The sequence below is a fragment of the Canis lupus genome, chromosome 24 (assembly GCF_003254725.2).
Source record: "Canis lupus dingo isolate Sandy chromosome 24, ASM325472v2, whole genome shotgun sequence".
NCBI classification, from domain to species: domain Eukaryota; kingdom Metazoa; phylum Chordata; class Mammalia; order Carnivora; family Canidae; genus Canis; species Canis lupus.
In genome coordinates this window covers 18940777-19012865 of record NC_064266.1, presented here as the reverse complement: position 1 = coordinate 19012865, position 72089 = coordinate 18940777, and the positions used below count along the sequence as shown (strand labels likewise).

The following is a 72089-nucleotide window of genomic DNA, read 5'->3' as shown; positions in this document are numbered from 1 at the left end:
ATAAAATCTTAAAAGAAAAAAAGAATGAAAGAAAGAAGAAAGCAAGCAAGCAGCTGCATGTTTGTTGCCTAAGTTCTGAGACAGTACAAGAGTCAGAGATGTCACAGATTCACCTATAAACAACACTATGTCTGAAACATCATCAGTCAATGGAGTCCACTCCAAGTGGAGTCTTAGGATGTTTGCATTCAAAGTGCTGCTGGAAGGTCTTAGCGTCTGGCATTCGTGTCCTACAAATAGTGCAAGCATATATGAAGGTGGCTTTGGCAGCAGCCTTTTGGTCATGTCTTTCTTCCTTCTTTTGTCCAGCTTGCTTTTTGCGCAATTTTCTGCTGAGGCTGAACCTTCTGCTATCCAGGAGCCACATCCCCCACTCCTCACAGCCCTGGGCCAGCTGCTGTTGCCTGGAGGTAAGGCACCAGCTTTTAGCTCTTTCTCCTGCGGGAGGCCCAAGGCAACCCTGCCCAAAGTAGTGAATTTAACTACAGCCTGCACTAAAGAGGCCACTGTGACCATGACAGCCCATGTCTGCTCCTAAAGTTCAATATTGGTCCTTGTAAATGCAACGAAATTCCTCCAGCTGAAGAGAGGATATTAAGTGAAACTCGTGAAGTCACAATCTTGAACTTCCACGGGCCAATCTCAGGCTGAGACTCTTTTTTTTTTTTTTTTTTGAGACTCTTTTCCATAGCACGGATACAGCATAATTTATTTCCCAACTACCCTATTTTTTTGACATTTGGGTTTATATCAGATGGCTGAGGCCTCCATAACAAAACACCTTTAACTGAGTGACTTAAACAACAGAAACATATTCTCACAGCAGGGGAGGTCCGAGATAGGGATATGGACAGGTCTGGTTTCTCCCTAAGCCTATCTCTTTGGGCTTGCAGATGGCTGCCTTCTTGTGATGCCCTCACACAGCCTTTCCTCTGATCCCCGGTATCTCCTCCTCTTTTCATGAGGACACCAGTCATATTGGATTAGGACCTACCCAGAGGACCCACTTTATTTAACCTTAATTACCTGTCTCCAAATCCATTTGCATTCTTTTTTTTTTTTTAAGATTTTATTTATTTTTTTGACAGACAGAGAGAGAGAACACGAGCAGGAGAGGGAGAAGCAGACTCCCCACTGAGCAGGGAGCCCGGGTGTAGGGCTCAATCCCAGGACCCTGATCATGACCTGAGCCAGAGGTAGATGCTTAGCTGACTGAGCCACCCAGGCGCCCCTCCAGTTGTGTTCTAAGGGACTGGGAATTAGGACTTCAACACACGAATTTGAGGGGAACACAATTCGGTTCACAAACAGGGTTGTTTCCATATTTTTCACTAGACATGTCCTTACCTCACACAGTCCTCAACCCATACCAATCTCATGCCATCCTCAACATCCCACTGAAGACTTCCCCCCTCTGAGCACTGCCTGGTCCAATTATGATCATTGCTCCCTTGAACAAGTGGAGTAATCTCCTTCTAATTGATTTCGTGCATTTATTACCTTCCCACCAACCATCAACCACTCTCCACATCGACACTGTAAAAATGTATTTCTGATCTAATCACACCACTCTTCTTGATACTCTTCCTTAGCTATTACTTTGCAGTTAAAATGCAAACTCCTTAACATGCTGGATGAAAACTTGCAGTGAATTTGAGACAGATAGGGCTAGGCAGGGAAAGATAAGGGGGAGGCCCCAGACTCAGGCTCCCATAAATCCCAAGGACACTGAGATGCAACAGAGATAAGGCAACAAAAACAGAGATAAGGCAGTAAATCTGGCCCCCTGGTTCCAAAATACTAGGGAGTATCTTCCTTTGATGGCTATCAAGAAATCACCAAGACTCAAAACAGTCATATGTCATTCACTCAAGCAATCTCAAGGCCATCCACTCCCTAGTCAGGTTTTGCATAAAAGGCCAGACAAAAAACCTTCGGTGGCAACCCTGTCAGGACCCCTCTCACTTCTGAGGTTTTCTCTGTATCTTTGCTTAATAAACTTTTATTGCTGTCCTCACTCTCCTTGGTCCTTGAGATTCATTCTTCGACTCTGTGAGACAAGAACCAAGCTCTCTCTCATCAGCAGGACAGACACCTGGCTACCAACTTCCTCCCCCAGCATCCTACCCAGGCCCGCTTTATTCCAGCCACATTTGCTCTTTTCATGCTTTCAAAAGAGCCTAGCAGGGATCCCTGGGTGGCGCAGCAGTTTGGCGCCTGCCTTTGGCCCAGGGCGTGATCCTGGAGACCCGGGATTGAATCCCACGTCGGGCTCCCGGTGCATGGAGCCTGCTTCTCCCTCTGCCTGTGTCTCTGCCTCTCTCTCTCTCTCTCTCTCTCTGTGACTATCATAAATAAAAAAAAAAAAAAAAAAGAGCCTAGTGGCTCTCATTTATGGCCATGGATTGTTCCCGCTGTCAGGAACGCTCTTCCAAATCATCCTTCACATCTCACATTAAAAGTCACTATCTCAAAGAAGCCTGCCTTGAACCCTCACTTCCTTGACCTGAATGATAAGGTGGCCATTATCCCAGCTCCCACAGAATCCTGGGGTTCTTTTTGCAATGGTTATCACACATAGTGATCATTGGTGAGATTATCTAACGTGCATCTTCCACACTGGACTGAGAGTTCTGTGAGGACAGGGGCCTCATGGAACTTGCTCATCCCTGCATCCCAATGCCAAGCCCAATTCCTGGCAGAGAGTCCCACTCAGTGAATATATACTGAATGAATAAAAGCCTTGTATTTGGCTGTCCCCTCCATCTGGAAGGCCTGTTTCATACTCACCCAATAGCAAACTGAGGCCAGGCAGTTCCTACATCTTTCTGATTAGACTGTGAATTCCTTCAAGCAAGGTCTGTGTTTCCTGTGCCTAATAAGGATATGTGGCACATAGTAAGCCTGCCAGTTGCACAACATCTTTGCTTTGTAGCCAGGTCCTACATCATTGCATTACTGATGGTTCTTGACTCAAGAAATAGACAAAAATTAGCCACCTCTGTCCAATTCATAATGACTATCAGTGGTAAAAATAAATAACACAAAATAAAACTGACAAAATAAACTGGGTTAAGATGCACCTGCTAAAGATGTTATTAAAAACAAACAGACTCAGAAGACTCATACCTTTGAGGGAACACTGAAAATTGGAAAAATGAAAAACTCAGATGTGGTTTGTTTAAAAAAAAAAAAAAAAAAGCCACTAGTCCCAAGGAGGAGTCCCTTGCCCCCAGGCCCTCAAACCAAACCAAGATTTAATTGAACTTTCGATCTCTCCAGGAGTAGAATTTTAAACCAATCAATCTGGAAGTTTCTGGTTAACAACAATGAGGTAATTTGTCATTTGGGCTCTTCATCCCCCAAAGGAGAATGAAGTAATCCACCTAATAAGCCCCCCTACCTGTCCCCCTAAGGGCCTGTAACCTTGCCTGAAACAATCCTTTCTTTTATTTTGCTAATATCTTTTTGTCCCACCCTCCTTCCTTATAAAAGCCTTCCATTTTGTACAACTCCTCAGGGCTCCCCTCTACTTGTTAGGATGCTTCGGGATTCTTAAATTGCTTAATAAAGCCAGTTAGATCTTAAAGTTCACTAGGTTGAGTTTTGTTTTTTAGCAGGTTGAAATAATCAAACTGAAATAGACTGCCCAGGTAAAATTTGTTCTTTATTAAACACTGATGAAGAACTGCCACTGAGAAATTTTAAGCTTGCAAAATTTTACTGAAGAATATTTGAACTTGCTAGCGGCAATGCCCTCTAGCCAAAGATACCAGGAACACACCTGTCTTTGAACAAATTGCAGGAGGGAGAACACACGCCCTGGGGGAACTATGTGCCATCTCACGAAAAAGGGTTAGAAAGAACCTTACATGGTTTGAGCTTTGGTTGGGGGATTCGGGGAATGTCTATGAAAGCAGGGTTTGCTCTAGATTGGATGCTTTCAGAAAGTAAGGGAAATTCTATGATTGGGTATCTCAACAAATCTAACCTCTAAGGAAGGCAAACTATAACAGGGTAAAACTAATAGGTAAAGAAGTAGCACTCACTCATTCTAGTCAAGAGAGAATGTTCCGTATTTTCTAAGTGTGATAGTGACCATGTTTTTGTCTGTGCTTAGACAAAGTTATCAAGTAGCCTTGCTCATTTTATCATGCCCTCAGAGTAACCTTGTTTGAGGTCAATATTCTGTGATTTGTTTATGTCCAATAGGAGAGTAATATGGCCAAGCCCGAGTGTCAGGCCAGCTTCAGAATGTCAAGAGTTGTCTTTTTTTTCTTCTTCAGTAAAATGATGTTGACATAAGTTACTGCACAATAGTATAAATGAAAGTAAAACTTGTATATATATTATTAAATAAGTAGAATATTTATTAAGAAGTTTACATGTGAAAGTCATTCTATGAAGTAAAAATGGGATGGATACTGTTTGATTATATTGGATCTAAAAAAAAAAAAACACTGATCAAATAATTAAATTGGTGGGGCACCTGACTGGCTTGGCAGGTAGAGCAAGCAACTCTTGACTTTGGGGATCTCAGAGTCACCAGTTTCTGTAGCAGGTTGGGTAGAGATTACTTAAAACAACAACAACAACTTAAAAAAGAATTAAATTGGCTTAATGGCATTGGCTCTGGAAAAATTCATTCACAACAGTTCATCACAGTTGATATAATTCTATTTTTTTTTTAATTTTTATTTATTTATGATAGTCACACAGAGAGAGAGAGAGAGAGGCAGAGACAGAGAGAGGCAGAGACATAGGCAGAGGGAGAAGCGGGCTCCATGCACCTGGAACCCGATGTGGGATTCGATCCCAGGTCTCCAGGATCGCGCCCTGGGCCAAAGGCAGGCGCCAAACCGCTGCGCCACCCAGGGATCCCAGTTGATATAATTCTAATTAAAATTATTGGATTCCAGTTTCGGTAGGGTTGTAAATTTGCTAGTGTCTTTGGAGAGCAGTGTGGCCCTATCCATGAAAATCAAAATTGCATTTGTCTTTTGACAGCAATTTGACTTTTGTAACTTCTACAGAGAAAACCGCACATGCACACAGAGGTATACACAAGGATGTTACTATAGAATTGTTTATGGTAACGAGAGATTGGATAAAAAATTAGTAGTAGGAGAATGGTTAAAATTAGGCGTCTTTGAAAAGGTCAAGGGGTCTCGCAAGACAGGGACCTGCCTACCCTCGTGTACTCTTGGCAGCCAACAGGGTGGAATCACCAGGGGCCTCAGGAAGCAAGTCCCAGGCCCCAGTGACCCTGGCCCCAACCATCCTAAGGGTCTAGGTAGGGCCTTGGTGTGACTCTTTCTTTTCTTTTTTTAAAAATTGCATTTATTTATTCCCAAGAGACACACAGAGAGAGAGACAGAGAGAGAGAGAGAGAGAGAGAGAGAGAGGCAGAGGGAGAAGCAGGCTCCAGGCGAGGAGCCTGATGCGGGACTCGATCCCAGGACCCAGGATCCCGCCCTGGGCCAAAGGCAGGCGCTCAACCACTGAGCCACCCAGGCGCCGCTCTCCGTCACCCACAGCCAGAGGTGAGGGGGGGAAGCTGGAGGCCAGCCGCCTGCCACTCGTCACCCACCACCTCCCGCATCACCATGGCAACTGATAACCGAGGCCCCATCGCCCCTGGAATTCAGGGAGCCCGCCTAGTCTCTGCGACCCGGTGGCGAGGGCTGCAGAGAACTCTCCCGACTCCCCTGACCCCGAAGCGCTTTGGCTGCGGTCGAGGAAGAACGCGCCCCGACGCCCTTCCCGCGAGCTGCCTGGAGCGGGGGAGCGCGCCCCCAGCCCGCCGACCCGCCCCGCCCCGCCCCGCCCCGCCGCGGTCTCCGGGCCCCGCATCACCATGGTAACCGGGGGCGGGGGGGGGGGGGCTGCCGCCGCTGTCGGCCCCGGGCGCGCGCTCGCGACCCCGCCCCTCCCGGCGCGTCTCCCGGGTCGCGCATCACCATGGCAACCCCGGGTTGGGGCGCGGGGAAGGGACCGAGCGGAGCGGTTGGCTGCGGGAGTGAAGGGGGCGCGCAGGGGCAGCGCCGGGAGCGCAGGGCCGCGGCCTTGGGTTCTCCCGGGAGGGCCGAGGCGGGCGGGGTCCCGGGCAGCAGGGGGCAGCAGCGGCTCGCCGCGCGCCGAGGATCGGGCGCCTGCGTCTCGGGGCTGGGGCTGGGGGCTGGGGGCTGGGGGCTGGGGGCTGGGGGCTGGGCGCCGCGCGGATGGGGAGTGCGCGGGACCCCCGTCCCCTCGCCGCCGGGCCGTAGCAGCTCGCCGCGCGCGGCCTCGGAGCTAGGGGCTAAGAGCACGGGCCCTGAGCTCAGCCGGACAGAAGTCACCCTCCCGAGCCCCCTAGTTTCATCGGCCAGGGCCGACCGTGATAGTATTTATCTCAGGGTTGCTTTGAGTGTTCAACGAAATAATGGGGCTTGTTCGGTTGCTGGACTCAGGTTCTGGCGCATGGCAAGTGTGCGATAAATGTTCATTTCTATTAGAAATAAATGCTTGTTAACTTGGCAAGTGATTTAACCTTTTGCACTTAACCTCGCTGAAAATGGAGATAGTAATGGAACCCATCTGACGCAACTGTAAGGATTTTAAGGGTTAATATTTGTAAAGCCCCTAGAATGGTACCAGGCCCATGGTAAACGCCATATAAATGCTCTCCATGATTACCATGATTGTATTTGTTATCACTGTTAGCACGTTTGCCCAGGTTGAAGAGGAGCGGATTTTGTCCTACTGCCACCAAGTTCTTTAGCCTCTGGCTACATTCTAGACGGTCTTACTTGCGTTTCTCCTTTTTCCTCTCAAAGTTTTTCAGCCTTTGACATGGTTGGAAGGGGCAATATGGTGTCCTGAAAAGACCATTGGGTGGTGATTCAGCTGGATTTTGGTGTTTGGTATGCTACTGGTTCTTTGCATGACCTCGGGCAGATTACGTAGAGTTTCCTCAAGCGCCTTGAGGGCTCTTTCCACAAAGGGTGCCTGGTATTATTTATTTACAAGTTTAGCCTTTCCTGGTAATACATTCAGTAAAAATTAGCCCCTTCTGTATCAGGGAGTCTCTACAATAGTAGGGCAGAAAGTGGCATGTGCCCTGAGGGGTTATAGATGAGACGCTGTGGGGATTCTTAGGGGCAGTAAATGTCTCCGTTTATACTTTGTATTTCTCATAGGTACCAATGCCAGGAAGTTTGGAGGTCAAATGAGGATGGTTCCATTCCTCTGGCAAAAGATCTGGGAAGAACCCTCCCCTCCGCATTAGCGATGCAGCTTAATGCACTCCTGCCCGCCAGTCTGATTAGGCTGCTGCTACAGATTCTGGGATTTGGAGCTCCGGGCTAACCTCCTCCACCAGCTGAAGCAGTAGCATCTCGTATTAGCAGTTTTCTTGTTTTGTTTATAGAAATCTTCCTTTAACTCACCAGAAGGTGAGGCCTCTACTTATCCTCCTTGAGAATCAGGCTCTGACCTTAACTGGGAGTCGGCTTGAGGGTCTCTCTCTCCCTCTGTCCCTCTCTCTCCCTCTGTCCTCTCCCTCCCTCTCTCTCACAAAATAAATTAGAAAAGTCTTTTTAAAAATAATAATAATTTGGGGATCCCTGGGTGGCTCAGCGGTTTAGTGCCTGCCTTTGGCCCAGGGCATGATCCTGGAGTCCCAGGATCGAGTTCCGCATCGGGCTCCCTGCATGGAGCCTGCTTCTCCCTCTGCCTGTGTCTCTGCCTTTCTCTGTCTCTCTGTCTCTCATGAATAAATAAATAAATAAATCTTAATAATAATAATAATAATAATAATTTTAGAAAAGGATCCAGCAGTCCCCAGTGCAGAGCAAGTGCTCAGAAAATGTTAGTGGCTCTTTGTTACCGTAAGCACTGTGATTTCTATTGTTAACTTACAAAAGGCAGGGTCATTGTTCATAACCTTTTCCCTCTCTTGTTTGCCTAGCACATAGTAGGGGCCCTGAAGATGCGTGCTGAATGAATGAGTGAATCCACCCAGGAAACTAGTAACAGTCAATTTCACATTGCCCTGACTACCAGCAGCTAGCATTTATTGAACACTTGTTCCAGAAACTGTATTACAGCCCATTACCTTGTTTAATACTCAAGTTCAGTGACCTTGTCTAGCCTTCTAATTTGACTCCTGAAGCATTGGTGTCATTGATTCACAGTCTAGAAGCTGGCAGTGACATCTGCTGTAGATTTCTGTATCATTTTCATAATGAGGCAGACAGCAGCAGCATTTCTGAAACAACGTAGCCTCTGCTAATATAAGATGCTGGTGTCGCGCTGACGTCAGAGCCTGTGTTCTCATTTCCCCAAGGATGAGCTGGCTTCCTTGATGCAATTTCCTCATCTGTTAGCAGATTGTTTGACATTACACTCCTGAGACAGCAGGGCTCAGTGAGAATTTATCACTGCAGCCCTAACGCTTGCAAGGGCCTTCATTATCAGGGCAATAATGTCACACGGCATCAGGTTTTTCCTTGTGCCTCTCTGGCCACTTTCAGAGCAGTAGCGACTCCAAGGGAAGCACAAACCAGGGAAGGTATCTTTGCTTCCTCTGATCCCCTCCCTGTATTTGACTTTTGGGTTAGAGAAGCCTTTAGGAATCGTCTACACCAGGGCTTTTGATACTCTTCTGTGGAGGATTTAGGGTTGAAAAGACCCCCCTTCCTGACCAAAACCAGGAATTGCTTTTTGGGGAGAACTCTCTGAGCAGGCTGAGCTTTGGGCATCCTTTCTGGTTGAATCAGAGTCAGCTTTGTGACATCTTTGGATGTTTCTCTTTTGAGGAACAAGTTCTTTTTCATTCTTCAATAGAAACGTTGACAGCAAATCAGCACAATCATCAGATAGGCTTCGAGCCAGGTATTTATGCACTGATTTGGTCATTCAGCACACTCCAGGACACTCTATGTGGTGCTGGGGACACAGCAATGGACAAAGGAAGCTCCTGCCATCAAGTAGCTTATATTTTGGTGGGAGGAGACAGGCCATTTATGTCATGTAGTACCCGTCCAAGGAGGTGACATGGGAGCAGACATGAAGGAAGTGCAGATGGATAAAGGTCCAGGCAGAGGGGATGGATGGCTGTGCGGTCTCTGAGCCAGAGAGAAGGAGTGATGGAACTGGTGGGGGGACACAAGAGGTGGGGTCTAGACTCGGGGCTTGGGAACCTTGGGCCTCAGATTTGCTTCTGAGGGAGATGGAAAGACATCCAGGCAGTGAGAGCAGAGGAGCGACATGGCCTCATGGATGGGGCTGTTCTGGCTACAAGTTGGCGAGCAGATTCTAGGGAGCAAGGGTAGCAGCCAGGAGCAGAGGCCAGTAAGGAGGCTCTCAAAGGCGTCCAGGTTGAGGTGACGATAGTGTTAACTGGGGCAGTAGAGTATAAAAAGGTGAGAGGCACTTGGATTTGGGATACATTTTGAAGGCGGAGGCTAAAAGTTCTGCCACTGAGTTCCATGTTGGGTGTGAGAGCGGCGTCCAGACTGGTTCGGGCCTGGGCCCCTGGGTGAAAGATGCCATCTCCTGTGAGTGAAGGGGGGTGAGGGGCAACAAGACATGCGCCACAGTTTGCCAGTTCAGCTGCCCTTCATGATGGACATGGAATGGCCCGATGGAGATGCTGGAAGCTCTGAGACCGAGTGTTTGAGCTGAAGTTTTCCCGTAACAGTGATTGGCCCAAGGTTGCACAAACTGGATCTAGAGGCTAGATCAACAGATCCCAAGCCTTAAGGCCACCTGGTGCCTAGAAGTATCAACAAAATTTCATTTCTGCTGGCTCCACTTCGGGTTCAGGCAGCTAAGACCGGAGGCATGAAGTGGGCTTTGATGCCCAGGTGGTCCAGTGCGGTGAGAAGGGCCTCTGTCAGGCGCACTGGCAAGAGGGCCAGCCTCTTCTCTTCCCCCAGGAGCACACTGATGGAGAATGAGAGCCACCGGAACCCATCGGGAAGAGCATGTTCAGACTGGCCAGGATGAACATGGATGCTGAAGAGGGGACAGCCAGTGGAGCTGGGGATTTTGTCTGGAGGAGATTCCGTGGGTTTGGAGCATTTTCTCTGGCTACCAGGACCTGTGTGCTAGGGCCTGCTTCCCACCACCATGTGTTTGCTGGTTCAGATTAGATATCATTGTGGTTTTCATATAATGAAAGTTTTATCCTTAGGCTTTTGATGGGTTTGACTACTTCCCCTTGGAGAGGAAAACATGTGATGACCTGAAGATGAGGCCAGCATTCCTTGTCACCATGGTTTTGCCAACCTGTAACTGTTGTGTGTTTCCCAGACTGAAAATTTTGAAGCAAGTTGGAATAAAGATTTGTGTAACATCTTTTAACCTGTTTTTTTCACTTTAAAATATATTATGAACCTTTTACTGTGCCATTAAATATTCTCTTAAAATAGGATTTTTTTTTAAAGGATTTTAATTGTTGTGATTGATTTAGGCTGGGGGTGGGGGTCTGAAGTTTTAAACCAGATCTTTTGGGTTTTGACCTACAGGGAGAGGCAATCGTTTTGTAATGGGCATGAAGTAAGGTGGTGGTGGGCAGGGGTGGGTGGGCAGTGCTCATGAGCTGGAGAGGAACCAAGGAGAAGAGAGCCCGGATATAGCCCAGAAAGGTTATACCAGCCCTGGAGGCCACATGCTGTGGGCTGAGGCCCAGAGATCTGCCCTCTGCAAAGTTAATTGTTCCATCAGTTAGGAACCTGTACAAGTAACAGCATACCCCCTAAAGTGCCTTAGGAGAAAAAGGATTTGTTGTTGTTGTTTTGTTGTTGTTGTTGTTACAAGGGATACGAATTGGGTAGTTGCTGGCCTTGGCTCTGCTGCTAAGTGTTACTCTCAGAGACTCAGGCTTAGGGACACCTGAGTGGCTCAGTGGTTGAGCATCTGCCTTCCACTCAGGTGGTGATCCCGAGGTCCTAGGATGGTGTTCCACATCAGGCTCCCTGCATGGAGCCTGCTTCTCCTTCTGCCTGTGTCTCTGCCTCTGTGTGTGTGTGTCTCCCATGAATAAATAAATAAAATCTGAAAAAAAAAAAAAAAAAAAGAAAAGAAAAGAAACTCAGGCTTGTATATCCTTTCTCTCCCCTCCTCCTTGGCAGGTTGGCTTTTGTTGTCATGGCCACAGATCATCTGCCCTAGCTCCTGGCATTAATCTTCTCTCAAGGCAGGAAGAAATGGAGAAGGGGCAGTGGCAGCTGGCTTGGGTTCTTTTTCTCAGGAAAGGAAGAGCATTCTCAGATCCCCATCCTCACGTCCCACTGCAGCAGGCTTCCCCAGGGCCAGACCTTGTCACGTAGCTGCCCCGTGCCTCAAAGAATGGCTGGACTGTGCGTGTGCAGTTTTGCAACCTTTCTTGTAAAGGCAGACAAGAGAGCAACGGGTCGGGCTGCATTGTCTAACGGAACTATCACAGGAGCCATGTATGGAATTGAAAATGTTCTAGCAGCCACATTTAAAACCAGGTGGTAACAAAAAAACCTCGGCTGAAATCAATGTCCAAAATGTGTTGCACTTAATGCAGTAAGCCTCCATGTCATGTCAGCATGTAATTAATATAAAAATTAGCTAATGAGATTTTTGGGGGGAGTGTTTTGGTTTATGTGTGTGAAGTCTTTGAAACCTGATGTGTATTTGACACATAGCAGTGCATCCCAGTTCGGGCCAGCCACTATTCCAGTGCTCAGTAGCCACATGTGCCTGGTGGCTACACAGGCAGCATGCTGAGGGGGCAGTCCAGCAACATCTTTGCCATAACTATCTTTTTCCTACTAGTATTTTCTTTTTGTTTTTTGGGGTTTGTTTTTTTTTTTTAGATTTTATTTATTTATTTGACAGAGGGAGAGAGCGTGACAGAGGGAGGGGCAGAGGGAGAAGCAGGCCCCCTGCTGAGCAGGGACCCTGATGCCGGGCTCACCCCAGGACCTTGGGACATGACCTGAGCTGAAGGCAGACCCTTTACCGACTGAGCCACCCACGCACCCTATTTATAATGTTTGAGTATATCTCTTTTTTTTTTTTTTTTAATTTTTATTTATTTATGATAGTCACACACACAGAGAGAGAGAGAGGCAGAGACACAGGCAGAGGGAGAAGCAGGCTCCATGCACCGGGAGCCCGAGGTGGGATTCGATCCCGGGTCTCCAGGATCGCGCCCTGGGCCAAAGGCAGGCGCCAAACCGCTGCGCCACCCAGGGATCCCGAGTATATCTCTTTGTATGGTTTTCTTAGTGGTTGCTGTCAGCATTACATTATACACATGTGACTTCACCACTTCGAATAAAGTGTGGAAACCTTATTTTCATTTAAGTCCCTTTACCTTCCCTACTTCTAAATATATTTTACATGAGTATCGAATGGTGTTTTATTTTTGTTTCAGTCATCAAATGTGCTTTGTAAAATTCATGAGGAGATGAGTCTATTGTGTGTGCCCATATTTCTGTTTTTTTCCACTATTCCTTCTTCCTTCCTGATGCTCCAGGACACTTTCTTTTATTGTTTCCTTTCTACTTCAAGAACTTCCTTTAGCCAGTTTCTAAGGTAGATCTGCTGGCGTCCAAGCCTTTTAGCTTTCCTTTGCCTAAGAGTGGCTTTATTTCCCCTTTATTCATGAAGGATAATTTGCCTAGACATAGAATTCTGTGCTTTTCTGTGAGCACTTGAAAAACGTGGTACACCTTCTGGCTGGCCTCCGTGGCTTTGGTGCGCATCTGTCATTCAAATTGATGTTCTCCCATGGGCTATGCATCATTCTTCCCTGACTGCTTTCAGAATTGTTGTATTTGCCTTTAGTTTTTAGAAGTTTAATGATCATGTATCTTAATGTGGATTTCTTGAGATTCACTCTATTTGTGATTCGCTCAGTTTCTTGAATCTGCAGGTTTGTGTCTGTGAAATTTGGAAAGTTTTCAGCCATTATTCTTTTGAAGACTCTTTTAGCACCTCTACTTCTGGGACTCCAATGATGAACGTTGGCTTTTTTTGGTATTGTCCCACCAATTCCTGAGCTCTGTTCATTTTTCTTTTCCAGTTTATTTTCTCTGTTGATCACACTGGTTAAATTCTATTGGTCTGCCCTCGAGTTCAATGATTAGATTCTTTCGTCTCCTCTCTAACATGGAAACCATCCAGTGAGATTTTGATTTTCATTATCACATTTTTCAGTTCTACCATTTGCATTGATGCTTTTTTAGAGTTTGTATTTCTTGCTGAGATTCTCTATCTTTTCATTTGTTTGAAGAGGATTTGTAATTGATTGTTGAAGCATTTTTGTGATAACTGCTTTAAAATCCTGGTCTGATAACTCTGACATCTTGGCATCAGTTGATTGTCCTTTCTCATCCAAGTTGTGATTTTCTTGGTCCTCAGTATAAAGGGAAGTTTTTTAAATTTTTAATTTAATTTATCTATTTATTGAGAGAGGGAGAAAGAGCACACATGTAGGCATGCATGAGTGGGGGGTGGTTCAGGGGAGTTCAGGAGGGTGTTGCAGAGGGAGAAGGAGAGGATCTTAAGCAGGCTCCATGGCCAGCTCAGAGCCTGATGTGGGGCTCAATCTGACAACTCTGAGATCATGGCCTGAGCTGATATCAAGAGTCGACACTTAACTGACTAAGCCACCTAGGTGCCCCATTGGGTTATTTTTCATTGTTTCCTGGATATTTTGTCTATTACGTTAGGATGGTGGGGTATTCAGGTTAGGATGGTTAGCAGGCATTCACTGGGGGCTGAGGTTTAGCATCCAAGTCCTGGCCTACTTTGGGGGGCTGTGGTTTTGATGACAGTTTAATTTTCATGGGCAGCCCGGGTGGCTCAGCGGTTTAGCGCCAGCTTCAGCCCCGGGCGTGATCTTGGAGACCTGGGATCGAGTCCCATGTCGGGCTCCTTGTATGGAGCCTGCTTCTGCCTGTGTCTCTGCCTCTCTTCCTCATTCTCTGTGCCTCTCATGAATAAATAAATAAGATCTTTAAAAAAAAGATTTAAAAAAAATAATTTTCAGAGCCTTTGCAATGTTATTCGGATCTGTTTGGTTCACCTGCTGGGACTCCCATAGGCCCCTGTTCGTGCTCCTTATGGGGAAAGGGGTTTCCCCAGACTGGGGTGCATGGGTGTCTTTTAGAGTCAGGAAGTGGGTGGGGGTCTCAGGCCCACGGGGACCAAGAGGTTTCTTTGGCTAGGCACTTGCTGTGGCCGAACCCCTCTCGTTGATGTCACTTGGCTACCTCCATCTCTGGGTGGGGGAATGGAGTTTCAGGCCAATAGAGACAAATAAGCTTCCTGGGCCAGGCTGCTTATGGTGTCCAGTCACTCCTGCCACTCCAACCCATCACCCCAGCATCTCTTGGTAGAGATGGAAGTCTTGAGTGCCATGGAGATGCAGAGCACTTTCTCTGGCTGCCCATTTTCCCCCCAATGGGTCTCCCATTCTAGCCCACTTGCCAGTACTATCAGCTCACCTGCTGTTGTAGGGGAGACGCTTGTTAGATCTGGGGGAGAAATGAACCTAAAGTGAGCCCAACCTGGGCTGCCTTCTGTTGCCAGGAAAAGTTGGGCCTAAGTCACCTTCCTTTTGGTGGGAGGATGTAAAAGATCGTCAGTTACTTTCGTGAGAATGCCCTGGCCTCCTCCCCCTTCCCTTCTTCCCTTGCTCCTTGCGCAATAATTGCTTGTTGAGTGACCCTCATGGTTGACTTGATGTTGTGCCTGGCACGCTACCTGTCTCCAAAGCACTCTGAAATTATACCCTTGTGTAATGACTTGGGGAGCCAAGTCCAACTCATCTTTGCAGAACACATGGCTGATGGTTGTCATGTTCAGTCAAATGCCTGTATTTGATGGCTAGGCAGGTCCACTTAGCAGGTACCAGGAAAACAGGGAGGAAAAAAAAGGAACTGAAAGCTCATCCTCATTGTTCCATAGTTTCACGAAAGTTCTAGAATTTCCTTTTTCTCCCTAGTGTGAGTATTTTATAAGAGTCAGGAGGTCTTATGGAAATAAATAGGGGTCTATGAGATAACATCTTGATAATTTCCTACCATCATTTTGGGCATATTTTTATCCCAAAAAGTCTAGTTGTTCATTATCAACACAGAGCTTCCTACCTTTAAAATATTTCCTTGTCAAGGTAAGCCTTCAGTTGTGATTTTGTTAAAGAGAGGTCTGTGCCACAATAGGTATTGTCTGCCCAGTGTGGCCTTTTCTACATCTGTGTGAATCCCACCTTCCTTCAGGCCTGGCTGGTTGCATCCAAGTCCTGGGGAACATTCCCTCACAGCTCTACCCAGAGTTCTAACTCTGCTCGGAAGTACTTACTGTACTATCAGAACCACGCGATTATGTTTTACTGCCAGAGCATTTGACTCTTGCTTAGTGTTTTATTTAATACCATTTAGAGTAAAATCCAAAGTCTTTTCATGCTCTGCCAGGGTCTCCATCATCCTGCTACCCTGCAATCTCCTCACTCCTGCCTCTACTCTCTGCCTTGGTCACACTGCCCTTCCTGACCCTTGAAATGTCAAACACTTACTCTATTGAATCCCCTAGATTCAATAGAATCACGGTGCCTAGAACCGTGCCTAGAACCATGCCTGGTGCCAGAGGCAGTCAATGAATAGCTACTGAATTAATTAATGAGTGGATTTAAATAAAGTTTACTATCTTGCCATCAAAAATGTAGCCTGTGTTTATTTGAGAACCTTGAGGAGTATAAAAATGTAGGAAACCTTTACATAATTCCACATTTGAGAGGCAAAACATCATTTACACTCTTTTAAAAGTATATATTTCTTCCAAATCCGTTTACTATTTATGGTATTTTGGTTGGTTTGTTTTATATGGTTATATTCACAATATATTTTGTTACAAAACTTGGTCTTTTTACGTGTGCTTGCCTTGCTTTTTCTAACTGTTTTGTCATATTTATTTTTTACTGTTTCTTATTCCAAAAAGAATTTGAGGCCCTATGAGATCTATAAATACAGTATTTCCTAGTATTGCCTGCAGCATGCAAGCTGTGCCTTAATCCTACTGTTTGTGGAGTGAATGAGCGTGTCTAGGGCAGCCTGCTTTCCAGTGGGGAGCAGATTCGGGATTGTGTCCAACTCCAGGAAGCAGCCAGGACCTTCCAGTTGTGCCATGGCATAGTGCCTTTGACACTGAGTTCTATCTCTGGCAATTTGTTGTGCCTGTCTGTATTTGCATCTCTTCTCTGGGGAGGAACATGTCTGAAGGCCTGGTCACAAGGAGTGGTGTCCCTCTAGACCTGATGAGACCCATTCCATTCCACAGATGTGCATTACCAAAAGTGCTATTTGCATGCAAAGAATGCTGAGTCCCAGCCCAACAACTAAAATGTATGGGCACCTCCTTCCCTCCCAACCCCTGGAGGCATACACTCCAGACATGGCCCAAACTGCCATACCCCTCCACCCTACCAAGCTCCAGGATCTTCTGGTTGAGAGTTTACAGAGTGACAGGAGTGGGTTTCTCAGAGGCCAGGGCTCTAAAATAGGACCTCTAAATTACCGGGACAAGTGATATCACCACACTCCCTCTGGCCACAGAATTGTTATGCAAGTTGCTCTACACACACAGACACCTACTGCCCCTAACCTACACCCACATCAGATCTCACTTGCAAAGTTACTTCCTCCGGGAAGCCTTCCCTGCACCCTGGGTTCCATCACGTGATCTATGACCTGGTCTCATAGCAAAGCACTGTATATCCTTCTTTTCTTGCACTCATCACAGTTAGCAGTTATACATTGTTTTTATATGTCTTGTCCCCCCCACCCCACCAAAGACTGTAAGCTCAGTGAGTGTAGAGACCATGTCCACTTTTGTTCACTGTGCCTAGAACATGATGGCATTCAGTAAACATTTTTGAATGAATGAATGAATGAATGATGGACGTTTGGGTTGGGCAGTAAAGAGTACTAGGTAAGAGGGTAAGCATTGGAGACAGATTATTTGGACTCCAACTCAGCTGTGTGGCCTTGGATAGTGCCATAACCTCTCTGTGCCACCATTTCCCTATCTGTAAAATGGAACTAATAATACCATCTGTTTCGTGGGGTTGTTGTAAAGCTCAAATAAGGGACTCTGTAAAGGCTCCAAGCAAAGCCACACTCATAGCAAATCCTCCACATTAGCTATTATCATGACTACTGTCCTACTCTTTTGGCCAATAGAAGTATTGCTATAAGGAATATTCTTTTACATACATCTTGATACACTTTTTATGAAGATTGTAATAGATGAGATTCCTAGAAGTTGAATTGTTTATTTAGAAGGTGGATTTTTTTTAATTTTTGTGTATAGAGTAAGAGACAGATCTAATTTTGCACTTTTCCAAGTGGAGAGTCATGGGAGGCCAAAGGCCCTGTATGTTTCAGGGTCAGCAGAAATCAGACATTCAGATGGGATCAGAGACCACCAGCATTAACTTAAGTCAGGTAAAGGATATCTTGATGGACAGTTTTCACTGCTCCCTGTTGTTTCCCTTATCCGTCTGAGGCTCACTACAGGTTGCAGAGATTAGAATTGGGAAATCTTCTGGGTTTTGGTTTTTTAAAAAGATTTATTTATTTATTCATGAGATACACGAGAGCAAGGCAGGGACACAGGCAGAGGGAGAGGCAGGTTCCCTGTGAGGAGCCTGATGTGGGACTGGATCCCAGGACCCGAGGACCATGACCTGAGCCAAAGGCAGACTCTCAACCAAAGGCATCTCCTAGGGGAATCTTCTATATATTGTGTGCTCGAGCTTTCATTCCTGGTACTGTGGGAAGTCATGCCAGTAATACAACAGCTCTCAACCCTGCCCCCCACCCACAACAATTAAGCAGTCTATAATTGCCAATCTAGACTCGTTGTCTAGATGTCTTGTGTCTGGGTTTTTGTCATCAGATCAGCTGTGTTGTAGATCTAGGACTTTTCAATATAACACAAGGGCTTTCCCTGCAGTAGAGAGGCTTTCCAGCCCAGTGTCTCCCCAGCAGCAGGACACACCATGGCTTCTCACACTAGCCAGTTATCCCACACCATTTCTTATATAAGGGTCTATTTCCAGACTCTCCATCTAGTTCTGTAGCTGTTCCTTCATTCTATCACCATTGTTCATGTTTCTCAAAAAATCCTTGGATAGTCTCATCCAAGAAAACTTGAGCATCAAGTTGTCTAAGTTGTGCCCCAACCCTTGCAAAGCATTTGTCTATACACATGTGCACACACATCTGCTAGTGCATATTCATGTATACACTCTCACACACGTGTACATCCATTGGAAATTTCACTGGAATTATGTTGAACCTGCAGAAGAACTTGGAGGGGTTCCATTTGAATACTGAGTCTTCCCATCCTAGAACATGTGATACTGTTCCTTTTATTCAAGTTTCTTATGTTCTTTAGTAACATTTTATAGTTCCTCTGTATGGGTCTCACACCTTTTGTATTCCTTTGTTGCCACTGTCAAGAGGGCCTTATTTACTATATTTCTTCTGTTGGTTCCTCACAGTAAATGGTGAACTGAGAACTTCTAAGACAGATGGCTAAGCTGATTTCAGTTGCCATGTTACAGGCACAGTGCTAAATCAGACACTGTAAACAGCTCCCAGGCAGGGATTAGAATAAGCCAGGAGTTGTTTACAGGGTGTGGAGTACTCAGTTGGTCAATACCGTCTTTATTTGGTTTGGTTGCCGTATAGCATTGAATACTCAAGGGTTCCTCTTTTACCTCATAAATAGTATTGTTGAGTCATCTAGATTGGCCTACAGAATAACTTAAAGTGGCTAAAGGAAGGTGATATTGAAGTATCTTTTCAGCTGATCAACTCTTATCTGTTTCCGAAGGTTTAGTTTTCTCGGAAATGTCTTCCTTACTGCGTGTCTTACCAGGTTTGCACTGGTGATAAGGTTTGCCCAGGGGTTTGCAATTACTCAAAGGAGTTTTTGACCTTAGTGTTCGGTTTCTAAAGTCAAGATAGGATCCTATACTGCTTCCTTCTTTCCTTCCTTCCTTCTTTCCCTCCCTCCCTCCCTTTCTCTCTTTCTTCCTTCCTTTCTTCCTTCCTTCCTCCCTCCCTCCTTCTTTCCCTCCCTCCTTGTCTCTATCTTTCTTCCTATCTTCACTCCTCCCTTTTTTCTTTCTTTCTTTCTTTCTTTCTTTCTTTCTTTCTTCTTTCTTTCTTTTCCTTCCTTTCTTCCTTCTCTACCTATTGATACAACACTTTTATTGAGGTGTAATTGACATACTGTACAATCCACCCAGTTAAAGTGTGTGATTCAATGTTTTTTTTTAGTATATTCACAGTTGAGTGACCATCACTGTGATTACTTTTAGAACATTTTTACCATACTAAAAAAAAATTCTGTACATAATTAGTAGTCATTTCTATTTCTCTATAATCCTCCTCAGCCCCAGCAACCACAAATTTACTTTGTCTCTACATTTTCCTATTGCGCACATTTTGTATAAAAGGAATCATACGTTGCACAGCAAAGGATACAGTCAACAAAACTAAAAGACAACCTACAGAATGGGAGAAGATATTTGCAAATGACATATCAGATAAAGGGCTAGTTTCCAAGATCTATAAAGAACTTATTCAACTCAACACCAAAGAAACAAACAATCCAATCATGAAATGGGCAAAAGACATGAAGAGAAATCTCACAGAGGAAGACATAGACATGGCCAACATGCAGATGAGAAAATGCTCTGCATCACTTGCCATCAGGGAAATACAAATCAAAACCACAATGAGATACCACCTCACACCGGTGAGAATGGGGCAAATTAACAAGGCAGGAAACCACAAATGTTGGAGAGGATGCGGAGAAAAGGGAACCCTCTTACACTGTTGGTGGGAATGTGAACTGGTGCAGCCACTCTGGAAAACTGTGTGGAGGTTCCTCAAACAGTTAAAAATAGATCTGCCCTACGACCCAGCAATTGCACTGTTGGGGATTTACCCCAAAGATACAGATGCAGTGCAACGCTGGGACACCTGCACCCCGATGTTTATAGCAGCAATGGCCACGATAGCCAAACTGTGGAAGGAGCCTCGGTGTCCAACGAAAGATGAATGGATAAAGAAGATGTGGTTTATGTATACAATGGAATATTACTCAGCTATTAGAAATGACAAATACACAACATTTTCTTCAACGTGGATGGAACTGGAGGGTATTATGCTGAGTGAAGTAAGTCAGTCGGAGAAGGACAAACATTATATGTTCTCATTCATTTGGGGAATATAAATAATAGTGAAAGGGAATAAAAGGGAAGGGAGAAGAAATGTGTGGGAAATATCAGAAAGGGAGACAGAACGTAAAGACTGCTAACTCTGGGAAACGAACTAGGGGTGGTAGAAGGGGAGGAGGGCGGGGGTGGGAGTGAATGGGTGACGGGCACTGGGGGTTATTCTGTATGTTAGTAAATTGAACACCAATAAAAAATAAAAGAAAAAAAAAGGCTCAAGACAAAAAAAAAAAAGGAATCATACACTATGTGGTCTTTTGTGAGTAACTTCTTTCACTTCACATGATGCTTTTAAGGTTCATCCTCTATCACTACTTCATTTCTTTTTATTGCCAAATAATATCCCATTGTGTGGATTTACCACATTTTGTTTACCTATTCATGAGTTCATGGACATCTGGCTTATTTCTATTTTTTGGCTTATGAATAACACTACTATGAATATTCATGTACAAGTTTTTATCTGGATATATGTTTTCATTTTTCTTGCGTATACACCTAGGAGTATAATTGCTGGATCACATATATGATAACTGTTTATTCTTTTAAGGAACTACCAAACTATTTTCAAAAGTAACTGTACCATTTTCATTCCCACTAGCATTGTGTGAGGGTTCCTTGTCAACACTTGTTATTATCTTTATTTATTATTGTCTTTTTTGTTATAGCCGTCCTATTGTGGTGGGTAGGAAGCCATATCTCATCGTGGTTTTGATTTGCAATTCCCTGACATTTAAAACTATACTGCTACCTGAATGTGATATTTAAATGTCATCTTTTTTTCCCCCCTTGGAGCTACCCTGACTAGATTTGTGATGAGGTTTCATGCTTATTTTTTCCCTGCAGATTCCAGAAACCTGCACAACTAGACAACATGCCATGTGACCAGTTATTCTGGCATGAACAGTTGGACTTGAATACAGCCTCAGCAGGAAAGAAGCATCTAGAATGCATGTGGCTCATGATCAAAACAGAAAAGTGGTTATTTAGATATCTCAATTAACCATATATCCTTGTTACATATAACACTCAGAACTAAATGAAGAGATGAACTTTTTTCTAGAAGCCCTCATTAATGATTAATTTCTAGTGCCACATATGAAGAAAACAATTTTTTTAAGTTTTTATATATTTATTTGAGAGAGAGAGAGAGAGAGAGGGCACAAGCAGGGGGAAGGGGTTAAGGGAGAGAGAGAAGCAGACTCCCCACTGAACAGGGATCCTGATGTGGAGCTTGATCCCAGGACCCTAGGATCATGACCTGAGCGAAGGCAGATGCTTAACCAACTGAGCCACTCAAGCACCTGAAGAAAAAAAAATTAAGATTTTCTTTATTTTATTAGAGATAGAGAGCAGGGGGAGAGGGAAAGAGTCTTAAGCAGACTCCATGCTGAGTGGGGCTCGATCTCGAGACTCTGGGATCATGACCTGGGCTGAAACCATGAGTCCTTAACTCCTCAGAAGCCCCTCCTATGAAGGAAAATTTGATGTCTTATCTGACATGAAAATGCTGCCTTTGGTCTGGAAAGTCCTCACATGCTTGTTGGCCAAGATGGAAGTGTTCATAGTGGATGTTTAGGAGGAAGCATCATCAACAGTTGCTGAGCCCACGGGACAGGACCTATAGGACTCGCAGATCTAAAAGAAGAATCTACAAGGGGAAAAGAAAAGAGAAAACAAATATGAGTTGATAGGAGAGAGAGAAATGAGAGGATAAGCTAGTACTTTTGTCAGCGTTGGATGCTCTAAGATCTGAGTTGAAAGAGAACCAGAGAATACATTCACCAGAGTAATTCCTTGCTTGCTGTGTGACAGGCGCAAGGCTAACTGTGTCACACGGATGATTACATTTACTCCTCATGGCCCCCAGCCCCCATTTTACAGGTGAGGAAAATGAGGCCAAGAGAGATTATGTAACTTATCCAAAGTCCATACATGGCGTGGCATTTGAAACTAAGACTTTCTGGAGCATAACTACTCAGGACTCTGGGAGTTTTTGCAAGGTATTGAATGACAGATTATTCAAGTTTGGGTAGAAATGGAATTTGGGTGGAATTAAGAAGAAAATAGAAGTTTTTTAGTAAACTGCCAAGAAAAAGATCCACATTAGGCAAGGCTAGACTCAGGTATCAAAGAATTAAAACTGAGGATTCTCTTTTAAAAAAACAAAAAATAAACAAAGTAAGTCTTACAAAGAGTTGGATGTCTTTATAATTATATAGGAAATTCAGTTACCTACTTGTGCATGCAGGTATGAAAGTGTGCGTGAGCAGCCCTCTTGCCTCTCCTTTTGTAATCGGATCAACTCTCCCACCTGCAGAGATGATGAAAGACTAGTGATGTTCTGTTTTCCGGGGAGGAGTGAGGCTGATTCTGGAAAGACTAAAAAGAAACAAGTCTTAATTGGTCAACATTAAAGCTCTAGGAAGGAAGTCAATCTCTCGGATGTTGCCGGGTCTCGTGATTTACCTCCAGCTCATGATATTATCCTGTAAGGTGTGGTGGTGACAAAACTATGACTTGTAGCACCAAAAGGCCATGAAATCCCCCACCCCCCACGCCCATCACCCAGAGAACACAGGGTTTAGCACTTTGGGACCTTGGGAGTTTCCAGAGTAGAGCCGATTGGAGGAACCATTGCTTGTCCTAACAGCCCCTCCCTTAGCCACGTCTTTATGACTGAGACCACCTGGAGCCAGGGACTGGCTGGGAGAAAGAACAGATTCCTAGACTGCACAGCTTGGGAATAATAAAGATCAAAAGTCTCTAGTGCATCACTCCACCTGTCACATGGTAATTGGGGTTGCTTTGGATTCTGGCCAGGGTTGGAAGATTTGCCCTGTGTTTCTTTTACAGGCTTTTTGACCATCAGCCTTTGTTTCTTCTGTTGGGATTGGTCTCAGGATAATCCCAAGCCATCCACTATGGAGCAATCACGGAGTCAGAGGTGGTCAGAAAGTATAGGCATTTAGAGATCATGCAGTCATCACCAAGCGTGTTGTTAAAGCTCCCATAGACGGGAAGCTTGGCTTTAAGCACGCTACAGAGCTGGTAAGACGAAGTCACAAGACAAGTGTAGCTGTAGGAGCACACCTTCCTTGCACTACACCATTTTTTTTTTTTTTTTCTGAGAAGCTCCAGGATTTCTTTGAACATTTATTCAATGTTACATCTTCATTTGGAACTGTGACAGAGATTGGAGGTTGGCGAGGAGGATAGACAGGCCATGCAGATTTATAGCGTACCTCCCACCCCACCTCCTCCTGAGGGAAGGTGGCCCAGGGGTCCCCACGACCACCCCCGGGTTTGCTAATTTGTCAGAAGCACTCACAGGCCTCAACCTATAGTTGTATGAATCATGGGAAAGGATACAAAGCAGAATTAACGAAGGAAAAGGTACTCGGGGCAAGTTCCAGAGGAGACCAGAAGCCAGCTCCCAAGAGTCCTCTCCCACCAGCCTTACGCAGGACCTGCTTAATCCCTCCAGCAGCCAGTTGTGACAACACAGCTCAAACGCTGGCTGCAAGGGAAACTCACGGGAGACTTCACATCTAAGATTTGTACTGGAGGCCAGTCAGGGACCTAGTACACACCAAAATCCCAGGCTTGTAGGAGGAAGCCAGGTGTTGAGCACAGACCATGCTGTTGGCACAGAGTCCAGGCACAGTGAGCCCCCTTTGTCATGTCAAGGAAGTTTCCTGTCAGTGCTGGGAACTGGCTGCCAGTCAAGTTCACAGACACCAGCCAAGGGCCAACCTTGCAAAGCGGGTCTTTCTGAGGATAAGCAATCTCGGACCTGCTGTGTCAACACTTCTCTGCTCAGAAAGGAAATCACGTTTCATTCTCGATTCTGTGAGAGCCCAGTGCTGCTGTCAGCAAGGCGACTGTCATCATAGGCGCCAGACTCGCATTCCTAATAGGTGTCCTAGGATGCCTCAAAGCCCGTGTGTCCCAGGCTAAGCTCTCATCCCCCACATTCTATGAGTGAACAGCTCCTGCTCTCCTCCCTGCACCAAAGTTATCCTTAACTTCCACCTCTCTTCTACCCTCCACAACTAACTAGTTGCCACGTCCTCCCGTTTGTACTGCATATGCGTCCAGCAACTTCTCCTCATCCCTGTTGCCACTTACTCTAGGGCAGTACTTTCTTTCTTCTTTCTTTCTTTTTCTTTCTTTCTTTCTTTCTTTCTTTCTTTCTTTCTTTCTTTCTTTCTTCTTTCTTTCTTTCTTCTTTCTTTCTTTTCTTTCTTTCTTTTTCTAGGTCTTTCCCTACAATTACTCGCTCTCTCTGTCTTTGTCCCAGCCGCTATCCATAACGTGCTGCTGCCAGGGTTCTCCTCACCTTTTCTTTTCCTTAAAAACCATTTTTTCCCATTTTTTGTTTGAAGCAGTCTGACTCTCTAAACTGTTTCTTTTACTTGGAAAAGTGATACAGGCACATGATAAAAATTCAAATTAGGAAGGGTATGCAGTTTTCGCAAAGTAAGCTCTCTCACTTGGCATTCCCAGTGTCCTTCCCTGGAGACTGACAGTTTGTTGCATATCCTTCCAGAATGTTCCCTGCCTATACAAGCATGTGTGGACATCCTTAAAACACACAGGCTTTGTACACTTCCCACGTGAATGAAAGTACACTGTACACACGGTCCATGCTTTGCTCTTTTTGCTTCATATGTTACCTTAGAAACTTTTCCTTATGTGATCTTTTGCATTTTTCTCTAGGTTCTAGCGTATGAGTATGATTTATGTAAACTGTTCTCTCTTGATGGATATTTCGGTTACTTCTAGGCTCTTGTTATTCTATTTTTTAAAAGATTTTATTTATTTGAGAGAAAGAACACGCGCGACCACACAAGCAGGGGGAGCCCCAGAAGCAGACTCCCCAGTGAGCAGGGAGTCCAATGAGGGGCTCGATCCCAGGACCCTGGGATCATGACCTGAGCCAAAGGCAGATGCTTAACTGACTGAGCCACCCAGGTGCCCTAGGCTCTTGCTATTCTAAAGAGCTATCCTTGAAGACACAGATCTAATCTCTGTCCTTCCCTGACTCAGGTCTCCCACATAACTTCCACCTTTTACACCTTTACCCCTAACTGAGCCCCAGAGATGCAGATAGATCTGCTTGGGGTTCCAAGTAGAACGGTGATGATGGAACTGGTAAGTGATTACAATTTTTTTATTTAAAAATTTCATATTAAGACAACAATTCTATCATGGCGTAAAATGTGGAATCCTCATGAATTTTGCAGATGGTGGTGGAGGCTTCTTTAAGTGATGCTCCCAGAGCCCCCATGGCACATGTTCTCCTTTCTTCCCTTAGAGGTCATTAGCAGAATGGTCTAGAACCCAAGTCCACAGGATACAGTCAGAACTTTTTGGCACAGGTGTGCCTGCTATTTCTCCCCTTGTGCTCTGTGTTTCGTACATACAGAACTACTTACCATTCCCTATTGCCTTTGCAGGGAAGGTTTCTGTCCTTTTCCATCTGGTATACTGCTCTTCCCTAGAGAAGCAGTGTAACCTGGTGCTGAAAAGCATGTACTCTAGAGCCAGGCCACCCACCTATGCCACCTTTCTAGTTGTGTGATCTTGGGCAAGTTACTTAACCTCTCTGAGCTTCACTGAATGGATTTGTAAAAGGCAAGTACTCAAAGTACCCAGTAAAATTGTAGTGAGGTTTAAGTGGTTTCATATACATAAAGTGCTTACTTAGAACAGCACTTGGTACATAGTAAACACTATATAAAGGTACTACTATTCATGTTATCGTTATTTTTATTATTCAAGATCCAGTTTCCATGATTCTTCTGGGTTCCTTCTTTGAAGGTATTTGCAAGTTACTTACTCTTCCATTTAGGCAATGCTCTCATGGAGAGATGGGACCCTGCCTTATTTATCTTGACAACCCCTCTTTGATACATGGTAGATAATTTGTTGATGTTGTATAGATATTCACTAAATGAGATCATAATTATAACAGTAATGGCCTGAATTCTTACATCTGCTCTCATTTCCTTGTCCTGTAAATTTGTTTATGCAGCAACTGATGATTTTTTTTGTCCTAGGAGGGCTTTTCACATCCTCAGTAGGGTTCATAAGTGAAAACTTCACTGCAAAAACCATTTACATTAAACCAGTGTTTCTCCAACCACGTTTGTGCTCATAGTTATTCTCCAAAAAACAAATTCCAGAAATAAATGTTTGGGAAACACTTGCTTGCACAAAATTGACCATATACCATTACCATCTTCTCAAATCTTTTACTAGGCTAATTTAAGGGTGGAGGGAGAGAATGTGCAATAAAATTAGCAAATTTCTTTTCTTTCCCCAAAGATCTTATCTATTTATTCATGAGAGACACACAGAGAGAGACAGAGACATAGGCAGAGGGAGAAGCAGGCTACCTGCAGGGATCCTGATGCGGGACTCGATCCCAGGACCCCGGGATCATGACCTTAGCCACCCAGGCACCCCAAATTAGCAAATTTCTTAACTCTTTCTGACTAGAGGGCCTTTTTCTCAGAACATTATCAAGAGCTAGTGGGACTAGTTCTATGGAATGTGGTTGATGAAAAACTGTACTAACTTATACCCATTCTCTCTGCATGCAGACTAGTCTGGGGCTTGGCGACTGCGATTATGGGGCCATTTAACTGCCATATGTGGACCCTAGGCCTGTAGAGCATCTGTATCTTTCTCCTAGAACGTTTAGCAAAGAGTAACTGTGGCAGCTCATTTCTCCATTCGGGACAGATTTACGGAGCTTCTGCTGCATGCCCTGACTTTGAAGGAAACAGGACTCTTGCCACCAGAGAACCATCTGGGGGCTGAGCCCAGAGGCCTGGTATGAAGATGGGGGCAGAGCGAGGCCCTCTACTGGCCACACTGGGAGCTCAGACGAGGAAACGAGTGTCTCTGGTCCAGACCTCTCAAGGTATAGGGCGAGAGAGGGGGAGATTGAAGTCTAGGGGGAGGTAATAGAAAACATTCTTTTGTGTTCAAACAGCTAGTTGGAAACAGCCTAGAAGCAGTATTTTTCCACTGCATCTCACTGCCTCTGAAGTTCAAGTGCCTGAATCAGAGAAGCATGCACAAGGATGAGAGTGGCCTGGGAAGAATTTATTTCATGTAGTTTGCCTGGAGGTTCTTAAACTTGTTGAGGGCCATCACAGGTTGGATATCTTTCCCACTTCCATCTGCCTATACATGATCCCAGATCGTATTTATTTATCCATGGGTGTTTGACTTTTAAACAGCACAGGCTTCAAATGCATGAGGCTGCTTCTATGTGGATTTTTTCCCCCAGTAAAATAGTACCGCACTGAAAATGTATTTTCTCTGCCTTATGATTTTAGGGACATCGCATTTTCTCTAGCCTACTTTTTCATGAGAATATAGTACATAATACGTACAGCATACAACATAGGCACCAAGTAACTTTTTATGTTATCGGTAAGGCTTCTAGTCGTCAGCAGGCTATTTAGTAAATTTTTTGAGGAGTCCAGAGTTCTATATTGCAGATTTTTGACTGCACACAGGGCAGCACCCCTCCCCTCTGCATCATTCAAGGGTCAACTGTATATTTACCTTCTTATTGCTTTCATCTTCGGGCATTCTCAGTGAAGATGTTTGTGGCCTGACGTGTACTGCCATCAAAGCAGGGTGCTTGGAGCAGCCAGAGGGCCCTAGCTGCGGTTTGCCAGCCTGAAAACTGGCTGCGGAAGAAAGTGGCCTAGTAAGGGTAGTGCCAGCAGAATGGGAGTGAGTTTGCGGTACTGTGGTTCCTGATGTTCCACATAAACACTAAGCAAACAGGAATGTAATATGCGCACTGCTGATTAGAATGAATAGGCCACCCACTGTTGCCCAGGGCTCCTTACCAGCCACCAAGCCTGCTCAACCAGGGCTCACGGCACGCTCACTGAGGCTCTTGGTGTTTAGTGCCAAGAATTAACACCAACTCTGCAAGATCTCCCTTCCCTCAACACCTCCTCTTGGCCTTCTGAATGAGGTCTGCACATACACTAGGAGCCCCACAGGGGTTCTCTCACCCCGGCCAAGCTGCCTTTCTATCACTCTTCTGACTTCCCTCTGTCCTTGCTCCCACTCTGCTGAGTACATGCCCCATGCTTTCCCCATCCTGAAGTGTCAGCCTACACTGGTCTTGCCCGCTGTGTCTGCTTGGTAAAATCTGATGGCTTCTGCAAGGCCTGTGAACCTGTAAGGTTTGGGTTCAACTGCTCTCTTCCCATCTAGGAGAAGTTCTGCTCCACTGGCTGAATTAAATGGGATTCATCTCATGCAACAGTTCAGGAGCAGGCCCTTTATGGCTGGTATGGATGCTCCATCCTGGGCTCCTTTCAGAAACCAGCTCTCTCTGTCAGCTCTTTTCCACCTGCTGTCATGAGAGCAGCTATAATCTGAGCACTTCCTAAGTTCTAGGCAGGAAGAAAGAAGAGGTAGAAGCTGCCCTCAAAGGAACATGTTTCTGTCTCCTTGACTGGAAAGGAGTCACCTAGCCACCCCCAACTGCAAGGGAGTCAGGGAAGCTCTTTAGCTCTCTAGCCTCCAAGGGCCAACTAGAAGGAAGTTTGAATGGGCTGTCAAGTGATTTAACCTGTTTTAAGTATTACCTCCTCCCTGAAGCCTTTTTCAAGCATCTTAAACTTCCTGTGCTTTTATCTAGCAGGTGTGAACCTTTTTAGAGCCCTCATATTTTGCTTCGTGTTAGGTACTTGCTTAACTTTTCTTCTGGATGATAAGCTTAAGGATGACAAACACACCCTTCACATCCTGGTCCCCCTTGTAGCTGCTTTTGGGTCGATTCATGATTTCTGCCTCTTTCTCTTGTGTCCTTCCTCCTTCTCCCCCTTTCCTGAAATGCACATTAAATAGTCCACCAACGTGTGTTGATTGAAACTGAGTTGAGGGGATCCCTGGGTGGTGCAGCGGTTTAGCGCCTGCCTTTGGCCCAGGGCGCGATCCTGGAGACCTGGGATCGAGTCCCATGTCGGGCTCCCGGTGCATGAAGCCTGCTTCTCCCTCTGCCTATGTCTCTACCTCTCTCTCTCTCTCTGTGTGACTATCATAAGAAAAAAAAAAATTAAAAAAAAAAAAGAAACTGAGTTGAATTGGGGATGCCTGGGTGGCTCACTTGGTTAGGTGTCTGACTCCTGGTTTGGGCTCAGGTCATGACCTCAGGGTCATGGAATCAAGCCACACATTTGGTTCTGTGCTCAGCGTGGAGTCCTCTTGGGATTTTCTCTCCCTTCCCCTCTGCTCCTCCTCACCACTCGTGCATGCTCATGTTCACGCTCTCTCTCTCTCAAATAAATAAATAGATAAAATCTTGAAAAAAATAAACTGAGTTGAGTTAGAAGGGAGAATAGTGGTGTGGTTATTGGAAAGGTGTTGGATGTGGGTGTTGGATTAGGTGGCCTGAATTTGAATCTTGCTTTAACTGTGTGATTTTGTATGAGTGGCAAGGCTTTCTTCACCCTAGTTTCCTCATCTGCAAGATTAAGGGATTAATTTAGATGGTCTCAAAGGTTTTTTCTAGCTTTAAGAACTTGAGGACTCAAGGATGGACTTGATTAGCTGCCCGAGGGCACTGCAAGGAGCCCATCCAGGCCCAGTGAGAGCCAATAGAACAGGAAGCACAGAAGTCCAGCACCTCTCACTCGATGAACAGTGTGTGAGTGCAGGCCAAGCCCAAGGGGCCAGATGGTGAATGGCAACATGTAAAAAAGACTGGGTTAAGAAGCTGGAAGAGGTCAGTGAAGAGCAATCTGGGGAGACCATGTCTCAGGAAGCTGGAAATTCTAATCCCCAAATCTTGCAGCCCTCTAAATCTCAAGTCCTGATGACAAGAAGAGGACTCTCATGAAGACCTCCTTTGGGTTTGGGGAAAGTAGAGAGTCTCATGTCTGGCATCTTCTGTCACATGGAATGGTGATGGGTCGGTCACCAGTGTGTCTGTCTACAATTCCCACATGGGATGGGGAAGCAAGACTTATAGGCTAGAGACCCAGGTCTACCCTTGTGTTTCACTGAACAAGTATATTGTCCTCTCTGGGCTTTAGAGCCTATCTATGGAAGCTAGATAGGCACTGGCATACATCACTAATTTTTAGATCGTTAAGACTAGAACAAAAACAGATTAAAAGCTCGAATAGGTTTCTCAAGCAGCAAGCCATCCTCTTGGCAAGAAACACTTCATGACTTGTGGAGGCCTTGAAGCATCTCTGAAGACTCCTGTGGATGCAGGGAAAATCATGAGACTAGGTAACCCTTGAGCTCCTTCCCAGCTCACTGACCATGTGTCTTTTTCTGATGATGGTGACATCTCCCCCAACCCCTCCCCCCACATTTTCCATCTACTATAGTTCGACCCCACCTGGTATTTTTTTTTATAAAGAATGGAGATTTCATTTTATTTTTTTAAAAAGACTTTTATCTATTTATTCATGAGAGACACAGAGAGACAGAGACATAGGCAGAGGGAAAGGCAAGCTCCTTGTGGGAAGCCTGATGCAGGATTCGATCCCAAGACCCCAGGATCACGCCCTGAGCCAAAGACAGACGCTCAACCATTGAGCCACCTAGGTGGCCCCCAATTGGTATTTTTACAAAGAGATAATTGAGTTAAGAAGGTATCATCATAATGCGTGATTTCAGGCTGACTGGTTCCACCTCTACTCTTTGCTTGTTCCTGTCCAGTCCTTGTCCTCCTCATCAAAGTTTTTATTTGTCCTTCTCCACCCCAATCATCCCTTTGTCATTACCACAGACACTCACTCATGAGAAGCAGTGATAAATCCTGCTGTTCCTACCCTGGTCTCCTCTGTATGGTGACTCACAGGGAGGCAGCAAAGCCGATGCTAGAAAGAAATCCTGCACCTGGGTGAGACTGTCGATTCTAGTCGATGCCTCATCCCAGAGCTGGAAATTGCTGACTCGAAAGTCTTATTTTTGTTGTCTCTCAGGGGAAAGACCTTTTGAGGTTGGTTTCATAAGGGACCTCCCAGACCAGTTTCACTAGGGTTCTCCAAGCCGAAATTTGTCATTCTTCTTTCTCCTATTTCACCTTGTTAATAACAGTGACAATGACATGGATACTCAACTCTTATTATTTGCAGTGTCTATTAGGTGCCTGGGCTAGAGACTCCACATCCCTTATCTTTAGTCCTCATATCTTTAGAAAGTAGTGATTAGTGGCCCACTTTGCAGGTGAGTAAATCTCGTGGAAATTAAGTCATTTGTTCAAAGTTTCCAGGCTAGTAAGAAGCAGAGCCTAGACTCAAACTCAAGTCCATCTATTCCGATACTCACATTCTGTCCACCTCCTTATAAAGAGACAGCATGCCATTTCTGGGTATCAAAGCTTTGTGACAATTTTGATAAGCAAGAGGGAAAAAGGGAATGAGCAGAGAAAAAGCTTATAATGTTGAAACTATTATGATGTTACTTGGAAATTGAGAACAGACTGTAAAGTCAAATCTCATTTCTGAGGAGAAACCACAGATCGACACAGGTACAAGCACGTGACTTTGTGTAAGTCTTTTGAGCCCTCTGCCCTGCAAGTCCCTATCTGTGAATGGAAGCATCAGGCTCCCTGTAAGCAGATCATCTGCCTACTTGGAAAATGCAGTCATCTTCTCAAAGATTTGTAAAAATGAATATAAAGCTGATGATGCATAATTATTATTAGCTCTAATAATAGTTTAGATCTACAAAGTGCTTCGCCATTTATAAAGTTCACTTCCATCCATTAGCTCATTTAATCCTCCAGACAGCCCCATGAGGCAGGTGTTGTCAGGCTAGCACTTTTAGCTAAGAATAGATCGATGACTTCTTGATTGAACCCCTTCTTTGTGCCAAGGTATTCTTGGATCTGGGTGGCATACAGAGGTGACTAAAATAGAGATTGCACATGGTTTTTATCATGTTTTATTTTCATTATCTTCCCACAACACATTTATCCTGAGATGAGATCATCCCTTCCCCCACTCAAAAAATGACAAGAAAGTGAAAAATTCAGACCATGCCCTTTTAAAGTACATCAAAGTCCAGGAGCAAAGACAAGTGTGCATAGTATACCAACATACACTACAGGGAAGTTTTATTGAAGAAGTATGAACATATGGCACAGGTTTGATTCCAGGAGCAGGAAGCCTTTAAACACTCTGTAAGAGACACCTGGGTGGCTCAGTGGTTGAGTGTCTGCTTTTGGCTCAGGGCGTGATCCCGGAGTCCCAGAATCAAGTCCCACATTGGGCTCCCTGCGGGGAGTCTGCTTCTCCCTCTGCCTGTGTCTCTGCCTCTCTCTCTGTGTCTCTCATGAATAAATAAATAAAATCTTAAAAAAAATAAACACTCTGTGAGTTAGGAGCAATAATAATCCTTATCCTGGCTGCCTCACAGAGTTGTTACGGAAGTCCAGCACACTTCACGGAAGCTCTCAGATCCTGTATGTCCGGTAAAAAATGATCATTTCCACCCATGTTTCCCAGGTAGAGTTGAGAGTGCTGGTCATTCTATTCCCCTGGGCTGGGGGTCAGCTGAGGACTGTCCTCCTGAACAGTTCTGTGAGCCCTCACACTCACGTTGGGTGTGACAGCCCCAGCAGCCACTAAATTCGGTGCTTTATTGATTTATTCACTGCTTTATTGATTCTCTCCCTCACTTTCCTCATCTTTCTGTCCTATGCTCTCTTTTTAATTCCTGTAAATCCCTTTCATACTTCCTGTTCTTTTTCCATACAGTGTTGGTGTGTGCAAGACCACCTTGTGTTCCATGGCTTGTTAGAAGGACTCACATATAGCTGTGCTCACAGCTGTGACTTACTACAGCAAAAGGACACAGAACCAGACCAGCGCAGGGAAAAGGTGCAGGGAGCAAAGTCAGGAGAAGAGCCGACAGGAGCCTTCAGAAGTGTGATGTGGTCACACGGGATGCACTTAATGCTGCCCTAACACAGCAAGTGTGAAACGCTGTCTACTGGGGAAGCTCACCTGACCCTAGGGGTGCAAGATTTTTCATCTGGAGTCAGTCACATAGGGACCTCTGCCTGGCATGTACCAAAGCTCTAGTCTCCCAGAAGGAGAGATGGTCAGCGTAAACCACACTGTACAAACAGCAAGCACAGGGAAGCCACTCCTCATTTCTGGAATAGTAAGAACCCTCCCCCAAATCCATATACCAGCGCCAGTCAAGGACCAAACTTGTGAAGACTTTCTGAAAATGGCAGTCTCAGGTCTGCTCTGTTCACTTCGTGTTCTGCATGGCCCTCAGCCAAGGCATCTTTACAGCAAAATTATGGTCACCCATGCAGCAGGAAGAGACCACCCTGTGGTACTGAACGCACTCATGGGTTCTGGACTTTGGGGTTCTGGGGTTTGGAGTTCCAGACTTTACCAGTTAAGACACAGCCTGATAATCAAAGGGTCTATCTTTAAGACCCACGTGGCCTTCTCCTTACGTTAGTGTGACCCTTTTGGACTGGCCCGAGGTATGGCACAGCCCTGGACAGTTCACTGAAGCTCATCTGAAGGTTTTCCGGGGCCGAGGTGGTGACAGGAGGCACGCATACAAGGAGTACACATTGTCCTCCTGGAAACAAAGAGACGACAGAGTCAAGAAGCTTGGGTTACCAGGGACCCCAGCGTTGGTCTCCTTTCCTGGGCATTCTGGCCACAGGCTCCCAGCCCCATCCAATTAATTCAGTTCAGTCCTGGATTTTGAGGGCCTGCTGGAGGCTGTCAGTTACCAAAGGTTTGTAGTCTGTGACTCCAGTTCAAGTGTAGAGGCATCTGGAAGGGTTCTGTGTTTAGCTGGGAAGCACGGGGCTGCCTCCTGCTGCTGTCCCTGTCAGGCTGTCAGCTGTGATCAGATGCTCAGCGGGAAGTGTGAGCTGAAAGCTTCCCGGCAGCTTGCAAAGGCAGCTCAGGGTGTTTTCCTTCAGAAAGAGGGGGAAGCTTCTTTTCAGAGACAGTTCTGAAAAACAGAGCATTAATGCTCCCTGAACCTCCCTGGATGCTGGCGCTTTTGTTGTTGTTGTTTTTCTGCCGTTTTTAAACTTACTGTGTCCCATTTAGCAATCATAACTTTACATTTTAAAATCGTCCCCAACTAGCATCCAAAAGTTCTCCTGGAAGGGTTGCATGCAGGAGGAACACAAACATTCTCATAGAAAAAGTTTTCCATACAACTGAACCAAAAAGAAACTTCTGGAACTGGTCAGGTTGAAATCCTGAATTTTCAACAGTGTTCTAAATGGGTTTACATAACATCCCATCCCTTTTATCCTAATCTATCCAGAGAGCAGCCTTTTCTGGAGCAGCATTTTATAATAAAAAATGCCTCACAAGATACATGCCCCAGGAGCCAGGAAGTGCACAGTTGCAAACTGAGCCTGACCAGGGAGCATGTCCCAGAGGTGGTCCAGAGTCCCATCTGTCAGAAGAGGGCAAAGGAGTCACAGGCCCTATGATGTGCCTTCCCCAGACTTGTAGCTTCCTGCGATAATCTCATGTTAGAATGCAGCTGGTCTCTGCATCAGACGAACAGATCCTCTCAGTAGCTGATTTCAGATGTCCCATCAGAGCCTAAAGTCTTTCCTGGGGACATTTCTGTGGACGCTGACAGTCCAGCCAGATCCATGATGTCCTCATAATTTAGGATCCCAAAGGAGTGCCCCAGACCTGCACCAGACCCAGCGGCCTAGAGATCTTGCTTTATTTGGGCCTGTGGGCAGCCTTTAATTTAGTTCAGCTCGGCTGAGGCTTAAATGGCTCAGAGCAGAATCAGGTTTCAGCTCACAGTCTGGTCCAGGCAATTAGGATCAGTGAATTCAGGACTACTAGCAGGTCTAAGGCATTTCTTTGGCAAGCAAAAAAGGCCAATGCTGGAGGGCCAGAGGCCTGGGTTCCCAGCCCAGGTGACAAGCAGGGCTTTCTGTCTTGTCAGCGTAGAGTTCAAGTTGACCCACTCAAAAGCATGCACAGCTGGCAAGAAAGTCACTAGCCTGTGAGGGTCAGCGTTTACAAGATCGGATATGATTCACAGGAGGTCATCAGTTACTAAAAACAGCTTTTTAAAACTCCAAGTGTGTGTTCAGCTGGTGAGTGCCTCTGCCTCTTCCTACCAGTTGCTTCTCCTCAGAGGCTCCAGCAGGCGAAAATCATAGTAAAAATTATCAGTATGGAGACGTATTCTGTTTTAATATCCAAAGAGTTGAAATTCTAATTTGCTCATCAGTGACAAAAAAGCAAGGAACTTGGCCTTACTAAATACTTCCCCCCTCCTCCCAGTTTCCTTGATTGGGATGATCTCTCTAACATTGATGAAATTACAAGCCTATAACACTTCCCCACTTTTGCCCACTCAGAGGCCAGAGCAGCAGAATCCAAAGTCATTCTAAAACCTTCCCCTCCCTGTTTTTTTCTCATTGCAAATAAACTCTGATCCTAAGCAGTGAATCCAGCATTTACAGAGTTAACATTACAGCTGGTGGGGAGATCTTGGCTGGAATGTGAGGTGGGTATGGGCCTGAAGAAATGGTTGACCACCCTCCCCACTTTTTTTCCTCCAATTTTAAGTTTTGTTCCTGGGAACTCATTTCTTCTAGATTACCATTGTGGTGGTGGGTACACTACTGTACATTTTTCTTTTCTTTTTTTTTACTGTACATTTTTCAAAACTCATCAAATTGTACACAGATTTGGTGAATTGTATTGCATTATGAATTATAGCTCAATAAATAATATGACTTATGGAGAGAGAAGATCGCCTTCTCTATCCTATCATAAATTATTTTCTGTTGTCTGAAATGTAGATGTGGAACCAAAGCAGGTTCTGACCTGCTTTCTTTTAAATATAAATTTTATTGAGGTTTAATACACATCCAGAAAAGTGCATAACCATTAGTGTACAGCTCAATAAATTTTCACAAAAGTAGAGGCAGTAGATGAATACATCTCTGTAACCACCATCTAGGGCAAATTTTTTGCCCCCCTCCCTTGGCAAGCTCACTTTTTAGAATAGCTAGTCCTCTATTCCTCCCACTTGGGGGAGAAAACCAAACCAAAGGCATCACCCAGGCTGCTGTTGGCCCCTCGTTTTAGCCTGCACTCCCAAAAGCAGCCAGAGGAGCCAGCAAGTCAGTTCTTACAAAGTGGGAGCTGTCATTTTCAGATTGCTGGATGATTCTTTGTGACAAGCAGTGGCTCAGCCTCTGCATCTATACCACCTGCCTCTCCACAGCCACCGTGACACCAAATAGTCCTCATCTCCTGCCCTTTTGTCCTTCCTTTTCTCAAAAGGTATTTCAGTCAGGGTCTTTTTTTTTTTTTTTTTAAGATTTTATTTATCTATTCATGAGAGACAGAGAGAGAGAGAGGCAGAGACACAGGCAGAGGAAGAAGCAGGCTCCATGCAGGGAGCCTCATGTGGGACTCGATCCCAGGTCTCTGGGATCACACCCTGGGCCAAAGGCTGGCAATAAACGACTGAGCCACCCTCAACCAGGGTCTTTTTAGGCAAAGTCAGTGAAGGGAAGGAAGAGTGGCGCAGGGGCCAAAACATAGAGGAAACGCGTGCCAGCCTCCAAATCTCCCAGGGAAGTCGGGCAGGTCATCCTTAATTCCTCCAACCAGGAGCTGTGACAGCAGTTCTGAAACGTTGTCTTGAGGGGAGCTTACCTGCATCCAAGACCCCACGCTTTTATTGGGGGGTCAGTCACATGGGCACTCCCCTTCCCCAGCATGGGCCAAAACTAAGACTCCCAGAAGGAAAGCTTTAACCACGTGATTTATATGGTTTAGCACAGTGAGCCCCTCATAATAATATCATAATGAATAGAAAGAAAGAAATCACAGAATGCCCTGAACTTGTACTTGGAGATCATTCACTCAAGGCCCAACCTTCCGCTGCAGGACGGTCCCATCAGTTTATGTAGTGAGCCCTATATTTTAACCTTTTAAAGTAGCATAGCTCTTTATTCAAAGGAAGCCCAACTAAAGCACAAAAGTAGAGGCAGTATGGGCAGAGTGAGTTGGGGGTCACCACCCCACTCCCTCTTACTCGTGCCATTCCACAGAGCGCTGGTGGAAACCATCGATTTGGGACCATCTCATTTTTCTTCCAGTTGGAGAAAGCAAAGGCTCGGCTAAGGTTCTGCGATCTTAGATACAGAACCCATTTATTTGGAGACCCAGCTCATTTTGTTACTAATATTGTTGTTAGTAAATTCTACTAAGTGCCTCTTGAACAAAATGGATTAAAGCCAACGTTTCCCAGTAATACCTCCAAATTCTCAAGACTCATTCTCAAGACAGAAAATAAATAAGCAAATGGCCTGGCTTTTGGGAAATTCTCCCAAGCATGCCGCAATGTTGATTCTCATCGTGGACCATCAACTTGTTCTTCGGGTCCAGGGTAAGCAACCCATTCCCCTTCAAGCCCTAACTTGTCTTCTGCTCTCGTGGGAGTTTGCGCTCTTTCCTCCATTAGCATCCTGGGCTGGCCCGGACTGGCGTTGTGCAGAGGCTTATTTTACTTTGAAGGCAAGGACAGTAACTCAGTCATGTCCTGTCCTGTGCAGTGCTCAGCTGAGTGCTTCAGAGGCCCAGCTAATGTTCACTGGATTATATTGAACTGCATGGGGCTCACCAAGTGTGTTAATTGCAGAGAAGGTTAGAGTCTTAGCAAGCACCAAGGCATTGCCTTGAAAAAGATCTCTTTCACTTCCTCCTTAACTTCACAGCCTGGAAGCTGTTCATAAAATTGATGAAGAAAAAAATGCAGGCTTGTTATCTTCTAATTATAAGTATTTCTTATGTTTTTGTTCCTCCTAATAAGCTTCTCTAGCCTTGAGTTATGTCCCCTCACTGTAGCTGGAAATTCCCATCTTGCTCTAAAATGTGTGCTTGACAAATGTAGTTTTTTGCTTTATCCTACTTGATGTCAAAAATATTTGTGATTTTCTCTAGAGCCCAATTAGCTGTAATGAGATTATAAGATTTTCAATAGGCGGGATCCCTGGGTGGCGCAGCGGTTTGGCGCCTGCCTTTGGCCCAGGGCGCGATCCTGGAGACCCGGGATCGAATCCCACGTCGGGCTCCCGGTGCATGGAGCCTGCTTCTCCCTCTGCCTGTGTCTCTGCCTCTCTCTCTCTCTCTCTCTGACTATCATAAATAAATAAAAATTAAAAAAAAAAAAAAAGATTTTCAATAGGCATTAGAAGCCACTGAGTCCAATTGCCTGCCTGAATCCCCTCTCTGACACCTTGATGGTTAACCACCTTGCTCTCTGTCCATTCTGGACAGGGAGCTGACTTGCCTTGGGTTCAGCACATTCCAGGGTTTGATACACTTTGGCTTCCAGAGAAATCTTCCTTTTGTTAAGCTGCCTACTACAGCTTCCCATGCCCCTGGCCCCTGGGTCTTGGCTTTGACCTCTGGGGCTCCATAGGGTATTCCTCACCTCTCACATAATCCTTCTTTGAGTTTAGAGTGTGCAGCCTTCAGCCAGTTAATTTCATTTGCACATAGAACATTCATGAAGGACATTGTGCATTTTGTCAGGGTGGATAGAATTGTATTAAGGGACAAATGCAGTGTGACACTTTCAGTTCAGTAAATGTAACCTACTGTATGTTGTATGTTTAAAGGAAATTGTTTTCAAGAGAATATCCTCACATGCCATTAATATGAAATTCTAGAATAGGGACAATTACAGTGAAGTTTCAAAAGCACGGGGTGCCTGGCAGGCTCAGTTAGCGGAGCATGTGACTCCTGACCTCAGGGTCGTGAGTTTGAACCCCACCTTGGTTGTGGAAATTACTTAAATAAATTAATAATTTCTTTTTTAAAAAGGCCACTCAGTGGTAGCCAGGGGTAAGGAGAAAGGATCAGCTGTAGAAAACAAGGGAACCCTTTGGGGAAATGGAAATCTTCTAGATCGCCATTGTGATGGTGGGTACACTACTGTACATTTTTCAAAATTCATCAAATTGTACACAGATTTGGTGAATTGTATTGCATTATGAATTATAGCTCAATAAATAATATGACTTATGGAGAGAGAAGATCGCCTTCTCTATCCTATCATAAATTATTTTCTGTTGTCTGAAATGTAGATGTGGAACCAAAGCAGGTTCTGACCTGCTTTCTTTTAAATATAAATTTTATTGAGGTTTAACATACATCCAGAAAAGTGCATAACCATTAGTGTATAGTTCAATAAATTTTCACAAAGTGAATACATCTCCATAACCACCATCTAGATGAAGAAAAAAAAATTGCCAGATGAGGGGTGTGGAGGGATGGGCAAAATGAGTGAAAGGGAGTGGGAGATACAGGATTCCTGTTAGGAAATGATAAATCATGGGGATAAAAGCTATAGCATATGGAGTATAGTCAATGGTACTATAGTAGTAGCCTTGTGTGGTGACCAGTGGTAGCTACACTTGCAGTGAGCATAGGATGACATAAAGACTTGTCAAATCACTATGTTGTATGCCCGAAACTCATGTAACATTGTATGTTAACTATTTTCAATTAAAAAATAAAATAAAATAAAATTTTTCAGGATTCCAAAGCCCCACTTGTACCCCCTTCTAGTCATCAATCCATTTCCCCAAGGGCAATCATTTTTGTAACCTCTTTTTTTAATTTAATTTTTAAAGATTTAGTTATTTATTCATTTATTTATTTTAGAAAGAGAGAGAGCATAAGCAAGGGGTGGAGCAGAGAGGAGGGAGAGAATCTCAAGTGGACTCCCCACTGAGTGTGGAGCCTGGCTTGGGGTTCAATCTTATGACCTTGAGATCACAGCCTGAGCTGACATCAAGAGTTGGTTGCTTAACCAGTTGAGTCACCCAGGGGCCCCTCTTGTGAGTTCTAGCACCATAATCTGTTTTGTCCTTCAACTTCACATAAATGGAATTATGTTGTACGTTCTCTCTTGTGTCTGGCATCTTTCACTCATCATGATGCATGTGAAATTCATCCATGATTTGTGCATAGTTTGCTATGTAGAATTCTATTGTGTAGATAAAGAATAACTTATTTACCCATTCTGATGTTGGTGGAAATCTGGGTTGTTCTCACTCTTAGCTATGAACATTCTCATATATCTTCTGCTGAATATAGGTATGTAATTCTGCTGGGTACACATCTAGGAGTGGAATTGCTAAGTCTTTGGGTATGCATATGTTCATTTTACTAGAGGCTGCCAAACATTATTCCAAAGTAGTTGCTCTGTTTTACACACCCACAAGCAACATGTGAGAGTTTTAGTAGCCACACATCCTTGTTAACATCTGCTATAATCCTTTTCATTGTAGCTGCTCTGGATGGTGGGAGTGGGATTACATTGTGGCTTTAATTTGCATTTCCTGATGACCAATGAAATAGAACATCTTGTTAAATGTTATTTGCCATTTGGATATCCTCTTTTATGAAAGGTTTGTTCAAGTCTTTCCCCCATTTCTCTGTTGGGTTGTCTACCTCTTTGATCTGCTTTTAAAATGGTAATTTTCTGGGGTGCCTGGGAGGCTTAGTCGGTTAAGCATCTGACTCTTAATTTCGGCTCAGGTTGTGATCTCAAGGTTGTGAGATTGAGCCCTGAGTCAGTCTCTATGCTGGGGTTGGAGCTTGCTTAAGATTCTCTCTCTCTCCTCCCTCTGCCCCTCCTCCCCCTTGCCCCCCACCGTTAAGAAAAATAGTAATTTTCTTCAACATGGTAATGCAATCGCCATTTTTGTAACAAATGTTTTTTCCAGGTATAAATCCACAGCTTCTTTATTATTTTCTTTAGTTTTAATTTTAATATTTTTAAGGAGTCTTAGGAGATGGCACAATGTTAATCCTAGAAAGAACCCTACATGCCAATTATAATTCTCTTTGGAATACTTTTGTGGGGCACAGGCTGTGTCTCTAGCTTTGGGGTGGGTCTCTGCATCTAAAGAGGTCAAGAAGGATGGACACAGGAGCAGGGCACACAACTGAATCCTATCTTACAAACCAAGAGGACCAACCTGAGGCCCATGGAGATAAGGTGACTGTCTCAGGACACACAGCACAGCAGTCCCTTTACTAAAGTATCTGATATGGCAGTAGAGACTAAGAACACACATTACTAAAACCCAGAGATTTTTTTTTTCCAAGTCAAACTAACCGAGCCTTACTCAAGAGAGCCAATGAGAAAGCCCCGGTCATGAGAATTCAACTCTTCCTTCAGGGTCTAGCTCAAATGTGGTTTCTTTTGTGGAAAATCTCTGATCTTTCCAGTCAGAGTCAATCTTTTGGTCCATTGGCTGGGTTGTCATATTTACCCAGTTCTCTCTTGAGCTGTTTGTATATCTCTCTTGTTTCCTATGCTGGGTGGCAGGGTTCTAAGAAGGCTGGCTTCACTTGTCTCTTTCTACTGGGGATGGTGGACTTGCATAAATCAGTTGCTCAGTCAAAGTCTGAATGAAATTGCATTGCTTTTAAGGAGAAAGCACTCCAGGGACTGTGTGTTCCATAAACCGGTTGGCAAGCGTATTCACAGGGAATTGATAAATGTCTCTATTTTGGAGTAGTGGCTCCTGCACTTTTGAGAGTGGGATCATGGGCCCCCGAGTTGTAATAGACAAAGGAGGAGACCACAGAATGGACTTTCTTTAGTAGGGTGCCCAGGGGTGTGAGAGCTGCACTGCATGTCCCAATCATGGCCAGAGCTGGTGGTTGACTCCTCTCCTGCTCCTACTCCTGCTCCAGCTTGTCAGTCTAGCATAGACTCAAGAGTTGCTGTGAGAGCAGGAGTGTAGAAGAAACCCTGGGAACTCTTAGGTTACTCGAGGGCAGATAAGCAAAGGTTGACCAGGAGAGTAAGTACACTGTGGGGAGGGGAGGCTCTTCTCCTGCCTCCTTCCTTCCGGCTTCTTGCCGGAGGGCTCCAGGTCCTTTGTTGGCAGCCACAGAAGCGAGACAGTAGATGCAAGGGTGTGTGCAGGCATCTTTCTTCAGGTTCCCTTGCAGTCTAGCCTGCCCTGCCCACTCTCTACTCCCCACCCTAACACTCAGAATGACCACATAGTGGCACAGGGTGTGGGGGAAACTTCACCTGTCATTGCTTAGACAGGGTTCAGCCTTGGAACAAAAAGGTACTTTGAGTCCCCAGGGCTGCCAAGTGTCAAGAGCCAGGAGGTGTTTCTTGTATGCCCATTAAGGGAGCAGGCCTGGCCTCAGAAGGAATTTCTTTGAACTTGAGAGAATATAATCTTTTCTAACAGCCTGATAAATGGTCCCTGCAGTAGACATAGAAGGGCTGAGGAGGAGCATGGACTATGTCCTTCCCCACTTCTGATTCCTGGAGGGAGAGAGGGTGAGCCAGAAGGCAGAAGGAAAGAGGACTCACAGTCTTCTAGAATTTTCTTTCTCTTTCTTTTTTTTCTTTCTTTTCTTTTCTTTTCTTTTCTTTTCTTTTCTTTTCTTTTCTTTTCTTTCTTTCTTTCTTTCTTTCCTTTCTTTCTTTCTTTCTTTCTTTCTTTCTTTCTTTCTTTCTTTCTTTCTTTCTTTCTTCTCATTAGAGTGATACTGTCATATTAATGGAAAGAAAACAAAGAACCAGAAGAGCCAAGTAACTGGTTAGAGGCAAACTTAAATGAGAGCCCAGAACCTGAGATATAAAAAACTGGAAGGGTTTCAGGGATGGGGAAAACTGATTATCGATCACTGCTCTGTGGTGCAGTGACACTGTGTGACATCAGACACTGTGCAGGTTTCCTGCCTGTGTTACCTTGTTCACTCTGTGTGACAATCCTGTTAAATCGATGTCACATAATTTTACACACCTATTCATGCCTCCAAAAATAGAAACTGAAGACTCTCCCAGAGTGCCCAGCACAGTCCTTGACACTGGGCATACAATGAAGACCAGGTGGGGGTGGGCCCCACATCTGGTGTGGAGGAGGGACAGGTAAGGGGGCAGTAGCAACTGAGTCTGTGGCTATGACGGAAGAAGTTCAGAGTGAGTAGGAGTGCAGAGACGGTGCCTAATCAGACTTGGGGAAGTCAGGGAGTGCTTTCTGGAGGAACCGAAAGGGCCCAGGTGACCAGGGCAAGGGTATGAGAATGGAGATGGGTAGGGCAGGAAGATGAGAAACCAGGCCATTGGAGTAGGCAGACTCCAGAGCCTGGAAGGCCTGGTAAGAAGTTCAGGTTCATCCTGAGATGGGAGGAAAGGTTTCAGGGGATGGGATGCCAGCATCGGATGTACCTGTCCTCAAGAGAAGGCTTTGACTTTGGCATGGAGGGCAGACTGGAAGTGATGTGACGAGATGCAGGGAGGTCAGCTAGGGGCCATGGCGAGATGCACAGCAGCGAGAACAGTAGCCTGAACTGGCTAGTGTCGGAGGATCAAGAAAAATGCATGAATTAAAGGAATCATTTTAGGGATGGTCAGGACTTGATGCCTGATGGGTGTGTGGGGTGGGGAACTGGAGGAATCTAGCATGACACTCAGGTTTTGTCTGAGGCATCACTGCCAACACTGTCTGGCCAGCTGCCCACGTAAGGGAACCGAGGCTCACAGAAGTAACTTGACCAAGGTCACTCCGCTCCTACATGGTAGGCTGGGCCCAACCCATCCCCATTTGATACCTTCCTGACTCCCTTGACTTCAAATTTTTCCTGTTCATTATTGTCTGGACAACAGCCACGAACAGCTTTGGCCAAAGTATACAAATGAAGTAGGCTTCTTCTGGGGTTAGTGTAGATTTATTATGAGCCTTAGCAGTTCATTTGAAAGAAGTGTTAAGGACCTCCCCGCCAATCCCTTGGTGCAGAGAGATAGACACTCCCAGAAGGCGGCCCGGAAGAATCACCAGCCTGGGTTAGGAGAGGTGGTTTCAGGTCCTGGCCCAGCCATCTCACATACCTTCTCTGGGCCTCAGCTTCCAGATCTGAGATTGAGGGGCTGGGCCCATCGACTTTGGAGGTTCTGCATCTCTGGGGTACAGGGAATGTGAGAAACATGTAGGGTCATAAGCTAGTGGCATTCGGAAGACCACTGAGTTTCTACATGATACGTTATTCTCTGAGAGATCCCAGCTATGACACATGGATCCCATCAGACTCTATAACGTGGGGCTGCAGTGAAGAACCTCCGAACGCTCTCTAGTGATCCCCATGGGTAGCAAAGACTGGGAACCACTGTCTCAAGGATTCTGGGAAGTCACCAAGGTATGTGTCACCCACAGCAAGCCAGTGGGAATGAGCGATGGGCTCCACAGCAGAGCAATCAGAGGGGTCAGGCATTCCAGAGCAGGGAGGGAAGTAAATGCATGGCTGAGAGTTCCTCCTGACTCAAGCTCAGAAATGTGTCCCTGATGCCCCCCGAAAAGGATAGGGAGGGAAAAATGAAGCGGGAGTTTGTGCCTTTGGCCAGGTAGCTCATCTCCCTCAGCTCCTTCAGAGCATCACTGTGGGTGCTGTGGCTTTTGTCTGGCCCAGAGAGTGAGGTGACTCACTGCAAGTCCCATGAGGAAGTAGACACAAAACACTCTAGGTTGTTCTGAATAAAGCGAGGTTGTGCCTCATCAAGCCATGGGGGAGACTTTGTGAAAGCAGAACTTTGTGAGATAAGCCATAATAATGCCTTACATTTCATCAGTGAGAATATGCTGACAAACACCTATGCACGCCCACCCCGTGCCAGACTCCACGCTTCCCACGAGATGCAAACGAGAAGAAGGTACACTTTGATCTCTAGCCTCCAGATCAGAGGAGGTGACAGACAAACAAACATGGACGCAATCCTGCTGCAGTGCAAAAGACTCCGGGAGCCCAGAGGAGGACCATTAATGCTCACGATGAGTGGCTGGGAAAACTTCCTGGAGGAGGTGGCCCTTGAGCTGAGTTTGGAAGGACGGGTTGAGTTATCCAGATAGGAAGGGATGTGTGGATGCCTAAGGGAGATAGTGATACCATTTACAGTGTTTTATAGAATCTAGAGCCCTTACTCATTTATTATTTCATTTGGCGTAGATATGACTCTGGTTTGGAAGTTCACAGACTGATACTTTCTCTTGGGCATTCCCCATTCCTTGGGATGAGGATGGAAGGCTAACCTTGTCATCACAGAAGTTGGATTGAAGGCCTTCATTTGACAAATGCAGTGGTTACTGAAGCCATCTCTATAGCTGGCCTTTCTGCCCACTATCGCCCTCATTTTCTCCAGTAACTGGTGAAATGGATGGAATGTTCTCTATTTTATAGAAGAGGAAGCTGAGGCTTAGAAAGGTTGACTTCTCTGTTGACACTCTTGCACTTAATGGCAAAGCAAGGACTCAGCATCTTTAAATACTTTGTGGCTTCAGGTAAAGAATACATTAATAAATAGTCCTTTGAAAGTAGGCTTTCTTTTACCCCATCTGCCTGCTGCTACATACAGACTTCAGGGAGGGATGATGATTATTATTCCTGGTGATATACCTTACCTACTCCCTGCTTAATCCTAGATGTCTGGTTATCACAAAGTTAGCAATATTAATGACAACTAGATTGGTTTACTTTGACTATGGATAATTATAACATGCCATCTTAGCAAGCTTCTCCTATGGCCCCCTAATGCTAACTCACCTATTATAGCCGAGCCAGTGACATCAAGGCATTAAGTATAATGTCAACTTGACTTTTCAGCTGGGTCTCAAGCAGTGACCCAAACAGGTGGATACTGAATTTTGCCAGCATCCCTATGCTTTTTGGGCAGTGCTAGTAGTTTCTAACAGCTGTGGTAGCTCCCAGGTATATGGGTATGTGTGTTCAAGATGACTTACTCCCAGTGAATCCCAGTAGAATACAGAGATCCATAAAGGAAGATCCATGAAGGATATGTCCTAGTTCAGAATATCATTCTGTGAGGCAGCTTTTAGAAAAATTAGATAGTTTTAGAAGTTTCTTTGTAACTAAAATAGAGGTTGCTATGGTATGGAAGAGAAAAACCATGGCTGCAAATTTTAGATGAAAACTACCATTAAGTTCTGGAGAGAGTGTTTACTTTTTTTAAAAAATGTAAAGTATAATTTACATCCAGTGAATTTACTCTTGGCAGGAGACATTTCTTCGAATTTGGACAAATGCATACAGCCATGTAACTGCCACCACAATGTGGTTATAACACAGCCCTGTCACCCTCCAGATTTTCTCCTGTCCCAGGACAGCTCAGCCCCTAAGAACTCCTGATCTGTTGTCTGTCCCTATAGTTGCTTTTTCTGTTATGTCTCATAATGGAATCATTCAGATGTAGTTTTTTTTATTTATTCATGAGAGACAGAGAGAGAGAGGCAGAGACACACACACACAGAGAAGCAGGCTCCATGCAGGGAGCCCGATGTGGAACTCGATTCCGGGATTCCAGGATCACGCCCTGGGCCGAAGGCAGGCGCTCAACCACTGAGCCACCCAGGGATCCCTTTTTTTCTTTATTTTTTTTTTTCAGTTGTAGCTTTTGAAGACTTTTCACTGTACACTTCTTGTATCCCCTAAATTTTGTGCCATCTGTATATATTATCTATTCAAAAAATAAATGTAATCTTTATATCTATTCCAAAGAGCTATAAAAAGATAGACACTTCCAATAATCCATGGGTTAAAGAGGAAACCCAAGGAAAATTATAAAATATTTAGATCTGAATAGTAATGAAATTATTAATGAAATGGGTTTTGATACTATCATACATAATGGAAGTAAGCAAAACCCAGGGATGCAGTGAGAGAGGTACTTGAGGGAACATTCATAATCTTAAGTGTATTTACTAGAAAACAAAGATTTTATTTTTAAGAACCTAAAGTGTTTTTAAAAGCCAGGAAAAGAAAACAAAGTAAACCCAAAGAAACTAGGATATAAATCAAGATAATTATTGAATAGTTAATGAATAAAAACAAAAAATAAGGGGCAAGAATAAAAATACATATGATTTATATATTTCTTAATTTTTTTTTTATTTTTTAAAGTAGCTTCTACACCCAACATGGGGCTTCCACTTGTGATCCTGAGCTCGAGAGTCTCACACTCTACTGACTAACCCAGCCAGGCTCTCCCATGTGATTTATATATTTATGCACAAACCAACTTAGGACAGTGGAATGGACACTGGGGCTTTGAGCCTCAGTTTCCTCATCTCTCCAATGGAAGTAATAATGCTTACTTTTGCCCAACAGTAAGTAGGAATTCTGCCAATAAGGATTTGGCCATGACACTCCTTCTATGTACTGGCATAAAAGTTAATTACAGTGGGGATTATGATGTGTCACTAGGGCAGTTTCTCTTCAGTATATTATACCTGTAATCTCCTTAACAGGATTTCTTTCTTCTCTACTGCTTCTCACATCTTCCTTTCCTTTTGCACTATTGGTCTGTGCTAGAGAGGCGCTGCAGGAGACCTTGGGGCCACTGAGCCCTGGGTCTGGCTGCCCGAGCTTACACGCTGGATTCAGGAGTGCCCTCAGATAAGATCTAACCCCTATATTAGGAGACTAGGGTTTAAAACCACATCTACCACTTTCTAGCGGTGTGACTGTGAACCAGCCTCTTAACCTCTTCGAGGTTTGCACTTTTATCTGTTAAATGAGATCTTGATTATGTCCATGTTAAGGATCTGTTAGGAGAATCAAATGGGATGGTATTTGTGTAAGTACTTTATAAATGGCAAAGGGCTGTAGAAATGTCAATCATTATGGTAATCGTTTTGATCAAAACTTGTTTACCAAGCGTTTACTCCAAAAACGTGTCCCTCGTCTTCTGGATGACTTTCTGTGCCTCTGGCAGTTGGGATGGGGGTAGCTGCTCTTTCGATTAGTGCCTGGCTTCCTGGGCTGGCTGGCCAGCTACCCAGCCAGCTCCGGGCTTTCATGGCACTCCCAGGTTTTCAGGCGTGTAGTTAAGTAGAATGCAATGGAAACTTCAGGGAAAGGACTTAGGTAGAAAAAAGAAAAAGCAGGAGGAGTGTCTTCTTTTTGTTGTTAAAGAAAGTTAATTAGCCTTCTATTTGTTTCCTAAGTTCTTGGCTAGTCTGAAGAAATCACTTTTATCGAAAGATTAAAAATTTACATATAATTACTTTTCTAAAAACTTCTCTAGACTACAGTGTTGTCCAATAGAACTATAATGCAAGCCACAAATGCAAGCCATGAGTAGAATTTTAAAAGTTTTAGTAGCCACACTAAAAAAATTTTAAAGTGTCATTTTAGTTTTTTAAAGTGTAATTTTCATATTTTATTTAACCCAGCATATCCCAACTATTATCATTTCAACATGTAATCAATATGAAAAATTACTAGTGAGAGATTTTTACAATATTTTTTTCACATGAATCCTTTAGAATTTGAGACTTATTTATAGCCCATGCCAGTGTAGACCCACCACACTTTAAGTGCTCCATAGGCACATGTGGCCTGTGACTGTGGCATTGGACAGTGCTGAACAAGAACTTAAGTAGACTTGAGGAAACTAACTTCACTTCTGAAAAGTAGAAAATATGACAAGACTCTAATTAGTTCCTTGTAGAGCATAGTGGAGGGAGAAAAACAATTACTACATTTGGGTTCCTTCAGTCACTCATTCATCAATGAGTGCATCAATGTTTATTGCACAGCTACTTTGTGCTAAGTGCTGTGGTCTTGGCTCTGCAGCCAACTCACTCAGTCACTTCTCAGGGCCTCAGACTCCCTGTCCTACTTCTGAGAAGATTAAGATACCCATATAGGAGACGGAGAAATGTTTGTGCCAGCTGGGGGGAATATGCATCTGGAAATCATTAGCTTAATGGTTGGAGTTCTGAAAGGCCATCAGAACCAACCACTTTCCTTGACAGTGTTGCTGGAGCTCTCACAATCCCTTTATTATTAATATCAAAAGTTGATCAACCCTGTACGATCTTACTGGAAGAATTAACCACACAAGTCTTATCTATGGTAACAGTTTGACATGCTGATCTCAATTTGTTCACCATTTGTTAACCATCCTTTTGGGGAGTTTCTAAGGAAGAACTAATAAGACAAGTCATAAATTCCTCTGTGACACCAAGTGCTTTATAAATGCTAAGTAATCATTCCGGTCTATCAACAGGTTTATCTGTGGGAAGATAGGAGGTGTTGCAAGGAGTATGTTGGAATTGACTTGAAGGCTTGGAAATAAAAAGTCACCTTCATTAACTCATAGGTGGCCATGACTTCAGAGAGACTGCAGCTTAAATAGGGAAAGGAAGTGGAGTTCTACTTCCTGAAACAGGTTGGCATTAGCCATACAGTTGGACTCTCAGGTAAAGTCAGTTTTCAACTTTTGTGTTGGGAGAATGATTCTACATAGGTTTTTAGAAAGACAGAGAATGACTCTTAGAAAATACAAGTGTTGGAAACTCATTAAATAGATAATGATCATAAAATCAGATACCATCACTTGTGGTTGCAGCCTGAGCCGGCATAGTTAAGGCACATTCAGATGGTAAGCACCGAAAAGTCATCCCTGATATTGGTACATGGCCTTTAAAGTGAAAGCAAAGTGCTTTCATAGAACTGCACCACTGGAGAATCACAACAGCTCTGCCTGCTAGGTATGCTGTGTTATAATCCTTATTGTACAGATAAGGAGACAGAGGCATTTAACGAATGTCAAAGATGTCTGTAAGAGTAGGGTGTTATTTGCTTTGTTTCTGTTTTTCATCGCTGTGTCTTGCTGCCTTCCTAAGCTTCCCCAGAACTGAAAAGTGGCCCTGATGCCTTATGCAACTTAGGGCATGTGCAGAGCTTCATAGAAGTACATGTCCAGAGAGATCTAGCAGTTGAGCAGACTTCCAGCTAACTAGAGAGAACTCAAGCCTAGAAGGAGGATGACCTCCATTCTTTCATAAATGCATAGACCTTTCACTTTGGACAGGATGGTAAGAGAGGAAAATAATCTTCTCATCTACTATATTTCCAGTGGTATCAGCCAAAAAGAAATAGGAAAACTGTTAAGAAACACTTTCCTAGAACAAGCAAAACAGGCTTTATTGGGAAGGAAAATATATTCTAGATTACATCTTATATATAAAATACAACCCCTTCTCTTCTCAGTGCACTTTTTAATTTATGAAATTTCTCTAGACAGATCTCCATCAATTCATATGTGTAGCAGTTCCACAGGTAGAGAGCAGTTATTACCTCTTGCATGCAGTGCTTTGTTGAGTGAATGAATAGATGGATTTCTGTTTTACAGGTGAGAAAACTGAGATCCAAAGACACTGGGTGGTTTGTCCCAGTGAAGGAACCATGACTAAAACTCGCATCTTCTGAGTTCGAGTCTGATCATGTTCTTATATGGGTTCTCCCTTGAGATCTGGTTTCCAAACATGTATGATGGAATATCACTAGAGGAAATAGTCATACCTTTCATGAAATAAGGATTTGGGAGTATCTCAGGCTTCTTCAATCATTCTTAATCACTTATATTTATATAAATTAAATCACTATTCACTCTCTCTGGAACAGCAATAAAAAGATCAGATTGACGTTCCACCTCCCAACAGCCCAAGGCAGAGTGAAGATAACAGTGAGCTATAGCCAAATTTCTAATCATCTCATCAAGAAACCAAAGCAGAAATGTTGATTTACAATCCAACAATCACAAGTGTAAAATAATGCCAGCTTAGCAAAGAAAATGGAAAAATACACACACACACACACACACACACACACACACACACACACTCAGGCAGTACGGGGTACTGAAATCCCAGTTTATGGGATAGATGTCTCAACAGAGAAGAGAATGCTTATTTATTCTCCAAGAACTTCAAGATAGAAGAGAGAAATCTTAGAAGTTTAGAACTCTAGGCATTTGTTACTAAGTCCAAAAGAGGAATGACAGTTATTGGTAAGGGAAAGGATGAGGTTTCTACAAATCCAGAGATATTTGGAGAAATGTACAAATTGTTTTCTTTCAGGAAGGATTCAGGCACTACTGGGCAACCATCTTCTTATGAGGATTTTCCCAGAAATCACACCTTCAAATTGAAAAGGACCTTAAGTTGACCACCTAATAAAATACCCTTGACCCTGGCTGATCTGTCAATTGTCTCAAAAACATTTCTTTCACGATCATCAAGACTCCATTTGTCCTTCAGTGATGGACAAATCCGGCATCCCTTGACATACTATTTCTCTTTACCTGAGTTCTGGAAAGTGTTGTCCGTATGTCGAGCCTCAACCTGCCAACCAGGTACTTCTATGTTGGAGCCCATTCCAAACAAAGCCAATCCCTCTTTAATGTGACAGCCCATCTGTTCTGAAGACCATAATCATGATGCTTCTGTCTCGTGAAGCTAAATGTCTCTAAGCTAAATATCTCCAGTTAGAAGGTAATTCCTTAAAACATTCCAATAAGAATTGGGTTTCTAGACCCATTATCATCTTGGCCATCATCCTGGCCAAATTTAGCATTAATCGCTGAATACCAGAGTTAACCTGAACTACAGAGGACATTTCCTCTAGAATAATTACTTGACATCTACCTCTGAGCTCAGAAAAATGCATACTAAGCAGGGAAACAGTGTAGATGGAAGGATGGTCTCTGATCTCAGAACTGGAAGCTTTAGAACTAGTGGCGTCCATGTCCTGGGACTGTTTTGGGTTGCCAAGGCAATCGGCAGCACCATGTCAATAGCTCAGCACTGTATCAGGGCTTGGCCTTGGCTCAAGCCTGTGGATGTGGGCCCAGCAGAGGGGTGGGACCGCATTCTCCAGAATATCCCTCAGGGACAGGCGGACCCTCCCTCCTTGCAGCCTAAGCGGCCACCTTACCAGACTACTCTTGCCACAGCAAGTTACTTGTCATTTATACTCTGCCAGCAGCACAGCCTTCCTACCTCAGGCCTTGAGTCTCTCAAACACAGGTTCTATAACCTCAAGAGAGAAAATGTGCCCAGTAAATGCCAGAGATTGAAAAGATGAGACCATAGAACAGGTCAGATGTCACCCAGGCTTTGGCCTTTGACATCAAGCTACCTCCCATGAAACATTCACAGAACTAGCTAAAAGAAACATCACAAACCCAACTTCCTTCTTCTCATAGATGAGGAAACGGGTCCAGAGTTGGGAAGTGACACTGACCCAAAGGCACATAGTGATATAGAAGCAGAGGTTGGCCCCAAACCCACCTCCTAGAACCTGGAGCAGCCAGTCTTGTTTTTTCTAGGATCTACCATGAAGGCTCCCTTGCAGGTGGGCACTGGATGTAAGTGCTTCCCTTCCTTCACCCATTGTTGCACAGATGGAATGCAGGCTCACAAACACTATGTTTTGATGTCTCACCTTAAATAGCTTAAGTATCACACTGCAAGGAAACCATGGGCTAACAAAGAGAGTAGGAGCACCATGTTGGATCTCAATGACTGCGAGACCTTGGTTGGCTTCCAAGCTTCACTTCCCCTGTTTGTAGTATGGTGGGGATTAACTAGACACCAAGATCTCTTCTAGCTCTGATTTTCTATGATTGTTCTGTGGTCAAGCACCCTAGGGGAAGGAAGTATTTTGAGGAAGTGACAGGAGGTGAAGTCTTAAAATGGCCCTGCTATCCATAATGTATGTCAGGGGTTGGAGGCATATGCTCCAGGTTCTTGTGAGGTATGCTGGCACCCAGCAGGAACAGAGTTCTTGGACCTGCTCAGTCTCCCAAGAAGCTCTCCTCTGCCACCCCCGCCCCCCAAGCCTGGCTTAAGGGCAGTGCCATTCACTACATCATTTCTGCACTGCTGTGTGGCTGCCTTTCCCCTGTGTCTTGTTTACCCCAGTGCCTGGCACGGGGTGGGTATTTACTCCATTCCTAATGACTGAGGAAATGGGCAGAGCCTCTCTACTGACACGGGAAGGCAAGACAAGAGTGAGATTGCAGGGTGTTTGGAATTACTCTGCTTCTGCTTGTCATATTTCTTGGGCAAGTCTCCTGCCTCCTTTTTTTATACTCAAATAAGGGAGTCTGATTTGATGAATACTTTCCAAACTGTTCTGTAAAATACTGGTTTCTTGGGTAGTTGGTGTGAAAATAAACAGTCTCCTTAGGTACTTTGTTGCACATTACTGCTCCCTCTTGGAGATTTATGTACACAGAATATTGAAAACTCCAAAAGTCCTACAGTAAAGACACTTACTTAATTTTATTTAAACCAACTTTCTCCAAAATGCTCTGGTCTCCTCCTATCTAAGGAACTGGTGTTATGACGCACATAGCCTGAGAAATCCTGCACTAAATGATTTCCTAGTCCCCTGTAAACTATAGCTCATCTAGAGACAAGGTAGCCTGGTATAGTGAAAAGACTGAGGTTTTGGAGGCAGATAGACCTGGGCTCCAGTCTTGGCTCTGCTTTTTATTTTTTATTATTTTTTAAAGATGTTATTTATTTATTCATGACAGGCACAGAAAGAGGCAGAGACACAGGCAGAAGGAGAAGCAGGCTCTCCCTGAGGAGCCTGAGGCAGGACTCGATCCCAGAACCCTGGGATCACAACCTGAGCCAAAGGCAGATGCTCAACCACTGACCCACCCAGGTGCCCCCTGGCTCTGCTTTTTAATAGCTGTGTGGCCTACAAGCAAGTTACTTAATCTTCCCGGCTTGGATTTCTTCATCTGCAAAATGAGCATGCTAACCCTATTAGTTAAGCTTGTAGGCTATTAAAAGTATCAAATGAGATAACAGATATCAAGTATCTAGTATAGTGTTTGATACACAATAGGCTTATAAGAAATATCAGTTCCTTTGCTCCATTACTCCTGACACTCTTCTTCCATCTCTTCCCCCAACGCCCCCAACCCCAGAGCCAGCGACTGGCAGGGCAGAGAATGTAACAGAGGGGTATGTCAAGTCCAGGTCTTCCTCACATGAGCCTGGCCACGTTCTTTCAAGTTCACAGAAGGACTGCACCCCCGAAAGGACTAAGGTGAAGAGGCCAAGCGGGAAGTGGCAGCAAATCTTGCCCTTCTTTGCCAAACAAGGTATCTGTGCTAAGCAGCTAGATGCTGTTGGTTAAGAGAGAAGATGAAAGAATCCTTTCACGCTGTTCCAGAATGAACACCCACTGTCATAAACGTGCTACCTAAAATAGCAAACTCTTCTCAAGCCTCAACTTGAGGGCAGAGCCTTGGCTTGTTTGCCTGGGCAAGAAACTGAAACAAAAGTAGTGATCTGAGTGTTGGCAAGCAAAAAGGGCAGGGTTCAGGGTGGCCTCTAGTAGCCTTGGCACCAGGACAGCCATTGCAGGATCTGCCCTTGGACCAAAGCCACCACCTGACAAACATAAAGCAAGCACCAGGTTTGTGCCAGACACGGGGCTTGCTTGTGGAGGAGGAAACCAGGAGTCTGCCAGGGAGGCAAGAACGGGTGATGGGGCTTGGTTTATAGAAACTGAACAAGCTGGTTGTATCAAATGCATTGGGATGTCTTTGGACTGATCTTGTTTTTGTATAGCTCTTTTCTTCCTCCCTTCTCACCGTTGGGCAGTGTTCAGAGAAGAACCATGGGCCTTAGAGACATAAGTAGTTTCAAGTGTTACTTTGTCTTTGCTAGTTTCATGATATTGGGTGTGTTATTTGACTCTTCTGGGATGAGTTTCCTCATGTGTAGGATAAGCAATCATCTCTACTTCCTAGGGCAGCTGGGAAGACCAAATGAGCTAATCTAGATAGATCTTAAAGTGTGGCACGTGTGGCTGTAACATGGGGACAAACATCTTTAAATTCTAATAGTTGTATATCAATCTAAATATACCTTAGAAAAATAGCTAACATACCCAACCCTTTTAGAGATATTGTCAATAGATGCAAAGCTAGAGTAGGTATGTAAGTCAAAGAAAGAAAAGAAAAGACAGTTGATTTAAAGAAAAACTTTAAGTAGACAATGGTATAGCTGGAGTATAGACATAGCAAAACCCATGAACATGCTACATAAATGGCTGAAGTATGGGAACTCTGAGTTGATACAGGACCAAAAATGGCAGCTGCCACATGGCAAGCACCGAGGGTCATTTCCTCCTTTCTTTTTTGGGACTGGAAGGGAAGGAGACGAGGAAAGGGAGGGAGGAATGAGAGGGGAAGCAAACCTACTTACTTACCTACCTACTTAACTTTTAAGTCTACTTCAGCCTACTCTTCTTGTTCCAAGTTTCCTTTTATGTACAAATTGCTTCCCTTACCCCATTCTCATCTCTCCCATCAGGACATTCTTTTTGCCTTAAGACTTCGGATGCCCTCAGGTGTCAAAGGCTCTAACTACCTATAGGCAATCCTCATCTGTAACACACTCCAAAACATCTCCCAGAGAGCTTTTTGGGAGATAAACATTGTAATAGACATGAGAGAAACCGATATAGACAGAGACAGAGAAACAGAGATAGAGGGACAGAAATGGAGGAGAGAGAAACAGCTTAGGAGGGAAGGGTTGTGGGGACAGTAGAGTCTGATCATGACTTTTGCGTCTTTGGGATAGTATAATGTTGTCTTCCTAAATAGGCTTTCTCCCCCCACCCCCCCATCAGGAGTGGAAGTCCAGAAAGGGAAAGTGACTTGCCCAAGAAAACAGTAATCACCTAACACTAAATATCTTGGTTCTTAGTCCTGTTTCCTGGCTTTCTGCCATACTGGGGAATCTGGGCTTTACAGTCCTGGAAGAACCAAAGTTTGCCTTTAAAAATGGGCTCTGCTATTAAAGACAAAACAAAAGCAAATGCTATGTGTTGAATACCTCTAAAGTCCAGACTCTCGAAGGTCAAGGTCCCAGTTGTTCCATGACACAGATGAATGGGCACTGGGGGAAGAATCAGTCACCTACCTGGAGCAGAGCTCTCCTCACACGGAGCCAGAGGGGAGAGGGTCGTGACTCAAACATCACAGACTGTACTGTTTCTACTGAGATTTAGGCAGATATTCCTACATCTCTAAGAGCAGACGTATTAGGAGTTTCTGGACCTTTACATTCCAAAGAGGTGAACAAATCCATTCTCAGAACTTATCCCCCACCCTTCCAGTTATCTCAACTCTCTTCTGGGACAGAGCATTCTAGAATCATTTGCAAGTTACTCTGCCGGTGCAAAGTTACTAACGTCCTTGCTAAGAAGGCCTGTGTTGTGCCAGGACAAGCTTATAACTTTTCTTTTTTTTTTTAATAGGTGCATGTAACCAGGATCTTAATCTACCGCACAGGATATTCCTACTTGTCCCTGAGACTTAAAGAAATTTGAGTGTCGGATAAATTTGATGATTTATCAAATTGTGAAATAATTCATTAAGAAGTTACCTGGTTGGTGCTGAACCCATTTTTACTTAGCTATTTGATATGTAGCAAGATCAAATCAGAATGGAAAGTGGACGATTGGCACCCATTCCTAGTTGCCTCATTTGAAAAGGTATGAGCTAGCTCCATGATGAAGCATGATGCTCAGGTGGGCCTGGCAGTTGGCTCATAAGGAAGAGTTGATCCAGTGTGCAGCTCCCCAGCCTTTTCTCGGCTGAGAATGCTTTTCTTCCTATTTTAGTTTGTTCAAATTTACTTCTGAAGCTAGGGCCCAAATGTCCTCTCTTCCATAAATCTTCTCTTGAGCCCTTGCCCAACTTTAGTTATTCACCTCTTACAGAAAGTGAACCTACAAGGCCTGGTATATACTTCCCTAGGTGTACTGCTCTCACCTCCTCTGTTAAATCATCAAATCTTAAAGGCAGGGACTCTATTTTATTAATGCTTTCATAGGAAAATGAAAACTCCTTTTTCTTTCTTGTTACCCAGTTTATACATATTCGTTATAGAGACCAGATAATACAGCAAAGCAAAATCAAGAAACAAACCATTTCCCTTTTGTTTAATGACATCCTAGGCTTTCAAAATTCCTATATTCATTATAAAGATGCATCAAAATTGGATCATCCTATACCTAGTTTTTGAATCTACTTTTATATTTCCATAAATCATTAACATCTGTGATTATCTCGTCATTTTTTTAAAAAGTTTTATTTAGTTATTTGAGGGGGTGTGGGGACAGGGAGAAGCAGACTCCCTGCTGAGCAGGGAGTCCCACACGATGTGGGACTCGATCCCAGGAACCCAGGGATCACAACCTGAGCCAAAGCCAGATGCTCAACTGCTGAGCCACACAGGTACCCTCGAGATTATCTTTCAATCACACCTTAGAGACTACTGTTTATGTCTTAGTACATAGTCTTCTGTATACCAGACAGACTAGATTTTTTTTGTGAGATCAAGTATGTATATGTGTATCACATTCATATACATTTATTTAAGTATGTTCATTCATACACACAATTTTGTTTTTTACCGAACATATCATGGATATCCTTCAATGTCAAATACATAAATATCTACATTATCCTTTCTAATATCTGAATATGTGGATCTGCCAAGATTTAATAAGCTTCCTTTTACCGAACACATTTTTTCCAAAATGTTTCCTTTTTTAAAAAATTTTATTTATTCATTATAGACATACAGAGAGAGAGAGAGAGAGGCAGAGACACAGGCAGAGGGAGAAGCAGGCTCCATGCAGGGAGCCTGACGTGGGACTCGATCCCAGGTCTCCAGGATCACACCCTAGGCCAAAGGCAGGCACTAAACCGCTGAGCCACCTGGGGATCCCCCCAAAATGTTTCCTTTTATTAAAAAAATGTTATCAACTACTGTTTTGTATGTATCTGTATATGTACACTTGTCCAGGTTTGGGCAGGCATTGCCCTCCATAAAATGTATTCATTTTTAATTTCCCAAAAATGTCAAAACAGAGCCCTGGGCACAATGGACATAACAAATGTTGGGTGGTTGAATGAATAGAATTCAGAAGCAATTGTCTGCCCTTCCACAGATCTTTTTTCTTTGGAGACCTCAGAGGAAGATCTACTGATTCTTCAGGCCCCCTGGGGAAGGACCCAGATCAGAGCAGGGAGTGGGAAAAAAACGAGCTGCCTGCATTCTCTTATCACCTAAAGAGATGGGCCCTGAGAGGGAGTGCCTGGTTCTGAGTCTGCCTGTAGGGAGCCTTGGGGCCGAAGCCAGACTGAGCTCCCTGCGAGAGCAGACTCCCAGCCCAGCCCAACCACTCCCCCAGGCAGCTCTGCACCTCTTCACAAGCTTTCAGGTTTCTTCATAAACTTATACTCAAGCAGCTTATGCTCTGTTGTATGGCAAAAAAATATGGCAAAGCACTGTACGTAAAAGTTACTATAAAGCAGGCAGCACCGGTGTGATCCAAACAGACTTTTTTCTGAAACCTATTTGTTATTAGCCCTAACATGAAGTGGGGAGGGGGCACTGAATTTAGGACCCAAAGTCTCCCATTTGAGTCTGGCTTCTCCTAAGATGCTGTGGTCCACCCAAGCATTCACTTGCTCCCCTAGAATACAGCAGTGGTGCTGATAAAATCTGCTTCTTAGGAGCTGGGTAAGAATTAGGTGAGAGCGCGAATATAAGAGCCAATTTTGTGACCGTTGTACAAGTGTTTAGCAACGTTAATAAAATTTGCTGCTATTGATAACACGGAAAAATATTTCCTTACTCTTGTAGGCCATCCCGTAGGCCTTTCTAAGATGGGTTTCTCCACTGAAAGACAGGGATGGACTAAGCCCACGCAGAGGAAAGCCTGAAAGGCTTTACAGAGGGCCTGAAAGGAGGCTTTCTCGTCCCAGGTGATTTGGACTTTGGTGTCCTCACCAGGAAAAGGAGAAGTTGGACAACATGACCTCTAAACCCTCTTCTGGCTCTGAGACGCAGGTCATTTGATTATTTGGTGACCTCAGGCAAGTCTTTTCTCAGAAGGCCTGTTGTCTCATCTCTAAAATGACCGATCAGGCTGGATGACCTCTCTGATCGTTTCCTTTCTGGAAATTTACACAACCCCAGCGACCTGCCCTCTGACTGCCCTGTCCCCCAGCATTCCTTCGCAAACCACCACTTGGCCTTCCCAGTAATGACCTTGGAGCTCACAAGGGATGGGCTGTGGCGTCTCCTCTCCTCTCTGGCTGGCTTTTCCGTTGCTCCTTCACAGCCGAGTGACAGCTTGGCAGAGTAAACCACCCTTCCGTCAAGAGGCATCAGACACCTGGCAAGCAGGAGCTGCCCCCTGCTCTACCTTCCCCATACCTCAGGATTAAACACCTTGATTCCGTCTAGGGTGGAGCAGGGCCTCTCTGGCCCATTCCCACTGTCCTTGGGCACTGAGTGCTCCAGATAAACTCATTTCCAGATGTCCTGGGCAGGGCTGTGTGCTGTCTTCCACTCTTTTTCCTCCTGCCTGGAATGTCTCCCCATGATCTCCTCCTTCAGCGTATGCCCGAGAGGCATCCTCCTCAAGAAATATCTCTTATCTCCACAGTGGCATAAATCATTCCTTCTGAACTCTTTCCATGAGCAGTATGCACATCTTTTTAGTTCTTATCGGTTTCTGTCTTTAAAAAAAAAGTTCTGCTGCTCCCCATCTCTATCTTCTCAGGGGCGGGGTGTCTCTTAGCACTGACTCCCCACATCATGCAAGCAAGCATTTGACAGGATGAGAACAACATGAGTTATAAGGACTTTGACACATCTACTCTTCCTTCAAGAGTTTGTCTGGAGGGAGTGGAAAATTTGAGCATAAATTTATTAAAGCGGAGCTTTTTGTTGTTGTTTTGTTTTCAGATTTTATTAATTTATTCATGAGAGACACACAGAGAGAGGCAGAGACATAGGCAGAGGGAGAAGCAGGTTCCCTCCGGGGAGCCTGATGCATGACTCGATCCCAGGACCCTGAGATCATGATCTAAGCCAAAGGCAGACAAGCACTGAGCCACCCAGGTGCTCCTAAAGTGGAGCCTTTGATATTAATCTTGGAGATGGCCTCGCCTTCCTATTCAGCCCAGTTATTAATACTATCATCAGTCTCCCAAACAAAAGACCCAGGTTTCACTGAACTGAAGAATTTGTCAGAGACAGAGTGATAGAAACAGGGCCTCTGCTGTCAGGCAGACCTGGATTCAGACCCTGGATGGTTAGCTCTGTAACCTTGACAAACTCCGAGCTTCTCCCAGCCTCTGGTTTCTTATCTATGCAACGGAATAGGAGTATCTCCCTCCTGGGGTTGCCATGAGGCTTAAAAGTTAACTCCTGTGAAACTCTTAGCGTGGAGCCTGGCATCAGGAAATGACAGCCAGCCATGTGGACTGGCGTACTCCTGCCCTGAAGAAGCATCACTAACACATCTAGATCGTGTATTGTCAGTGTCTGGTGAATGGCACAGGGCACATCTGAGAGGCTCCAAGGTGGGGAGTTGGTACATCTTGTCATTTACAGAAGGCTTTCCAGACATCGTCTCATGATTCCTCAGACTGCTCTAAATGGGGAGGGAGGCTGGGGTCATTACATTTTTGAAAGAAGAAATCTTAGGCTTAGAGAGTATAAGGGATTTGCCCAGGGTCAGTGTGATTATAAAAGCACATGCTTGTGATCAGTGAAAATCTATCTCTGAGACTTATACCTAGATTTGCTTCGTTGCATATCCTCTTTCCACGATACACTGGGAGGATCAGGAGGGAGGGTGGGACTTGCTTTGGACCTTGGTAATGATGAGATGGGGAGTCAGAAGGAATGAGGAAGGTGTTTCAGGCAATGGCATTTTAGGGTTGAGGCAGGGTCCAGTAGGTTGGGTTCTAGGAAATAGGATTAGATGTGTTTTGCTGAGTAGGAGAAAACAATGGAATTAAGATTGAACAGACACTGGAGGGACTAAGTGTATATTCAGACTAAGGAATTTGGGCTGCAGGAGGCCATGGGGAGCCATTAAAGGTTTCAGAGGAGGCAAGTAACATGATCTCACCAAGATGGGGAAGGGTCTCTAAATCATGACTCATCAGGAATGGTTGATGAAACTGACCTTGAACCTGGAAAAGAGAAAACTTGTGGGTATGGGGAAGGTGTTTGCCAGATTTGCCCCCGTGTTGAGGGAGAACATGCTCTTAGTTCATATAAGCTCAATGAGGGATTGGGGGGAAGCAATGAGGATCAGTGCGTAGATGCTCTGGGGGACAAATTCTCAGTTCAAATGAGGAAGAACTTTTTGGTCTTTTCAATGCACTTGAACCCCAGTTTACTGAGAGTTCATGTCATGCCCCAAGCACAGGGATGCACTGGGGATGGAACAATGATGGATGCAGACAGTTTCTACCCTCATGGGACTTCTAGGAAATGAGGGAAGATACTCCTTGCACAGAGGCACCCCAGAAGTGACTGTTCCAGGGAGGGCCATCTAGTGTGAGTGTGGGCTATTTTGAGAAGTGCAAGTTCCCCACCACTGGAGTTTTCAAGAGAGATTTGTCAGGAAAGGGGATTCTTGTGCTTCAAGAAAGGCTGAGTCAATGACATCTCAGAAGATTCTGTGCCTCTCCACAGGTTACAAATCTCCAGCAGCCCTAAATCCCTTTATTGGAGGGAGAATAAAAACAAACAATTAAGGTTGCCTTTTTTTAAAAAAACACATCTTTGGGGGTGCCTGGGTGGCACAGTTGGTTGAGCATCCAACTCTTTGTTTTGACTCAGGTTATGATCTCAGGGTTGTGAGATCGAGCCCCACACCCAGCTCCTCACTTAGTGAAAAGTCTGTTTGAGATTCTCTCCCTCTCCCTCTGCCCGTCCCCCACTCTTTCTCTCTCAAATAAATTAAATCTTAAACAAACAAACAAACAAACAAACATATGTGTATGTTCCATCTTAACTGGAGTCCAAGATGCAGAGCGTGGCCAAGCAGGAATTTCATCCTGCATGTAGCTGGGTGACTCCACCTATGAATTGAAAGTCATTTAGCTAAAATTGTGACATAAGCATGCAAATTATTGGGGCTGTGGCTACCACCATGGTGCAATCCTCCAGCAGCTAACATTAGGCCAACTCAAGGCAGACTCTGTGGCACAGGGCCCTGCTGCTGGGCTGTCAGCAGGTTGCCGGGGAGCTGACAGAGCAGCAGGGAGGGGAAGAAAAAAGCCAACCTTGACATCTGTGCAATACCACCTTATCTACAAAGGAGTGTCATATCTGGGATTTTGCAGTGTTGAGCCTTGCTACAGCCCTGGGAGGTGTGTAGATAGGCCAGTAAAGGAACTGAGGCTCAGAGAAGTCAAAGAATTCCATCAAGGTCACAGGGTGGGCAAGCCACAAGGTCTGGCTTTCCTTTGGGTCTTCTGAGTCCAATCTGGGTATCTTCCTACCACACTAGGGCTAAGACTGATCAGCCACAGAACTTGCCAAGTGGTCAGGCACCACTGTCCATGCTTGTGGGTCCCAGGGCAAAATCTGCACCACTCAGGAACAGAGGGGTTCCGAAGGAGTAATAAGAATGCTAATAATGTCCACTAACAGATTGCACTGGACTATGCCAGTTAGACACTGTGCTCAGTACTTTCTATTCATTGTCTATTTCAATTCTTGCTGCACCTCAACCTCAACTTTACAGATGAAGAAATGGAGGCTCTGAGAAGTGAGGTGACTTGACAGGACCAGAATTTGGACCCACATCTGTGTGATGTCTAAAACACCACCTCTTTGTCACCTCTGCAGGTGGCCTTGCCAGGTCATTGAAAGTGTTGGGGAAGAAAAATGTCCTTTGCCCCTCGAGGTTCTTCTGGTTGGTCTATTAATTAAATTGATATGAGACAGATGAACAGGAGAAAATCAAATTTAATTACATACATGCAGAGAACCCACGTAAATGTGAGAGATTCCAAAGTCAGGCAAAATGAGGTATCTATGTCATTCTGGACTCCGGACTCAGGGGTCTGGCACTTCAGAGGGAAGGAAGGCAATGTATAGGAAGAATGAGAAGGGTAAAGGTTTGGCGAGCAGATCTTTGCTGGGCCACCCAGGAACAATGGACAAAGGGACAAAGGGAGGGCTTGGATCAGACTGGCCTTGTTAGGCTCATTCTTGTTCACCATACCTAGTTCATTTCATATCGCCATTATCTATGGTGATAGCCCCCTAACTAGAGCAGGTCCTGTATAAAAACAAACAAACAAACAAACAAACAAACAAACAAACAAAAAACACATTTTAGGCAGTTGGGGAAGGGGGGAGGTCCAAGTTTCTTCTTGAGTCTTGTGGGCCTTGATTGTTTTTAGCTTGAAATAATCCACATGCCAAAGTAGCACAGCTTAGGGCAACTTGTTCTGAACCCTGACAGTTCCCTCCTCTAAAACTTCCCTGGAAGTTTCGCATATTAAAAACTTAGGCCATGGTCTCCTGGGTGGCTCAGTTGGTTAAGCATCTGCCTTCAGCTCAGGTCATGGTCTCATGGTCCTGGGATAGAGCCCCAGGTTGGGCTCCCTGCCTAGTGGGGAGTCTGCTTCTCTCTCTCCCTCTCCCTCACATTCCCCTGCTTGTGCTCGTTCATACACACACACACTCTCTCTCTCTGTCAAATAAATAAATAAAATCTTAAAAAAAAAAAAAAAAAGCTGAGTCTGGGACTGTGAAGAGAGAAAACCGGCTAGTAGCTGAGTGGCAAGGGAGCTGCCGCGGGAAGGAAGACATGGATTATAGCAAAGACAAACAGGAAAGAACAAATGGAGCCACGTGTCCCCACAGCTTCTTAAAGGATATCCCAGTTCCAGGAGTGGGGTCATCCAGCAGTGGGGCCAGATGTTGTGACCTGGCATAAGGGGGTGTGTGGTCCGCACTCAACCTGATAAAAAAGAGAGCCAATACAGGCAAGATGCAGATTGCAAAGGCACCCATAGTGGAGACTCAGAGGCAGGAAGTGCAATAATAGAGACATGTGCTCTCCAACCAGCTTTCTGATTCATAAACATGGAAAAGTATTAATAAGAAAGAGAGTGTTTGGTTTTGTCGTTGAGGCTGGCTTGTAGTGTGAAGGTAGGGTGTTTTTGTTTGTTCACCTGCTTATTTGTTTTGAAGGAGGGATAGGTGAAAGGAAAGTTGCCTGCTCCATGATCTTGGGAAAAATTGTCTACTTCATGGTGCTGACCACTTCTGGCACCTGGAATTGGCCCCAGAAGTCCTCACTTTAAGGTCACCTGTAGGCTTGTCTCCAATGGTCTTGACAGCAGTGATCTGGGTCTGAGTCGACATGGTTTGCATGAACCCAGGAGGATTTTTCTTTTATTTTGATAGCAGTGTAAGGGGTTAACAGTACCTCAAAAGATCTTTCCCAGCGAGGTGATAGCACATTTGCTTCTAAAGACCTTGATATATGCCTGGTCTCCCAGTTGGAAGGGATGGCAATGCTTATCTGTCAGTGGCCATGCCTCTTTTACCTGTGGGTGATATGTTTCAAGTATACTATTTAGTTCTCACAGTTAGCTAGCCACAGCATTAAATTATTCACTTCTGTTCCCATAATGTTCACTTAACTAAACACAGAAGTTTGAGAGATGCCCACAGGTATTGGGTAACCAAATGCTCCTTCAAAAGGAGTCAATCCATGTCCCTTACCTGGAGTATTCTGGATCTTTACAAGCACTAAGGACAATGCTTCTGGACATTTAAGTCCGGTTTCTTGACAGATTTTTCCTAAAGTCCTTTTTCTGTCTAGATCGTTACTTTCCACTTGCTCTGATGATCGAGGATGATATAGGGCATGAAATCTAATGAGTACCCCAGAGTTTTTACAAGCAAGTGGTTTATCTCTGCTGTAAAATGAGTTCCTTGGTCTGATTCAGTCCATCAAGGGATGAAGAAATGAGAAACAATCTCAGTTATTAATTTCTTTACCACTGTTATGGCATGAGCTTGTCTAGCCGGATGTCTTCAGTCCATCCACTAAATGTTCAGACAATAACCAGACAGTGATAGTCCAAGGCTGAGGGCAAATGTACAAAATCCATCTGAAATATAGCCAAGGGCAGTGTGAGCCTAGGAGGACTTCCTGGGGCATATCGATTTCTTCCAGAAATTTGGTGAGATTCACAAGTAGTACACAGGGAAATAATTTGGTCAGAAATTTTGCAGATGCCAAGGTGAAACCAATTGGCTTTTAGTTCCTTAACTATCCCCTGTCTGCACATATGTCCCATTTGGTGGAAGAAAAGGACAAACCAAAGGGTTAAAAAGGGGGTGGGCACCTGGGTGGCTCAGTGGTTGAGCATCTGCCTTTGGCTCAGGTCATGATCCCAGGATCCTGGGATCGAGTCCTGCATTAGGCTCCCTAAAGGGAGCCTGCCTCTCCCTCTGCCTATGTCTCTGCTTCTCTCTGTGTGTCTCTCATGAATAAATAAATAAAATCTTAAAAAAAAAAAAGACAAGGAGGCCATAGGAAGTCCATTTGGCCCAATAAATATATAATCCATCTGATACTTGTTTGGCATCCTTTCGTATGCTACTGTCTTTTTCAGATTGTGGAGCATCTATCTGCAAGTTAATAGTATCGGTCAAGGATGAAGGCAGATTTGAAAATTGGGTGGAGAGAGGTTAAGGGGGTCCATTCTGAGCGGCGTATTTAGAAGGTGTGTTAGTCCTATCATTTCCTAAGGATATAGCATCAGTTTCCTTTGTATGGGAACAATGAACAAATGAACCATGGTGACTTTAGAAGGAAGGTGAATAGCTTGTAACAGGCTATTATAGGCCCATTAGCAACTGGAGTACCAGCAGAGGTTAAGAATCCACAGGATTTCCAAATTGTGCCAACAGCATGGCAGCCTCCAGAAGCATATTTGCAGTCTGTGTAAATAGTGGCAGTTTTCCCTCCTGGCAATGTGCAAGCTGTAGTAAGAGCTAAGAGTTCAGTAGCTCGGGCTGATTTTAATGGGAAAAAAAATATGCCTCTACTGTTCATGTGGGGGAATCTATGGCATACCCAGTTATTATGTTTCCCCAGAAATATCATTTATAGGAGCCACCACAAAATAGAAGTCAGTCTGGATGTTTAAAGGGATGTCTGAGAGAGCCTCTTGTAGTTTTGAGACCATTTCTATACTTGTAAGGCAATCCTGGGCAATAGAGTGGGCTCTCCATCATCAGGAGGTAGTAAGGTAGCTGGATTTCAAGTAGTACGACCATGTAAGATGATGGAAGGGCTAGTCAAGAGCTTGTTCACAAGTGGTTTGTCACTGTATAGAGGGATGCTGGGTTTTGTGAACTTATAAGACATCGCACGAGAACACAGAGGTGAATGTGGAAGCCTAATAGAAGAGCATCGGCTTTGTCAACCAACTGGCAGAAGCCACTGCTGCATGGAAGCATGGGGCCGTACCTGATGCAACAAGGTCTACTAGCACAAAAAATATGCCGTAAGATATATCTGAGAGGCACAAGTTTGTCCTAAAATGCCGGTAGCAAATTCCACAATTTTTATGGCAATATAGTTGAAAAAGCTTGTTAAAAATTCAGTAGGCCCAGAGCTAGGGGTGTTGGCATGTTAGTTCCAAAGCTTTGAAGGAGGTTAATGTCTCTGAGGGCCAGGATATACGCTCTGAGGTGTTGTCTAGGAGAAGGGTATACAGATGTTTAGCAAGGGTTGCAAAATTAAGGATCCACCAGCAGCAATAGCCAGCTGCCCCTAAAAAAGTATGTAACTGCTTTCTCATTTTGGGAAGAAAGACAAAATTGACTTCAGGCATTTTAGGGTGAGCTTTCGAATGCCCCGAGATTATCTCATGTCCTAAGTAGATAATAGTTGTTTACACCCGTTGTAGTTAAATCTGGAGGCTCTCTGGCCTGGTTCAGCTAGGGCCTTTAGGAGAATGAGAGTCTGTAAGAGCTTTAGTTTGATCACAAATTAAAAGATCATCAGCATAGTGAACAAGCATGCAGCCTCGGGTAAAGGCTACAGAATCTAAGTCTGCTTTAAATTCTCAGAAAATGTTGAGGGAAAAAAAAAAGAAAATGTTGAGGGAGACTCACAATATTCCTGAAATATGCAAGCCGGTGTTCATTTTCTCCCTCTGAATGCAGATGCAAAAAGAAATTGTGAGTCAGGGTGCAATGGGATTGAAAAGAAAGCTGAGCAGAGATCAATTGCTATAAACCAGGCTGCATCAGCAGGAATGGAGCTAAGAATAATAGCCAGATTTGCGACTACAGGATGCAGAGGAAGTACAAAGGTTTATGGCCCTAAGATCTGCACAAATAGATAGATTTTATTTTAGTCTCAATCAAATTTACCTTCTTTTTTTACTGGCAAGATTGGAGAGCTACAGGGTGAAGAAGTAAAGAAAAGTACACCCTCCTACGAGAGAAAGTCTATTATAAATTCAACTCCTCACTCTGTATGTCTGGAGAGAAGATCCAGGTGTCCCCCGCTTTTCACAAGTTTGCCTTACACCACTTGGCTTTTATGAAAGATCTACATTGGTCTCTGCTTTCTCTAACTGAAAGAAATCCCAAAAGGATTTTCGTTTTTACGAAAAAAAGGCAAAAAGCAAAAATAGCATTCAGCGTTTGTTTTGCAGTGGGCCTTCACAGAGGCAGCACACACACACCCCAGGGCTGAGAGTGGTCCTGCCAAGCTCCTTCCCCGAAGAAGCTCCTTCAGCGTCTCAGCATCATAGCTTTGAAGCGTGTCTGCGAGCATCTGTGCTTTGTCTTGGTTTATTCTGTGCATCTCTTAGCAAGATGTGTCCTAAGGTATCACCAAAGCCAAAGAGAGGTTAATTTTGGGTCTGGAAATGGTCAAAAAAAATTTTCCATATGAATTGATAGTAATTGCTTCTTTACTTTCTGCCACTTGGGCTTGTGAAAGATTTCATAGGGATGCTCTACTTATGTGTAGCAGGGAAAATCTATATTGAGCCACTGGTGGAACCTATTTATTCCTTCTCCAAAGTAATGCAGTGCACACAGACTTGGCATTCGACCCAACTCCACTTGCATGTGTAGCCCAGGGACTAATTGGAATATCTTTTAAAGACATCCTCCTCAGGGCACCTGTGTGGCTCAGTCAGTTAAGCAGCTGCCTTTGGCTCAGGTCATGATCCCAGGGTCCTAGGATCGAGCCCCATATTGGGCTTTGCACTTAGTGAGAAGTCTGCTTCTCCTTCTGCACCACCTCCCCCCCACCCCACCATACTCTTTCTGTCTCTCAAATAAATAAATCTTAAAAAAAAAATCCTTTTCAGATGAATTAAAATCAAACTGAGTTTCTAGCAAAGGAAGTAGGAGATTTAGGGCTTGGTCTGAGGAAAGGGAGGGAAAAATGCCCTTTTCACTACATTATAGTGGCATTAAATTTACATAACACAGCTCTATCAAAAAGGCTAGCTGATGAGCGGTTTGAAAGGCATGAACGGTGTTAAGAGAGCCTAAGATATTGGGGTGGCCTGGGACATGGGCAACAAAATGCGCTGCCCAGGGACTCAAACAATCCTGGATAGAATCAGTAGGGACAGATGGAAGGAAATCCTCTGAGCAGACGGTAAAGAAAACCTCACCAGTGTCAATTAAGAAATCCACTTCCCCATCCTCTATTTTAGGTTTAATGGTAGGCTCTGGGGTGCAGCTGAGGTTCAACTGGAGGGGAAATCATCCCTCTTGAGGAGAAAAATTAACTTTCTGAGGTTGATAATGGGGTTTAGGGAAATTGCTTCTTAAACTTCCCTTTTTCTTAAATCCAACACAATTTTTCTTTTAATGTTCTAGGTTCTTGCAACATCTGCAATTGTCTGTAGGCATATAAGGAATGGGATTTGCATGCTCTCAGTGTTACACTTGCCTTTCTAAAGATGCAGGTTGCAAAAGCAAGAACCGTTGCTTTATATTTTTTTTAATTTTAATTAATTTATTTATTTACTTTAGGAGAGAGAGTGTGTCCGCATGAGTGAGGGGGAAGGGCAGAGGGAGAAGGAGAAGTAGATTCCCTGCTCAGCAGGGAGCCCCACTTGGGGCTCCATCCCAGGACCATGGGATCATGACCTGAGCCAAAGGCAGACACTTAAGCAACTGAGCCACCCAGGCACCCTAAAGTCCTTTTTTTTAAAGATTTTATTTTTAAATCATCTCTACACTCAACTTGGGCTCAAATTTGTAACACCAAGATCAAGAGTCACAGGCTCTACCGACTGAGCCAGCCAGGCACCCCTGACATATTTTTCCCCCTTGAGAGCTGGCACAGCTGGGCAAAGAGGAGATCTTGAAGTGCCAGCCTCTTCCACTTACGGTAAATGCACCTCTAGATGATGGAGACCAGAGAGAGTGTCCTCACTGGTCATAAAATTAAGCTCTCAGAACACAGAACAAGATGAAAGGAAAAACCTTACCCAGTTTTTTTTTTTATATGTACATTAACAGCTTTAGCTAAGTCCTGGGTTTCCCCCGAACCACACTGACACCTCAGAGGCATGTGCTGCGGGGTGAGGGACTGTGTGTTATTTTACAGAGTACCTCGTTGCACAGAAGTTTTTCTGAGGTTGGCAGGTGACCTTGTGTCCTCCAACCCATTCTGTGGCTCACTTATTCTAACAAGGGAGTCTCTGGGTTAGGTTGCAAGCGCTCTAACAGCTCTTAAGTGCTCCACCTATGCCCACCAATTTTGTGACTTTGGCTTCCAAGACATCCCTTAGCGACAGTACCTCATGTGCCCATTGACCTGCAGCAAGTTTCTTTAAATAGACGCTGGTCTGGAGAGAACTGTGAGCTCCCCAAGGCCATGAGGCTACTCCAGCAGCAGACTTATGGGACCTAGGCCAGAGTTTGCATCCTATGGTTTTCCTTCTTATGACAGATGACATGGAAGACATGGGAAGAGAAAAGCAGTGTACTCTCTTTGAGAGGAAATGGATCAGTAAAACCCAAATTTACCTGTCACTATACCCAAGGAACTACTTCCACAAATATTTCTTTTTCCTGCTAATCTCAATTTAGAGAGAGAAAAAGGACGCTCCCCACCCAACTTTGGCTCCATCAGACAGCACAGACAGAGATTCTGGGCTGCTGACATGGTAAGAATTCTTATTTCTACTGGCTGTTTGTCCTCAGATCTCTCCTCTGCAGCATCTCTGACCAGTGAGGCCAACTACTCAGGAGGAAAAATCTTCTTCTGCCCCTCGAGGTTCTTCTGGCTGGTCTATGAATTAAATTGATGTGAGACAGATGAACAAGAGAAAATCAGATTTAATTACATACATGCAGAGAACCCACATAAATGTGAGAGATACCAAAGACAGGCAAAATGAGGTATCTGTGTTGTTCTAGACTAAGGACTCAGGGGCCTGGGGCTTCAGAGGGAAGGAAGGTAATGTAAAGGAAGAATGGGAAGGTAAAGATTTGGTGAGCAGATCATTCCTGGGCCATCCCAGAACAATGGGACAAAGGGAGGACTTGAATCAGACTAGCCGTGTTGGGCTCCTCCCTGTCCACCAAACCTAGTTCATGTCATACTGCCATTATGTATGGTGATAGCTCCCTAACTGGAGCAGGTCCTCTATTAAAAAAAAAAAAAAAAGAAAAGAAAGAAAAAAAAACATTTTAGGCAGATGGGGAAGCAGGGAGGTGAAAGTTTCTTTCTGAGACTCGTAGGCCTTGATTGTTTTCAGTTCAAAATGATCCCCATCCAAAGTAGCACATCTTAGGTCGACTCATTCTAGAAGGAGTGCCCAGGGTCCAGTTCTTCTCAGCTCCCAGCCAACAGCAACAACAGTAGTAATAACAAACAAACTCCTCTTGGGACGCCTGGATGGCTCAACGGTTGAGCATCTGCCTTTGGCCCAGGGCTTGATCCCAGAGTCCCAGGTTTGAGTCCCACATCTGGCTCCCTGCAAGGAACCTGCTTCTCCCTCTGCCTGCATCTCTGCCTATCTCTGTCTCTCATGAATAAATAAATAAAATCTTAAAAAAAAAAAAAAACAACTCCTCTTGATGCCACACTCGAGAGTGTACAGAACACTTTTGCACTCATTCGATCAAAACAACACACTCAGTTCTCAGGGTTTCCTCAGGAAAGGAGGGCTTTGCTCAGAGTCACAGCCAGTGCCATGGCAGGGGCTAAGACCCACACCTCCTAACTGGGGTCCAACACTCCATGCCACATACCCCTCTGCCTTCCGCTCTCTTCTTGGTCGTCTTCCAGAGCCAAGAGGGGATCACATTCTGCTTGGCATAGGTGCGGTGTCACCTTACTTGGAGCGACCAGAGAACTCAGTCTTTCCCACCTCACTTGGCCAGCCAACTTCCTCGAAGAGGCTCTGGAATCACTCACATATGGGTGTGAATCTCCAGCTTGCAGAGACTCGAGTTAACCCATTTCTCCCCGCTGCAAGATAGCAATAATAGTACTGATGTCATGGGATTGCTATAAAGATTTAAAAAAAGGTAATAGATGTGAAGTATTTGACCTGCCCATGGTGAGTACTAAATTGATGATAGTTAATATTTCCGTGTTTATGGTGATTGATTGATTCACTTACTCAAAAATACGTGTGCTCCTGCCGTCAGCAGGCCCTCCGCCTGGCTCTGAGAAGATGCGAATCCTATGCAGCCTGTATTCTCAAGAGCTCAGTCTAAGGATGGGGGCAGACCTGAGCAGATGGACCAGTGCAGTGAGATGCATCCCGCAATTGGGGTCCCCAGGTGGGCCAGGGGCAAAACGCGGCGGGAGCCCAGAGGATGGAGGGAGGACTGTCTGCCGCCTGCCTCTTCCATCTCACCTTTCTCGAGGCCTTCTTCCCCCTTCTCTCTAGACCAGATCTTGTCATCCTGGTGCTAGGTCTTCATTCCCTCTCCACCCCTGGGGGAGGCCTCAAGCACTCTCTACTCCTTTGTGACTCCTCGGAGCCTTAGGATGTTTTAAAACTCCTTTGTCCATCACGTGAAAGCTCAGTACTT

At 44.6% G+C, this 72089-nt stretch overlaps 1 long non-coding RNA gene across 1 annotated transcript; it reads right to left on the bottom strand.

Annotated features, from left to right (window-relative positions):
* Nucleotides 1–21417: 21417 nt before the first annotated feature.
* LOC112673698 (uncharacterized) lies at nucleotides 21418–56260 on the bottom strand. The gene is made up of 3 exons (XR_003144981.3): nucleotides 56121–56260; nucleotides 22515–22657; nucleotides 21418–21926 (listed from the first exon to the last, which is right to left on the bottom strand). It is a non-coding gene; the product is annotated as an uncharacterized LOC112673698 (long non-coding RNA).
* Between the last annotated feature and the right edge of the window lie 15829 nt (nucleotides 56261–72089).